Raw genomic sequence first — 72089 nt, forward strand, 5'->3', positions numbered from 1 at the left:
AGAGGGGAAAGCAGCAATGCCAATTCTTGGCCGCCATCAATCTGTCCTATCTGTGAAATCTGGTTAGTCCAAAGGGAGAGGAGCAGCTTGGTCCATATCCAAATTTTGGAAGGCACTGAAATTTGGATGTCTGTGGAAAACCCTTTTCTATTGTTGGTTGTATCAAAATGCTGCTCAAGAAAGAGCTCTATCAACAGAGATTTACTTTATTGCATCCCCCTCCTGCATAATATTATATATGTGGTTTGTCGCAGGAATGAAAACTCTTTGAATAACCATCTACAGCACAGGTTTCCAAGGCCAACAGGATTAAATTTTTCCTCTTGACCCGAGAAAATTTCACATCATCTCAATTTGTGGATGGCACAATGAATCACTTGGCACTGCCCCTTAGTGGCGGTTGACGTCCTGTTGTCCAAGCACGAGGCTATTTTAAGACATTCTAGGGTTACACAATGCTGTTTTATGCTTCATTTGTCTGTTTTCTGCTGGAAGCCATGAATAAATGAAGCATAAGTTGTTTCCTCCTGGAACAGAGGAAATAAACATAAGGGGGGCTACAGTAATAGTGGAATGAGGGGGAGTATACAACTGCACTCCTGTTGTAGGCTGTTAGGAATTGTGGGAGCTGAGATCCAAAACACCTGGAGGGCCGAAGTTTGCACATGCCTGGTCTACACTGATCATACGAGGGTTAAATGAAAAATAATGCCTCCACCTTGTGTGGGTCACACGATTGCTTTGCTTGGCTATTGGAAGATCTGTGCACGATGGGGACTGTGAGACGCCGGTTGCGGGAACAGAGTGTTGACTTCTTCTGTGACAGCTTCAGAAAACTTGTTAATCGTTGGCAGAAATCTATCCAATTGTTTGGTGATAATGTGGAAAAGTGAATAGTGGTAGTTAAAGGGCACATTCTAAGGATTATTTTGGACTCATGTATAAGTCAGACTCATGTATAAGTCGGACTCATGTATAAGTTGGTCTCATGTATAATTCGGTCTCATGTATAAGTCGGACTCATGTATAAGTCGGAGCTATGTATAAGTTGGTCCTATGTATAAGTTGGACTCATGTATAAGTCGGACTCATGTATAAGTTGGTCTCATGTATAATTCGGTCTCATGTATAAGTCGGATTCATGTATAAGTCGGAGCTATGTATAAGTTGGTCCTATGTATAAGTTGGACTCATGTATAAGTCGGACTCATGTATAAGTTGGTCTCATGTATAATTCGGTCTCATGTATAAGTCGGAGCTATGTATAAGTTGGACATGTATAAGTCAGACTCATGTATAAATCGGACTCATGTATAAGTTGGACTCATGTATAAGTCGGACTCATGTATAAGTTGGTCCTATGTATAAGTTGGACTCATGTATAAGTCGGAGCTATGTATTAGTTGGTCTCCTGTATAAGTTGGACTCATGTATAAGTCGGACTCATGTATAAGTTGGACTCATGTATAAGTCGGACTCATGTATAAGTTGGACTCATGTATAAGTTGGACTCATGTATTAAAATATTCCCATCCAAACCCAAGTAACGAAGGTGGAGGCATTACTTTTCATTCAACCCTCATCTAATGCACTTGTAAGCTGCACAATCAGTTTCCGCAAATTTCAGCAAACTTGAACTAAACGAGATAACCTAATCTCCACAATACTTTTAAAAAAAATGCATGACAAAAATCCCTAAAGCATTTGCACAGTCAAAAACATTAAGTAAACTCTGCTCTTGTAAGCATAATAATCCACAGTAAAAAGGCCGAGTGTTTCGGCAACTAAATGCCTCTCTTTTGCATGCAAGTCACATTTCAATGAACTCGACACTCAACAAAGCCTTTGTGATGAAAAGAAGCCGCGCAGGGCGCAGGCCATTTGAGGAAAGGTGCCTCAATTGTGTTGGTAATAAGAAACACCTGAAGCCAGACATTTTTTAAAGTATTGATTTTTTAGGTTAATTCCAGGGACGACGCTTTGATTTGAATCTTAACCTCAGATGTATCTTGTATTTGTTGGGGTTTGACATCGGGACATCACCATCCCGTTTATACCAAATTTTGTGGATGCTCACGTCCCACTGTATCCAATGATGTAGACCTGTATATCAAATCACAAACTCAATCTGTGCTTTTTGGATTTCTCTTTTAATATTATAGGGCTGTGGATAGTTGGATATGTTGCACTCGAGCACTGAAACACCTTTTCACCAGGCCCACACCAGAGTCTACTACAGATCACTGGTGGGTGCTGCAGCGATTCAGGGGGGCGGTGATGGCACCTATTAGGACACAGGGGCGGAGCCAGGGAAGAGGCGGGGCTTCTTCCCAAGAGCCCAAGACAGGGCTGAGAATCTATACGTCTCCTGAGGGGCTTGTTGGGAAACAGAGAGCGGAGCTAGGGAAGGGGGCGGGGCCTCTTCCCAAGAACACAAGACAGGGCTGAGCCTCTATACTTCTCCTGAGAGGCCTATTAGAAAAGGGTGGTGCTAGGGGCGAGACCTCCTTCCAAGAGCCCGACAGGGCTGAGCCTCTATACTTCTCCTGAGAGGCCTATTAGAAAAGGGTGGGGCTAGGGGAGGTGCGGGGCCTCTTCCCAAGAACCCGAGACAGGGCTGAGTTTCTATACCTCTCCTGAGAGGCCTTTTAGGACTAAAGGGTGGGGCTAGGGGCGGGGCAAGAACTGTTCCAAGGTAAACTTTCAAGGAATCAAAGGCGTGAACCAGAACAGGAAAGTTGAGATGACAGGAGAGCCATCCCATGTGGCAACGTTGTCTCATCTGAGAAGCGTGAAGCCAACGCTAAATTTAAGCCCGTCCAAGTAGCTGTGAGATCATGCTGAATGAACCTGGGCTTCAAGGTCTTATCCCGAATTCTCTCAGAACATTTCATTAGTCTGTTTTTCACTCCCTCCATTCTCAAGCCTAATCTGGCTTCTCGGGAAAATTCCTCATCAGCCGAAAAGACCTGGGACTTTTGCTTTCCCCGGTTGCCTGGGAATGAGCACAGGTATCCAAACATCAGCCTCATCTGGCTGCAGTTCTTTCCTAATATTGACAGACTCATCACTTTGAAACCCATCAAATGCCTCGTCCTCTGAATTGTCAGAAAAATCCTCAGCCGCTTGCTGAGCTACAACAGGATACAGAATCCATGGATACAGAGGGCAACTGAATTCATCTATATCCCAACTTTGCCTATAGAATTTTATGGGGAATAATATTGTGCCCAGTTGTAGGCACTCCAATCCAAGAAGGAGGGGGACAAGAGGAAAGGTGTCTAGAAAAGGGCCACCAAAATGGTCAGAAGTCTAGAAGCCATGAATCCCACTGAGGAGCTGGGGATGTTTATCTTGGAGAAGAGAAAGTTGAGAGGGGACATGGGACAGAGGCTGGGTGGCTATCTGTCAGAGGTGTTCGATTGTGTTTTCCTGCTTGAGAGAAGGTGGTTGGACTAGATGGCCCTATGATGCTACGAATGCATATGCCTAAATGTCGATTCCAATATAATAATAATAATAATAATAATAATAATAATAATAATTTATTTATATCCTGCCACCATCGGCTCACATAACACTCAAGGTGTGATATACAAAATACAACAAGTGCAAAACAAAACATAGACAACAAACATTCAACACAACATCATAACTCATGGTCTTCTAACATAACTCCCATCCCAAATTCAGGTACTCTATTGTGCCGTCCGCCGAACAATAAAAAACTATAAAACTGAAACGTGCTGTCCTTTATCCGGGCGAACTGCAAATCCCTATAAGCTGTCCTATAGATATTGAACGACTGAGTCTGGATAACTTCAAAAAAGGATGTTTATTCATACAAGGTTGTAAACCTGGCACAGATCTTAAAGTTGCAGAAAATGAAACAAATTTCTATAGGTTTTAGGTACAGAATTATCCCTGGTTCCAGAAAGCAAAGGTGATTATAAAACCACTATACCCTAATCACGCTGCCTATATTAGAAGGAGAAACTCTTTCCTTCCCTATCTTTACAGCAAAGATTAGTTCTAGAAGCGACAGAATAACCCTGCTCCTCCAACTAGATTTCCTATTCCAGATCAATATAATTCAATACTTATCTAATTTGGATAGGCTTAGATTGGCCTGGTTTTGAGGATGATTTGTCCCAGTTAGCCTTGCACAGCTCCAGCACGTTGGAAGACTATAGCCAGAATGAAGCTCCAAAATGGAGACTAGACCCTGGTAAAAAGGGCGGTCCTAAGATGTTGCATTCTTTGACCAATCACTGCAAAGAAAACTGCAGCCAGCTCTTGCAGATTCCAAGCCATTTTTCCTAGGCTTTTGCAGCCAGAGGCTCAAACAAAATGTAAAGGAGGGAAAACAAACAAACGACCAATAGGTAAGGCAAACCATCGTCCTGGGGGACGGAACACTCCCCGCTAAATTCCCAGGATATGGGAATTTACCAGTCAAAAACATACAAACACCTTTGTATACACAACAATACAAACACTAGAACTTTAAACATCTCCAATAAGCAACACGAGGTCACTAATTGGTCTGTCCAAGATGGACACTTTGCCTCTGTTGCAAGTCTTTAATTGAACTTTCCTGACCTTACCGTCCGGGCAAGGAAAGGTCTTTAATACAATGCCCATGGGCCACGCATGGCGGGCAAGTCTTTGTCCTTTAACAACACAACGTTGTTAACCTCAATGTTGTCCTGTGGGCTTTGCCAGATTCTTCTAGCTTGAAGCTGGCTTAAGTACTCAGCTTTCCACCTTTTCCAAAAGTGGTTGGCCAAGGACTGCACCTGTTTCCACAGGGCACGGTGAGTTCCGTCCGGAACTGGCAACATGACGTCCTTCCATCCTGGCACCTTTTGTGTCAAAATAAGTGCAGGAGTCAGTGGTTGTAAGTTCTCAGGGTCACTGGTAAGGGGAACCAGCGGCCGGTTGTTGATAATTGCGGTAACTTCCGCCATAAGTGTCACCAAAACATCATGCGTCAATGACCTATGACTCAAAAACATGGCATTAAGGATTTTGCGACTAATACCAATCATCCTCTCCCAAACACCACCCATATGGGAGGCGTGAGGAACATTGAAAGTCCACATAATTTGTTCAGTATTCGTAAAGTTCTGAACCTTTGGGTCTCTCCCAAACCTAGACACACAATTGAGTTCTTTGGTCGCACCTACAAAATTGGTGCCACAGTCCGACCGAATTGACTTAATTGGCCCTCTGAGGGCTATGAACCTTTTTAATGCGTTTAAAAATGATGAAGTGTCCATCCCTTCTATGACTTCTATATGGACAGCTCGTATTACTAAACAAGTAAACAAAACTGCCCACCTCTTGTTATTTACAACACCACCCCTGGTTTTCCTAGTGACAACCTCCCAAGGACCAAACACATCGATTCCCACATGGGAAAAGGGTGGGTCTGTCAAAGTCCTATCCTGAGGTAGTTCTGCCATTAACTGACTTTGACAGTTTCGCCTAAGGCGCCTGCATTTAACACATTTGAAAATACAACTGTTGACCAACCTTTTGGCATTAACTACCCACAGACCTTCATTTCTAAGGGCTGCCTCAGTTAGAGTTCTACCCTGATGATGGATCCTTTCATGGTGATGCCGAACGAGCAGCAATGCAGTGTGACTATTAGGGGGTATGATGATGGGGTTTTTTATGCACGCCTTGAGTTTAGCTTTGGCTAACCTTCCTCCAACTCTCAAAATACCCTCCTTGTCTAGAAATGGGTTTAACTCATTTAGAAGACTTTGATTAGGGATGTTGAGCCCTTGCTCTAGCCTAGCTATTTCCTGCTTGAAAGCAGATCTCTGTACTGACTTGAATATGACGCTCTTAGCCTTTATCATATCCTGGACCTGTAAAGGCTCACTATCTTTGCAAGCTAAACGATGTATAAGCCTAGCTACTGCTCTAAGAAGACTGTGCCACTCCGAAAAACGTTCAAAACGGTGTGGTTCCAGGCAAGATCTTTGGCCCATCTTGATTTCTGTGGTTGATTTGCAGGCTTTCACCTCTGCACTTCGTGAGACTTGAGCATTCATAATGTCCGAAAACCTTTGCTCATCTTTCGAGAGCGCTGTGGCTTCGTCTCTCTCAGAGACTTTGAAGATGGAGGAATACTCTGGAGTTATTGCTTGGCAGTAGACTGAGATGTGACTTAGGCAACTGCGCACAAGTGTAGGACGTCCACCTTTAAGCACCTGTGCTTGATTGGAGTCCAACGACGATGGTGGGTGCATCTTGTTTATGCACACTGGGCCTGTAACTGTCCAGCCTAGTGGTAGCAGCTGAGCAATGGGCGCCCCTGGAGGTCCCTTAACTTGGTCGTTCACATAGAACAAGTTCGGACAGTCCGCACCAAGCAGAAGGGCAATGTCCACATCTGGACGGAAAGCAGGTATGGCATTCTTTAATCGTCGCAAATGTGGATGAGCCTCCACAACTTCTCTAGTTACAATTTGTTTTTTGTTCCGAGGGATGGAGGAACACTCAATCAGATCTGGCAACTTGAACTGCCTCTTCTGGTCGCAAGAGGAGACAACAAAGCCAGATGCTATGCGACCCTGCAACTTCTTTTTTCCTGCACACGTAGTCATAGTGTAGTCAACCATCTTGGTTTTAAGGTCAAACATGCGGAAGAACTCTGGAGTAGCCAGGGAGGCGTCGCTCTGTGAATCCAGGGCCACATAGAGTCTCTTTCTAAGCCAAGGGCTCTTGGCTGGATATACATCCGCTAGGCAGATAGGATGACAAACTCTGTACTGGTGCGAGTCAGAACACAGCTCTGTACAGGCGACTGCTGAAACCTCCACCTGCATCTCTGGTACGACTGGCTTGTTGGTGTCTTCGACTGCTGACTTTTCTTTTGGTGAAACGTTCCCTTTGGGGTGGGAGATGACACTGGAGTTGTGCATTGCGGTGCAATGCTTGAGGCTGTTGCATTTCTCACACTTGACGTTTTCTTTGCAGTTGGACGCAAAGTGTGGAGTTGCTCCACAGCATCTAAAGCAGATTCCCTGCTTTTGAACTAGCTGTTGCCTCTCTTTGTATGACTTTCTACTAAACTCCCTGCAGTTGGCCAAGCTGTGAGGCTTTTGGTGGATAGGGCAAAGCAACTCTTTTACCTCCGACCTGGGTTCATCAGTCTTGTGTTGAGTTTCGACTGCCTTTACGCTGACAGGTCTATTGGCCTCTCTAGGTGGTTTCTTGTCCACTTCAGATGCCTTCCCTGGATGGGTCCCTTGGTATAAGGTGGGGAGGCCCGTCTGCGGATCATTCCTTTCTCTGGCTGCCCTGGTGATGAACTGGACCAAATGAGAAAATGGAGGGTATGCCTGGGAGTGGGCCTCCTTGTAGTTGAAGACCTCCTGTCCCCAGCGTTCTTGCAAAGTGAAGGGCAGCTTGGTCAAGATCTGCCTCTGGGACAGGTGCTGATCGAGGCACTTCAAACCGGGCAGTTCTGGATTCTCCTTGGCCGACTCTAATTCCGTAAGGAGATCGCTAAGGTCCCACAAGAGTTTGAAGTCTTTGAGTTTCAAAGCTGGGAACCTTTGGAGCTTGTCCATAAGAGATGCTTCAATCTCTGTGCTGGCCCCATACCTCTGCTGCAACCTGGCCCAGGCCTTTTCCAGGGCTTTGTCGGGATCGGCTACGTGGGCTGCGTAGATCTTCTTAACTTGTGAGGATGAGGCTGGGCCCAACCATGCAGCCAGAAGAGTCAGTTCTTCCTCAGGCAATAACTTTAAGTCTCTGATTGCTCTCTGGAAGGTGGCCTTCCAGAGAAGAAATTCCTCAGGCTTGTCCGAAAACTTTTCGACACCCTTGTCCTTAAGATCTCTTCTGGGGCTTCTGATGATGGAGACAAGCTGGGACTCTGGCGTCGAAGGGAACAATTGAGGAGTTTGCTGTTGTGGAGTGGACTCCCACCGTGCACCTTGCGTCAACCTTTGGCCTCTTGGAGGGATGACATCGACCACTGACGAATCGGTGGCTCCCTGTGCAGCTGTCTGTAAGGGCCAACTAGCACTTGGCCTTGAGGCCCTGATTGACTGACCTAGGGATTTAGCAGGAGGCACAGGTAGCTCGGGCAAGGGTGAGCTCCCCGCTATGACGCTCTGCTCTGCAGGAAACTCAAAAGTGACTTTGGGGCCCTGCTCTGGGTAAGGAGAGAAGTCTTCCTGTTCCTCATCCGAAAACTGGCTGTTTAAGCTATTAAGATGCACAAGCACCTTGGAAGAAGGGTCCTGCTTCGGCAACTGACTTACATTTTCTTCTGTGAGTGGCTCAATTAGGGCCTTGGCCAAAGTCTCAGCCCTTACCTTTTTGGCAGTAGCATCCATCCTTATTCTAAGCATTTCTATTTCACCTTGCCTTTGGGCCTGTTCCATTTGCATTTCGCTTTGTCTACGGGCCTGTTCTATTTGCATTTCGCTTTGTCTACGGGCCTGTTCTATTTGCAGTCGTTGCTCTTCTTCTTTAAAGGGAAGGGTGAGATCAGCTGCCTTAGCATCAGCCTCCGCCCCCGCTACCTTGCTCTTTAGCTCCAGACGTGCAGCCTCCTTAATGTGCAAGGCAGCTAGGGAAGAGATGGCACTCCCAGCAGCAGAAGACTTGCTAGAGTGGCTATGTTTAGATGATGCACACTCCCTTAGCTTAGATACCTGGCTAGAGCGGTTGGACTTAAGACTAAGTGCCACAGCAGGTGATTTTAAAAGATTGGTCTCATGGCTGCATAAGGAAGACTGATTTCCTTTTGGCTCAGACCTTAGATTAACAGATGGAGAACTAAATTCCAAGGCATCTAGAATTGCCCTCACCTTATTTTCTTTCTCATTAGTGTCAGCTAAGACACTCACTATTTCTAACTCTGAATCCTTGGCGTTAATGCGCTCGAGGACCTGGACTATCTTAGACACCAAACCCCTCCAGAGACCGAAGGTCTCTTCAAGGTCGGTCTGTAATATGGATGGCACCCTTGTAATACCCAAGCTCTCAATTCTGTCCATCAATGTTACAATTCGCTCCCATGCCGAACCTAACCTCACATGGAGGAGCTCCTTTTCATCTATTAGATGGGCTAGCATCTTGGCTGAAGGGTGCTTTATCCTTTGGGGCCTTTCATTCCTACTTTCAGCCTCAGAAGGAGGTATACCATCTGTATCATCTTGAAATTGCATAGACATTATGTATTCTTAATAGCAAGTAAATTTACAACAAAAGCAAATACAACATACCAGCAAGTAAATTTACAATAAAAGCAAATGCAATATATAATACAATGCACAACACTTAACCATAGCAATATATATCACTAAGTAACTATACTTTACAAAGATAGTGACCTTTGGCGCCAGATTTTAGTGGGCAAGCTGCAAAATGCCAACTGACAGCAACTTGCCACTTGATACCTCCCTTGCCCGAGTGACGTAAACTGCCAAAATGGCGACTTCGCCAAATTTTCAAGCACCTCGTGCTCTGCGGCTCGAGGCCTGCCGCCGAAGGAGCACCGAGGCTGGCTTTGGAAAGGAGGAGAGAAAAGACGCCTCCTCCCCGCTGTGAAGGGAGGTCACCACCGTAGGACGATGAAGCAGGTCACCACCGCAGGACGATGAGGCAGGTCACCACCGCAGGACGATGAGGCAGGTCACCACCGCCAGGCGATGAGGCAGGTCACCACCGCAGGACGATGAGGCAGGTCACCACCGCAGGACGATGAGGTAGGTCGAAGCCGGCCGAGTGCTCCGGCCGAACTCGCAGCAGCGTTGCCAGGCCTGTCCAGGTTCTAGCCTGGTTCTGGTGGGCTTCACGCCTCACAGCCAGCCAAAGAACTGTCGCTGGTGCTCCGCGGCTCGAGGTCTACCGCCGAGGGAGCCCTGGACGTTGCTGGGAACTGCACAGCCTGTGCAAACCCAGAAAGCCACTGGGCCACGTGCGCACACGCGAGCCAAATAGCAAGGAAATAGAGCCCCACTATTTGACTCCTTCAGGTCTGAGAGCGGGCTCCACTGCCTCAGACGCTGGTAGAGTCTTTAGGTATGCAGACTGAGCTCAGGCGGAAAAGCCGCGGCCTAAACTAAACTTCCTAAACTATAAAAAACTATAAGCCGTGCAAGCTAGCTCAAGCGGAAAAACCGCTGATCTACCTCAAAACTGTGCCGTCCGCCGAACAATAAAAAACTATAAAACTGAAACGTGCTGTCCTTTATCCGGGCGAACTGCAAATCCCTATAAGCTGTCCTATAGATATTGAACGACTGAGTCTGGATAACTTCAAAAAAGGATGTTTATTCATACAAGGTTGTAAACCTGGCACAGATCTTAAAGTTGCAGAAAATGAAACAAATTTCTATAGGTTTTAGGTACAGAATTATCCCTGGTTCCAGAAAGCAAAGGTGATTATAAAACCACTATACCCTAATCACGCTGCCTATATTAGAAGGAGAAACTCTTTCCTTCCCTATCTTTACAGCAAAGATTAGTTCTAGAAGCGACAGAATAACCCTGCTCCTCCAACTAGATTTCCTATTCCAGATCAATATAATTCAATACTTATCTAATTTGGATAGGCTTAGATTGGCCTGGTTTTGAGGATGATTTGTCCCAGTTAGCCTTGCACAGCTCCAGCACGTTGGAAGACTATAGCCAGAATGAAGCTCCAAAATGGAGACTAGACCCTGGTAAAAAGGGCGGTCCTAAGATGTTGCATTCTTTGACCAATCACTGCAAAGAAAACTGCAGCCAGCTCTTGCAGATTCCAAGCCATTTTTCCTAGGCTTTTGCAGCCAGAGGCTCAAACAAAATGTAAAGGAGGGAAAACAAACAAACGACCAATAGGTAAGGCAAACCATCGTCCTGGGGGACGGAACATCTATATCAGGGGTCCCCAAACTAAGGCCTGTGGGCCCTCCAAGGTCATTGACCTGGCCCCTGTCCTAAACTTTAGACTTAGGGTTGACCTAAATCTACCTGGTCTTTGGAGGTCCCTTTGCTTATCTACGGCCTTATGAGACCGTCTAGATGGTCTTTGGAGGTCTCTTTACTTAGCTATGGCCTTATGAGACCATCTAGATGGCTTTTGGAGGTCACTTTCCTTACCTATGATCTTATGAGACCATCTAGATGGCCTTTGAGGGTCCCTTTCCTTACCAATGGTCTTATGAGAACATTTAGATGGTCTTTGGAGGTCACTTTCCTTACCTATGGTCCTATGTGACCATCTAGATAGCCTTTGAGGGTCCCTTTCCTTACCTATGGTCTTATGAGACCATTTAGATGGTCTTTGGAGGTCTCTTTGCTTACCTATGTTCTTATGAAAACATCTAGATGGTCTTTGAGGATCCCTTTCCTTATCTATGGTCTTCTGATGGCCTAATGAGATCATCTAAATGGCCTTTGAGGGTCCCTTTCCTTACCGATGGTCTTATGAGACCATCTAGATGGTATTTGGAGATCTCTTTGCTTACCTATGGTCTTATGAGACCATCTAGATGGTCTTTGAGGTCCCTTTCCTTATTAATGGTCTGATGAGATCATCTAGATGGCCTTTGAGGGTCCCTTTCCTTACCGATGGTCTTATGAGACCATCTAGATGGTCTTTGGTGGTCAACTTCCTTACCTATGATCCTATGAGACCATCTAGATAGCCTTTGAGGGTCCCTTTCCTTACCAATGGTCTTATGAGACCATTTAGATGGTCTTTGGAGGTCTCTTTGCTTATCTATGGTCTTATGAGACCATCTGGATGGTGTTTGAGTGTCCCTTTCCTTTTCTATGGTCTTCTGATGGCCTGATGAGATCATCTAAATGGCCTTTGAGGGTCCCTTTCCTTATGAGACCATCTAGATGGTCTTTGGAGATCTCTTTGCTTGAAGGCACATAACAACAACAATCCTAATTTTGGGCTATTTCATCATAGTCCGGCTCCCCAACAGTCTGAGGGACTGTCAGTCGGCCCGCCACTAAAAAAGTTTGAGGACCCCTGCTCTATATACTAAGGAATAATAAGTCTGTGTCCATTCAATGTGATGCCATTGTTAGTCTGCCTTTTGCTCGACACATTTTTTGCTGAAGCAAAGCACCGGATTGGCCATTAGGGTAATAGCCTATTGAATCATTAGTGCATTTACCAGAGATGTCTCCGAGGACAGGGAGATATATAAAATTGTCCTTTGGTGAATTTAAAGTCTTGTGATGCAACCTACTTCTTTGTTCAAGGAGGCAGTATATAAAAAATACTATTAACGCTGTATTTCAAAAACTAATGGAGGCGACATAAATTTAGCTCGAAAATCTTCTTTGTCTGTACTGGTCAACTGTTCAAGAAAACAGGGAACGGAAGACTGCTGTGGGCGAGACAGCTTTTTGTTGATGTTAGGAAGATGCTTGCTGGCCAGGATCCAGAAAGCATCTCGAAAATCATTTACATCTCACAAATAGCTCGGAGCTGTGGATCCAAGTAGGGCTAAAAGCACTTTAAATACACCATGTCCCCAACTCAACGTATGAAATATTCCTTGGGCTGTTTAATGATGCACAGAAGGGGAGGTGCTGGGCTGCGGGAAATTTTGTGTTTATTATTGTTATTATTATTATTATTATTATTATTATTATTATTATTATTATTATTATTATTATTATTTTAGATAACGACAATCTGCAATAAAATTCAACACGATTCAATGAAAATCATACCAAGCAAAACAGGGTATTAACATTATGACAATATATCTATATACAACTAGCTTTGCCCGGCCACGCGTTGCTGTGTCTTATGGGAATCATTTGTTGGCCAGGTGGAATAGCAGTGAATAGCCTTGCAGCCTCAAAGCCTGGCCGTTTTCTGGAGTAGCTGGAGTCGCACCCTCAATCAAAGAGGCCTGGCTACTTCCTTAGTAGGGGAATCCTTGTTTGGCCAGCTTGAACTTCACTGAATAGTCTTGCAGCTTCAAAGCCTGGCCGCTTTCTACATCGGGCATCCTTGCTAGGCCAGGGTGAATGGGACGGAGTAGCCATGTGTCTTCTGAGCTTGGGGGTTTTCTATCTAGGGGAAATCTTGGTTGACCAGAATGAATAGCATTGAATAGCTTTGCTGCTTGCAAGCCTGGCCGCTTTCTACCTTGTGGAATCCTTGGTTGGCCAGTTTGAATAGCAATGAATAGTCTCGGTGTGGCAGGTATGAATGCTGCAATTAGCCACCTTGATTAGCATTTAATGGCCTTGCAGCTTCAAAGCTTGTTTGCTTCCTTCCTGGGGGAATCCTTTGTTGGGAAGTGTTAGCTGGCCCTGATTATTTCCTTTCTGGAATGCCCAATTTCCCAAAGTTGCTCTTTATTTACAGTCAATTTCCTTGCTTTCAGAGTGTTGCTCTTTATTTACTGTCCTGGTTTTAGAGATTATATTGTTCTGTATTATTATACCACAGTGATTATTTCATATTACAGTAGAGTCTCACTTAGCCAACATCCGCTTATTCAGTGTTCTGGATTATCCAACGCAGTCGGCCTTTTAGTAGTCAATGTTTTCAATACATTGTGATGTTTTGGTGCTAAATTCGTAAATACAATAATTACTACATAGCATTACCGCGCATTGAACTATTTTTTCTGTCAAATTTGTTGCATAACATGATGTTTTGGTGCTTAATTTGTAAAATCATAACGTAATGTGACATTTAATAGACTTTTCCTTAATCCCTTTTTATTATCCAACATATTCGCTTATCCAACGTTCTGCCGGGGTGTTTATGTTGGATCAGTGAGACTCGACTGTATATTTATAATCTTATATTATCTGCTTAGAACTGCATTATATGAGGCTCCTCAAGATAATCCAGTTCAAAGCAGATAATATAAGATTATAAATGGGTAATATAGCTGTGTGGAAGGGCCTTGAGTCTACACTGCCATATAATCCACTTAAAATCAGATAATCTGTATTTTATAGGCAGTGTGGAAGAGGCCTGATTGAAGCAGCCCTGGGCGCCATTAAATGGCTGAGTGGGTTGCTAGTAGACAAAGTGGGTGGAGCTTAGCCTTCTAACTGGCAGCAATGGGAAAAAACAATTATTCCTCTCCCTCTAATTAGGACTTTATTTTTCTTGTTTTTTTCGTTGTCTAAACACAGCGGGGATGACCATGTCTTTTGTGGCCTCACAATGGCTTCATTTCCTTCCACCACACAACGTCTTTATTTCCTTCTCCTGAGGGACTACCACTCACCCGTTTGATAGGAGATCTGCTACAAAACAGGAGCTTTTTTGTAGAGTTCCAGGGTCAGATAAACAGATGGTGAACACTTTTGCTCCTTCAATGTTTAACATTTACACCAAATGATCAGCCATTGCCAGAAGGGAGAAAGAGTTTCCTCTATGCTGACGATCGTGCCATCACTGCTCAAGCAGAGAGCTTTGAAATGGTTGAACAGAAGCTCTCTGAAGCTTTAGGTGCTCTTACTGCCTGTTACAGGGAAAACCAGCTGATTCCTAATCCATCTAAAATGCAGACGTGTGGTTTTCATCTTAAGAACAGACAAGCACCTAGAGCTCTGAGGATGACCTTGCAGCACACCAAATTCTGGGAGTAACTCTGACTTATAAGAACCACAAGCAAAAAGTGGGTGCTAGAAATAATATCCTGAATTGAATTACTCAATATTTTGCTTCTAAATATGCCACCTAGTACAAGGGTTGAATGAAAAGTAATGCCTCCACCTTCGTAACTCCTCAACAGATGGCAGTCCTGGTATGCGGCAGGTACTGGCTGCTTCAGTAGACTCTCCTCTACAGTTCTGTTTAGCGGGAAGCTTTAGCATTGAACGGTTGTGTTGTTAAAGAGTGAAGTATGGAATCCTGTGCAGACAGGGAAGGCTTAGCATTGAACAGTTGTGTTGTTAAAGAGTGAAGTATGGAATCCTGCGCAGACGGGGAAGGCTTAGCATTGAACGGTTGTGTTGTTAAAGAGTGAAGTATGGAACCCTGCGCAGACGGGGAAGCCTTAGCATTGAACGGTTGTGTTGTTAAAGAGTGAAGTATGGAACCCTGCGCAGACGGGGAAGCCTTAGCATTGAACGGTTGTGTTGTTAAAGTGTGAAGTATGGAACCCTGCGCAGACGGGGAAGGCTTAGCATTGAACGGTTGTGTTGTTAAAGAGTGAAGTATGGAACCCTGCGCAGACGGGGAAGGCTTAGCATTGAACGGTTGTGTTGTTAAAGAGTGAAGTATGGAATCCTGCGCAGACGGGGAAGGCTTAGCATTGAACGGTTGTGTTGTTAAAGAGTGAAGTATGGAACCCTGCGCAGACGGGGAAGGCTTAGCATTGAACGGTTGTGTTGTTAAAGAGTGAAGTATGGAATCCTGCGCAGACGGGGAAGGCTTAGCATTGAACGGTTGTGTTGTTAAAGTGTGAAGTATGGAACCCTGCGCAGACGGGGAAGCCTTAGCATTGAATGGTTGTGTTGTTAAAGAGTGAAGGATGGAACCCTGCGCAGACGGGGAAGCCTTACCATTGAACGGTTGTGTTGTTAAAGAATGAAGTATGGAACCCTGCGCAGATGGGGAAGCCTTAGCATTGAACGGTTGTGTTGTTAAAGAGTGAAATATGGAACCCTGTGCAGACGGGGAAGTCTTAGCATTGAACGGTTGTGTTGTTAAAGAGTGAAGTATGGAACCCTGTGCAGATGGGGAAGCCTTAGCATTGAACGGTTGTGTTGTTAAAGTGTGAAGTATGGAACCCTGCGCAGACGGGGAAGCCTTAGCATTGAACGGTTGTGTTGTTAAAGTGTGAAGTATGGAACCCTGCGCAGACGGGGAAGCCTTAGCATTGAACGGTTGTGTTGTTAAAGAGTGAAGTATGGAACCCTGCGCAGATGGGGAAGCCTTAGCATTGAACGGTTGTGTTGTTAAAGAGTGAAGTATGGAACCCTGCGCAGACGGGGAAGCCTTAGCATTGAACGGTTGTGTTGTTAAAGTGTGAAGTATGGAACCCTGCGCAGACGGGGAAGCCTTAGCATTGAACGGTTGTGTTGTTAAAGAGTGAAGTATGGAACCCTGCGCAGACGGGGAAGCCTTAGCATTGAACGGTTGTGTTGTTAAAGAGTGAAGTATGGAACCCTGCGCAGACGGTCGGTCAATGTGACTTAAGCAACGTGTAGTCACTGAATCCTTGACAGCAGAAGGTGTCACCCCAAAGGAGATTCATCAGAGAACGCAAGCTGTTTATGGGGATTGTGTTGATGTGAGTCCTGTGTGTCATTGGGCGAGTAAGTTTAAAGATGTTGAGGTTTGAACAACTGACTTGCGTGGCAAACAAAGAGTTGGACGTCCTGTGACAGGAACCACCCGAGTTTCACAAACAAAAAGTTGACGGATTGATTCAGGATGATCGTCATATCACTAGAGAGAAATTTCAAGCATAATCTGCATTTCACGAGAACGTGTGGGTCACATAATTGCTTTGCTTGGCTATCGGATGTTGAGAGAACTGTGAGACGCCGGTTGTGGAAACAGAGTGTCAACTTCTTCCATGACGGCTTCATAGTTGGCAGAAATGTATCCAATTGTCTGGTAATGATGTGGTGGTTAAAGAGCACATTCTAAGGATTATTTCTGCGTTTGATTTATGAAAATATTCCCATCCAAACCCAAGAAACGAAGGTGGAGGCCTTACTTTTCATTCAACCCTCGTAGATTTAATTCTTGGCCACCAAGTGATGTCCATATTTGCAGCCACCTCTTTGGTTGCTTGGCTCATTGCAACACCCGCAGTGTTGTAAAAAATGAACAAGACAACAAAGGGGCAGCTGATGGCTTCCCTTGTGTGAACCGCTATTTGCAGCACAAAGCACCGTCATAGATGTTTAATGCATTCGAAAAACTCTCTTTTGAGTCTGGCCGTGTTTCCTTTGTTTCTGAAGCACTTTGATGTATATTGTACCTGTTTTTAATTGAGTTGTTATGTAAACAGGAGTCCTGATATAGTCGAGCAATTTTCACTTCCTGCCCTGGGAAAGGTATATTGTATTATTAATCACAGCGTGAACTTTATCAGCACGACAAAGACGGGATGCAGCTGGCAGATAAAAAAAAATAACTTTATGGCTTGTATTTATGCCTGCTGATTTGGGCACATGTCCTGTTGTGTTCTTTTTTAAGTCCCAGCAGAGATGGATTGAATGGCAGACAGTCTATATATCTATCTATACACATAAGAAAAATGAAAATATGTATGTATTGTGTGGCTGGGGTGTCCACATACTCATACAAGCTCCACTTCCAAAAATAGCTATAGTTCCCACTACTCAGGAGACATCAATATCCTTCCCAACAATGACATTGCAGTATTTCATCCTAGATTTCATGTATTTCCCCCACCACAGACACCCCAGTTATAGAGAGCGCCATAACATGTCCAAGAGCCCTGCCAATGTCCTCCACAAACACCACCCAAGGGAAGGCTTTCATACGAGGACCATTTCATCCTAGATTTCATGTATTTCCTCCACCACAGACACCCCAGTTATAGAGAGCGCCGTAAACATGTCCAAGAGCCCTGCCAATATCCTCTACAAACACCACCCGTGAAGGCTTTCATACGATGACCATTTCACCCTAGATTTCATGTATTTCCTCCACCACAGACACCCCAGATATAGAGAGCACCATAAATGTGTCCAAGAGACCTGCCAATGCCCTCCACAAACACCACCCAAGTGAAGGCTTTTACACGTGGATAATTTCATCCTAGATTTCCTGTTTTTCCTCTACCACAGACATCCCGGTGTTTCTGACTCTCTCCATTGGTGTGGAATTTGTGTGACCCCGCCCACTGCCTCTCCCATAACCCTTTCCTACTCTTTTCTATGACACGCAGCAAACAGAGGAATTGATCAGCAACTGAACATACTACAGAAGTTTCGGGAGATTTATAGGAGTTGTTGGTACTGGGATACCAACAATTTAAAAGTGTTCTGAACTCCACCAATGATGAGCCTGGAACTAACTTGGCACACAGAACTCCCATGAGAAAGAAAAAATACTGGAGGTCTTTGGAGGATTTTATGGGAGTTGTAGTTCACCTACATCCAGAGAGCACTATGAACCGAAACAAGGATGGATCTGGACCAAACTTGGCATGCATACCCAGTATGCCCAAATTTGAATACTGGTGGGTTTGGAGGGGAATTGGCCTGGACATTTTGGAGTTGTAGGTACTGGGATGCATAGTTCACCTGCAATCAATGAGCACTCTGAACTCCACAAGATGGAATAGGATCAATCTTGGCACACAGAGCCCTTATGCCCAGCTAAAAATACTGGAGGGCTTTGGGGAAAATTCACCTTGATTTGAGGGAGTTGTAGTTCACCTACATCCAGAGAGCACTGTGAACCCAAACACCGATGGATCTGGACTAAACATGGCACACATACCTGATATGCTGAAATTTGATGACTGGAGGGGTTTGGGGGGAACTGACCTTCCTTTCTGGGAGTTGTAGTTCACCCACCACCAGGAAACTGTGACCTCCACCGATGACAGACCTGGACCAAACTTGGCACACAGAACCCCCTAGTGGAGGAGTTTGAGGAGACTGACTTATCATAGTGGGAGTTGTAGTTCACCCTACAACCAGAAAGCACACTGAACCCTACCAATGATGCATCCAGAGCAAACTTGACCAACATTACAAACTTTAAGAATTGATGGAGTTTCTCAGGGTGAACCTGGCATGATGTCAGTTGTAGTTGAACTGACCTTCCTTTCTGGGAGTTGTAGTTCACCCACCACCAGGGAAACTGTGAACTCCACCGATGACGGACCGAACTTGGCACGCATACCCGATATGCCCACATTTGAATGCTGGTGGGTTTTGAGGAGAATTGGCCTGGACATTCTGGAGTTGCAGGTACTAAGATTTGTAGTTCACCTGCAATCTGAGAGCACTTGTGAGTGTGTGCCAAGACACATCTTTATCATTCTTTGCCATGCCAAAGATTTTCTGTCAATGACATTATGGTTTCCTTTTCTATCTCCCTGGCTCCGTTTGTGTGCCAGTTCCCAATTTTGTTCAGTGTGTGTTCTCGCCGCGAATGCGGCAGAGATATTGCCATAGTTGCTTGGTAACGGGCGGTTGCGATTCAAAACTGCCTCCCTATTCAGTGAAACTTTCCAAGCTAATGGCTATGAAAGGAACGGTTGTTCTTCCAGGATCATTTTGTATATCTCTTTTTCATCCTTCCTTCGGAGGAAAGGGTGCATCCGCAGCTGGGCTCGAAAAGACATTCCTCGCCGCTGGTCTTGTAATCGAAACCTCCTTTCAGACAAACTCGCTCTCCTTTGGAGTAAAAAAATCGCCTTCGGAAACAAAACAAACATTTCAGTGTTTCCAGATTCTCAGAAGGATTACCTTTGCCCATTCTTGAACATCTTCCAGAGGGGAAGGATAACTTCTGTATGCAAGAAGTAGGAGGTGGTGGACTTATTTCAAATTTGAATTTTGTAGGAGAGACTTTGTGGAGGGCAACAGGCTAGATATGGATGGGAGGCACAAAGCCGGGAATGGGAAACACCCTTTTTCTGTCACTATTTTCTTTTGTGCTTTGTATCTGTATAGCAGCACCTAATAACAATAACAACAACAATAATAATAATAATAATAATAATAATAATAATAATAATCAGAAACTCCTCAAAGCATAGCAGACAAAGAATCAGTACAAGAAAACCGCACTACAAACTAGAGCTGACAGCTGGAACAACAAAGCATTGCATGGAAAGTTCCTTGACAAAATTGAAGGAAAAGCTGAAAAAGAGAAGACCTCACGAATGGGACCCTGAAGAAGGAGACAGAAGGCCTGATCCTTGCAGCCCAGGAGCAAGCCATCAGAACAAATGCAATTAAGGCCATGATCAAAAAATCAGGTCATGACCCAAAACACAAACTGTGCAAGGAAACCAATGAAACCATTGATCATATCCTCAGCTGCTGTAAGAAAATTGCACAGACAGACTGCAAACAGAGGCACAACTATGTGGCCCAAATGATTCATTGGAACTTATGCCTCAAGTACCACCTCCCAGCAGTAAAGAACTGGTGGGATCACAAACCTGCAAAAGTATTGGAAAATGAACACGCAAAGATACTGTGGGACTTCCGAATCCAGACTAACAAATTCTGGAACACAACACACCAGACATCACAGTTGTGGAAAAGAAAAACGCTTGGATTATTGATGTCACCATCCCAGGTGACAGTTGCATTGATGAAAAACAACAGGAAAAACTCAACCGCTATCAGGACCTCAAGATCGAACTTCAAAGACTCTGGCAGAAACCAGTGCAGGTGGTCCCGGTGGTGATCGGCACATTGGGTGCTGTCCCAAAAGATCTCAGCCGGCATTTGGAAACATGGAAATGTTTGACAAACATTGACAAAATTACGATCTGCCAACTGCAAAAGACCACCCAACTGGGATCTGCAGGGATCATCCGAAAATACATTACACAGTCCTAGACGCTTGGGAAATGTTCGACTTGTGATTTTGTGATACGAAATCCAGCATATCTATCTTGTTTGCTGTGCCATACAATGTTGTTGTGTCAATAATAATAATAATAATAATAGTAATAATAATAATAATAATACTTTATTTATATTCCGTCCTCCTCCCCATGGGGACTCAGAGCGGATTACGGTGTAAACAGATACAGATAAATATTCAGTGCCTTGTTACAATACAACGAGACACACATACACAAACAAAGGTAAAGGCTTCTCCTTTCATAATATTAATATTATTATTAATAATAATATTTTTTATATATTCCTCCCTTCTCCCCGAGGAGACTCAGGGGAGCAGATTACATATATATAAACAGTAGGCATGTCCAATCGATGGAAAAAATGTTTCAATTCTCGTTTCTAAAGTAGGGGGTGCCGGCGCTTCAATATAGAAAGTATTTCCAAATTTTTCACCCAAAAATTTCAGATATTTCTGAAAATTCGTAATGATTCTAAATGTTTCTAAAATGGCGGACGTGCATGCGCAGTCGCCAAAAATAAATAAATAAGGAAACCGGAGGGGACTTTTACAGGGCTGTCCCGCCCTTATTTCTTGAGCTATCCTCATTAAGTTTGGTACAGTGGGAGATCACATTCAACACTCTTTGCTCAACAAATTGCAGAACGTTTCCTGTCTCCTATGATTTTTGGCGAATTTTCATAACTTTTTATAATACAATATTTTTCAATATTTGAATAAACCTGTTTCTGGTTTGAAAGTCTTATTTCCTGTTCAATTGGGTTCTTATCACTGTAAAAGTCCCTCTTCTACTTGTGTAGACTTTGGATTAGAAACGCAGCACACGCCAAGCAATGCCTTGGCAGAAATGCCCACGTCCTTTGGAAACTATAAATTGCCTTGGACCTTATTGATCGATGGTGCCCCTGGCTGACCTTGTGATGGCAAAAATAAAACTCTGGCCGAGGACTTTGGATTAGAAACGCCCAAGCAGAAGGCAAGCAATGCCTTGGCAGAAGTGCCCACATCCTTTGGAAACTATAAATTGCTGTGGACCTTCTATTGAATCAATGGCTGACCTTGTGATTGCAGAAATAAAACTCAGCCTGAGGGCTTTGGATTAGAAAAGGAGCGGACGCCAAGCAAAGCCTTGGCAGGAATGCCCACGTCCTTTGGAAACTTTAAATTTCCTTGGACCCTCTATTGAATCAAATCAATGGCTGACCTTGTGATTGCAAAAATAAAACTCAGCCTGAGGGCTTTGGATTAGAAACGGAGCGTGAGGAAAGCAATGCCTTGGCAGGAGTGCCCACGTCCTTTGGAAACTATAAATTGCCTAATGCCTCTTTTCAAGCAAGGACTCTTTGCTAGATCCTACAAGCCCCAAGCCAATGCATTATTTATTACCCAAAAAATTATACATTCTCGAACCAGCAACAAAAGCCCAAACCCTTACCAGACCCAAACCCCTCTGTCTCTCTACAGCCAGAACTTCACCCTCTCTCCCTCAATGCAGGCGGCTTGTTGCTTGCGCAGCGCACCACCCTCTCCGCTCGGAAACCCACCCCAGAATGGCTCGCCAGGGCTATGCAGGGGGCTTTTATGGAGATCTTCCACATGGAAGAGGACACTAGCCCCCACCTTTGCATCCATTGTGGAAGCGTCTGATTGGCCCGGGAGCAGCAGCCATTTTAGGCTGCACTAGGCTCCCATTCAAGATAGGTTGCAGAAACAAAAAAATAATATTTTTTAAAAAATATATAGATATTAAAAAAAAATTGGGGGAGGGGGAATTTAACGAAACATTAAGACACAATGAGAGAATGGGCCAAAAATGGTTCAAATTACATTGCCAGTTGCGCCCAGGGACAATGTCTTGGAACTCGATTCAAAAAGCGAGAACAATCAGATTTAAATCCGAATTTAGACTCAAAATGAAAATTTGGACAAGCCTAATAAACAGATACAGGCAAACATTCAATGCCTTGTTACAATACAATGAGACACACATACACAAACAAAGGCAAAGGCTTCACCTTTCATAATAATAATAATAATAATAATAATAATAATAATAATAATAATAATAATAATAATAATAATAACAACAACAACAACAATAATACTTTATATGTATTCCGCCCTTCTCCCTGAGGGAACTCAGAGCGGATTACGATGTAAACAGATACAGGGAAACATTCCATGCCTTGTTACAATACAATGAGACACACATACACAAACAAAGGTAAAGGCTTCTCCTTCAATAATAATAATAATAATAATAATAATAATAATAATAATAATAATAATAATAATACTTTATATGTATTCCATCCTCCTCCCTGTGAGGACTCAGAATGGATTACGATGTAAACAGATACAAGCAAACATTCAATGCCTTGTTACAATACAATGAGACACACATATACAAACAATGTTAAAGGGTTCTCCTATAATAATAATAATAATAATAATAATAATAATAATAATAATAATAATAATAATAATTTATATGTATTCCGTCCTCCTCCCTGTGAGGACTCAGAGTGGATTACGATGTAAACAGATACAAGCAAACATTCAATGCCTTGTTACAATACAATGAGACACACATACACATACAAAGGTAAAGGCTTCTCCTATTATAATAATAATAATAATAATAATAATAATAATAATAATAATAATAATAATAATAATACTTTATATATATTCTGCCCTTCTTCCCGAGGAGACACAGGGGAGGAGATTACATATATATAAACAGATACAGGCAAACATTCAATGCCTTGTTACAATACAATGAGACACACATACACAAACAAAGCAAAGGCTTCTCCTTTCATTTCCGGCTCTGGAAGAAGCACTCTTTTCCATTTCCAAGCTGAGGAGCCTGCGTTGTCACCTCCTGGTCATGTGACCAGCGTGATTGCTTGGAGAGTCTTATACCTTTCCCACCGAAGCGGCACCTATTTATTTACCCCCATTTGGATGTTTTCAAACTGCTAGATTGGCAGGAGCTAGGGCTAACAGCAGGAGTTCACCCCGTCCCATGGATTTGAACTGCCAACCTTCAGGTCGGCAGTTCAGCAGCACAAGAGTTTAACCCATTGTTAATTTATGTTGTCTTTTCTTTCAGGAAGACTTCCAAGGGCCTCTTGGGATGGTTGGCTTGATTTGAGAAGGTGACAACGTTGCTCGATGACCCCGGACACCCCAAACCCTCCAGACAGGCAAGAAAGCCACGCTTCTTGCTTCTATGCATACTCTGATTGCGTATCTATCAATTTTATTGTAACCATAGATCAGCCATAGAAGAACAAAAGCAGAATATAGTGGGAAATGGAAGCTTAAAATGATAAAAAGCTCCTCCAAGCAAGTACAATTTTGATATATATACATCGGGTGGCAGTTCAACAGCCAGCTTCTAAATCAGTACTAGGTTTCATGAAAGACATGACGGGATTTGACCAAGATATTCATCGTGGAATATGCTAGCATACAGAACTTTGCAACTGTCAACACAGTTTTTTTTAGAGCAATGGTTCCCAACCTATGGTCCATGGACCACCAGTGGTTCACTAAAACTAAAATATGGTCCATGGTCTCACTGTTACTACATTGTTGCAATAAGAGCGAATGGTCTCACGAAACCCTCTTATAATGCTGAGGCTCATTAAATATGGTTTTCTGTGGGTGAGCAGATGGGCTATGTTCTGGATGGGCTATGTTCTGTATCAGAAACTAGAACTGATGTGGTCTATCTGATGCAATTTTCTGAATCAGCACCCCAAATAACTAAACCAAATCTAAAGTTGACCAAAAACTGATTCGTAACCCTTTTGGTACTAATATTGGAGAGTGGTCCCTGGTCAACATGGTCCCTGGTCATGTGGTCCCTGGTCAAGTGGTCCCTGGTCAACGTGATCCCTGGTCAACATGATTCCTGGTCAACATGATTCCTGGTCAAAGTGGTCCCTGGTCAAGTGGTCCCTGGTCAAGTGGTCCCTGGTCAACGTGATCCCTGGTCAACATGATTCCTGGTCAAAGTGGTCCCTGGTCAAGTGGTCCCTGGTCAACGTGATCCCTGGTCAACGTGGTCCCTGGTCAAAGTGGTCCCTGGTCAAGTGGTCCCTGGTCAAATGGTCCCTGGTCAAGTGGTCCTTGGTTGAGGAGTCCCTGGTCAAGTGGTTCTTGGTTGAGTAGCGCCTGGTCAAAGTGGTCCCTGGTCAAAGTGGTCCCTGGTGAAGGGGTCCCTGGTCAAGTGGTCCCTGGTCAAATGGTTAAGGGGTCCCTGGTCAAAAGAAGGTTGGGAACCACAGCTTTAGAGAACTCTAGAAGAAGAAGGGGAATATGAAAGCCATTAGATTTGTCCAGGAGCATTTCCAATATCAGTTTTGTAACCTGAGAACAAATATTGTTATAATAGAGGCAATATAACAGGACATGATCAACTATTTCAACCATGGCTCACTGACAGGGATTATTATTAATGTATTATTAATGTAGAAATTGGGGCCCAAATGCATCCTGGTCACAATCCCCTCCTAACTGGGATCAAGAATGACAAATACCACTATGTATCACATCTTACTCTCGAGGAGTTGCTGTCATGCAATATGTGGATGAGTATAAATAATCTCCGGTCTATGGAAGGAGCTTCCAATTTGGCTTGAAGTCAGGCTCAAGGAATGCTATCAATGTGGATTTAAAGACAATAAAGGCAATGTAGAGTACCCCATGTGGCCTTGAACAGTATCTCACTGCCAGAGAGTATAAGATCCGGCATTGATCAGCGACGGAGTCACAAGCTCACTTGCTCGTCTGCTAAAACGTGGTCTTGTTTGAAGCAGTCCCAGATCCTCTGGTGCAATTGCTTGGCATATAAGGAACACAACTAGCTTCCCCATCAGTGAGGATTGGGATAGAAATCATTTTGGATTTATCACTACGAGGATGAGTGGAGCAGGCGTCTACATCGGGACTGTATCTCTCCCTTTTGCGGCCGTATTAGACTGTAAGATGTGTGACTTAAACTGTCGCAAGTTATGGAACACATAAAGTAGCAGCTATTGCGGTGCGATGACAGCTTCAAATGGAGCTGGTCTGCTGGAAAGGCTTGGTAACATTGATCTATAGCAAGGCTGAATGCAGACAACAGATGCATGCTGGTCTGTGGCAGGCAAAGCTGGCATCTGCAAAGGAGAGAATGGTAGGTGTGGGAATAACCCACAACTGAAATTGGGAGGGGTCTGATGTGTATTTTTGCTCCAGTAAAACAGGGAGCATAAGCTTTCCTGAGTGTTGGCAGTTTGAATTTGTGGGATGGGGTGAGCTCCCGTTGTTAGCCCTAGCTGCTGCCAACCTTACAGTTCGAAAACATGCAAGTGTGAGTAGAAAAAATAGGTACCGCTTCCCTGGGAAAAGGCAGTTAGCCACACAACCAGGAGGTGTCTACGACAACACATGCTCCTTGGCTTGAAAATGGAGAAGAGCACTTCCCACAGAGTCAGGGATGAGCAACGCCAACAGAAGCCGGAAAGGAAAGGAGAAGCCTTTGCCTTTGTCTGTGCATTTGTCTCATTGTATGTCATTGTAACAAGGCATTGATGAGCCCCGCCTCCAGAACTGGAAATGAAAGGAGAAGCCTTTGCCTTTGTTTGTGTATTTGTGTCTCATTGTATTTCATTGTAAGAAGGCATTGAATGTTTGCCTGTGTCTGTGTACACATTATTGTTATTGTTGTTGTTGTTGTTGTTGTTATTATTATTATTATTATTATTATTACTATTATTTGTTGTTGTTGTTGTTGTTGTTGTTTGACACCCAGCACTCTTGGGCAGAGAAGGCTGAGGAGCTTGTAAAATGACAGCTCCTCTGATTCCATAGCATTCAGCCATGGCAGGTCAAGTGGCGTCAATCTCCATTCCTTCGACAATGTAGATACACCCTTAGTCAACTATTGACTTTGTTATCCTATGATCTTACATTGTAATCAAAATTTCATTGCAGATATGTCCTGAAATAGACATGTTAATGGAATTTGGTCCTACAATTTCTGCCGTCTCCTTTGTGTCTTCTGTTTCTTTGGGAGCACAAAACAGGAAGCCCCCTCCGTACATGGAAATCTGCTCGACATGGAAGCCTGTTTTTGTCTGCAGCCGAACTGCAGCCTTGGAAAGAGAGTGCATGTGTGTCAGGCCTGCAGGCAGGCCTGGAACGCACCTGCAGCTGAGCGCCTCTTACTCTAGCGTTATAGGCACTTGGCTGCAGGCACTGGCAAGTGCATATCCTTTCTGGGCCTGTCACCAACCCCTCCCCCCCCACACACACACTTTCTTTCCAAGGATGGTGCATATGTGGTGGGGTTCAGGCAGGCTCGGAAAGCGTGCACACTGGCCAGTGCTTGCAGCCTCTTACTCTACAGTAGGAGCAGGTGTCAGGTAAGAAGAACAGAAACCTCCTTAAAGTGTGTGGGGAAGAAAAACCAGTGGATGGAAAGCCCCCCCCCCATGCTGTTGTTGTTTAGTTGTTCAGTCGCTTCTGATTCTTGGTGACCTCATGGACCAGCCTATGTGAGAGCTTCCTGTCGACCGTCGACCCCAGCTCCTTCAAGGTCAAGCCAGTCACCAAGGATACCATCCATCCATCTTGCCCTTGGTCGACCCCTCTTCCTTCCATTTTCCCCAGCATCATGATCTTTTCCAAACTTTCCTGTCTTCCAATGATGTGGCCAAAGTCCATCTTTGCCTCTAATATCCTTCCCTCCAGTGAGCAGCCAGGCACCCCCTCTCATAATGGTCTGATTTTTCAGGGCCCCAAACCGAAAACAAATATCTATCCTTCCGATTTCAGGAGGTTCCCAAAAAAACAGATTGGGGCCCCCAACAAAAGCTGGGACACAAAATGGGTCAAGGTTTTCCCCAAAAGCACAAGTCTATCCTGAAATATATTCCGCTGCCTTCATTGCAATAGGTATAGCAGAGCAGCGATTGGATGGCCATCTGTTGAGAGTGCTTTGGTTGTATTTCCCTGCATTGCAGAGGGTTGGACTGGATGGCCCTCGGAACCTCTTCCAACTGTGTGTTTCGATGATTCTGGGGAAATATCAGCTCAATGTTGGGGATGGCAAATGCTTCCCCTTGTGGATAGAAACCCTCCCTCTCAATTAGCTCTGATGCCTTTTTTTAGAGCTGGGTTGATGGAAGTTATTGCCATACGATCCTTGCACCTGTGTTCAAGACGGTTCAAGAAATGCGCCTCTGTGTGTATCAGTAAAAGAGCTGTTGTGTTGTCTTAAACTGCATTGCAATTTTTTTTGGAGATTCAGCCTCCTGATAGCATTTGGAACTGCTTCAGTGCTAGCCTCCTTAAGCCGCTTTGCAGAAAACAACAAAGGAGGAAATTGTAATAGCTTCCTGAGGATGTTTGTATTTTTTTCAGTGTCAGTAGAATGATCCAAAATGCTGACACGGATGTTAGATGCCATTTCCCATTGCGTCCGACTTCCTTTTCCTACGTCTTCCGAGTGAAGCCCAGATCTCCCTTCCCCGGGTCCCCGAACGAGCGACGTTTGGCATTTCTGCGCCTTCGTTGCCGGATGCTGACCGAGTGAGTCACTTAGGACCCTGGAGAGCTCTGCAAAGCCTGGCTCGCACTGAGCATGTGCGGAGCGGCTCGGCTCTCTTTAGGCTCAGTTAGTTACTGATATAAACAGCTGGAGGTATTCAAGTGCTGAGCTTAGAGACAAGCAGAGCTGCAAGAGAAGGGGGGGATGCGGGAGGATTACGGCTTCGGTGCCTCCAAATCTGGGTGGCAGGAGGAGGATTAGCGGAGCCAGGGCACCCAGCGATGCTCGGATCTGCGTTATTATTACCATCGCCATCGTTTGCTCGTATTTCGGAGGATTTTGCGGAGAACTTTGTCTCCCTGGAATCAGAGTTTTTCCTTTTCGGTGAGTCTTGTTTTCCTCCTCGAGACCATTGCACATGTCTATCCTTCCGACAGCCTGAGTCAGATAGGCAACTTTGTTTTTTGTGTCGCGTGTCTGTCTTCTTTTTCCGCATACAAATTGCATACATTAAGCGAGGCGTCCGCTGGGTCAGGAATGCGTTCGGTGCCAGCTCAAGCATGTGGGATGTAGCAGTGTCGGATGCGGGTTGAAACGCCCTACGTATAGAAGATTACAATGTGTTGTGCGTGTGTTTTGTCTGTGACACAGAGAGATATTCATATCTGTATGTCCTACGTTTCGATTTTTCGAGCAGTCTTCGGCACGTCCATCCGTTTCCCACTACTTTCAGAACAGCATCTATTTCATGTTTTTTCCGGTTTGCCGTTGCAGTCCTTTGGTGTCTTCCAAGCCTTTTATGACTGGGCCTCTTACTATATACACAGGGAATGATATGATTTCTAGCTCAAAGAAGCATAATTATAGGTTTATATGTTTTAAATGTACCTTGTCGTTATATTTTGTGGTGTATTTGGGGCTTGGTCCCCACGTGAGCCGCCCCGAGTCCCTTCGGGGAGATAGGGTGGGATATAAGAATAAAGTTATTATCATCATCATCATTTGTGAAACTACAATCTTCTCATGAGTTCTCCCATTATTATTATTATTATTATTATCATTATCATCATCATCATCATTCGTGAAACTACAATCTTGTCATGAGTTTTCCCATTATCATCATCATCATCATCATTCATGAATACAATCTTCTCATTTCTCCCATTATTATTATTATTATTATTATTATTATTATTATTATTATTATTATCATCATTAGTAAAACTACAATCTTCTTGTGAGTTCTCCCATTATTATTATTATTATTATTTGTGAAACTACAATCTTCTCATGAGTTCTCCCATTATTATTATTATTATTATCATCATCATCATCATCATCATCATCATTCATGAAACTACAATCTTCTCATGAGTTCTTCCATTATTATTATTATTGTTATACGTGAAATTACAATCTTCTCATGAGTCCTCCCGTTATTGTTGTTGTTATCATCATCATCATCATTTGTGAATCTACAATCTTCTCATGAGTTTTCCCATTATTATTATTATTTTTATTGAAACTATAATCTTCTCATGAGTTCTATTATTATTACTATTATTATTCATGATACAATTTTCTCATTTTTCCTATTGTTATTGTTACTCGTGAAACTACAATCTTATCATGGGTTCCCTTGGAGAGGAAAAAAAATAACTTCTTAATGCCATCCCTTAATCACATTGATTTATAGAAAATGAATAAATCTGCCTCTCCCTTAACCCTTTCCTATTCTTTTCTATGGCACACAGCAAACAGAGGTATTGAGCAGCAACTGAACATACTAGAGACGTTTGGGGAGAATTTGCCATGTTTTCTAGGAGTTGTAGGTACTGGGATGTATAATTCACCTGCTCTCTGAACTCCACCAATGATGGACCTGGAACTAACTTGGCACACAGAACTCCCATGAGCAAGAAAAAATACTGGAGGTCTTTGGAGGGATGTATAGGAGTTGTAGTTCACCCTACAGCCGGAGAGCACACTGAACCCTACCAATGATGCATCCAGAGCAAACTTGACCAACATTACAAACTTTAAGCATTGATGGAGTTTCTCGGGGTGAACCTGGCATGATGTCAGTTGTAGTCAATCCACAACAGTGTGCACAATTAAAAATTTGCCTTTTTCAAATAACCCTGGGCAACGTTGGCTACCCAAGCTAGTATACAATAAAATATATTTAAAAATTAGACAGCTGGCACTTACATTGATCTGTGAACAAGTCGACCCCATTTTTTAAAACTAAAACTTCTAGACTTATACATTAAATGGTTGTAAAATTGTTCCTTTAAACAACGGAATGGCATGCAGCAACATGAAAGGCCATCCAATGAATTTAAGATCCGTTTTCACAGTGAAAGCAGCCGTGTATCATTTATAATTTATGTTATGACAGTCGGTGGAAGCTGAGTTGACCAGATCACAAAGAAATAGGTCAGTGCCTCTTCCTTTGTTCTTTGCAAGCCGAGATATGTCTATCCACCCACCATTAACAATAGAAATGGGTTCATATCCTTAACCAAATTCAGAGGCTCCAAAACACTTTGCTGGTATTTATTATTTTGTTTCTTAGTGATCTGTTTATCTACATATTTATCCACCCATGCACACAGCGCAATATTTATTTTAATACTATCTTGGGTACCCGGCATTGTTCGAAAAAATCAATTGAAAAAGTGAGTGAAGGTACTGCAGACCCGTGGTTCATCCACCCCCAAAGTAGGATGTAAAGAGGGTCACGGGGCGTCCGTGTGCCAAATTTGGTCCAGGTCTTTCATTCGTGAGAGTCACAATGGTCTGTAAGCTGAATCGGGTGAAGGTACTCCAAATCACATCATCTGTGGTTCATCCTCCTCCAAACCACACCAGAACATAAAGTGGGTCCCGAGGAGTCTGTGTGCCAAGTGTGGTCCAGGTCCATCATTCGTGGGGGTCACAGTGGCCTGTGGGAGCCAAATTGGGTGAAGGTATGGCATGTTCTTGGTGGTCTGGGGAGTCCAAGTCCCCTTGTCTGTCTCCTGAGGAATCTGTATAAAGACCAAGTAGTCACAGTAAGAACAGACCACGGAACAACAGACGGGTTCAAGATTGGGAAAGGAGTGCGGACATCAGGGCTGCATCCTCTCACCCTCCTTATTCAACTTGTATAGGCAACGACACCTATTGATAACTGGCAAATAGAGGGAGAAAATGTGGAGGCAGTGATAGACTTTATATTTCTAGGTGAAAAGATTCCTACAGCCAGGAATGACGTTTCCTTCTTGGGAAGAGAGCAATGGCCAACCTGGACAAAATAGTGAAGAGCAGAGACATCACACTGGCCACGAAGGTCCGCATAGTCAAAGCCATGGTATTCCCCATAGTAACCTATGGATGTGAGAGCTGGACCATAAGGAAGGCTGAGCGAAGGAAGGGAGACGCTTTTGAACTCTGGTGCTGGAGGAAAATCCTGAGCATGCCTTGGACCTTGACAAGAAGGTCCAACCCGTCCATCCTCCAGGAAATAATGCCCATCTGCTCACTGGAGGGAAGGATACTAGAGGCAAAGATGAAGTATTTTGGCCACATCATGAGGAGACAGGAAAGCTTGGAGAAGATCACGAAGCTGGTGGAAATGGAAGGAAAAAGGAAGAGAGGCGACCAAGGACGAGATGGATGGACGGTATCCTTGAAGTTACTGGCTTGACCTTGAAGGAACTGGGGGAGGTGATGGTCGACAGGGAGCTCTGGCCTGGACTGGTCCATAAGGTCAAGAAGAGTCGGAAATGAATATGCGACTGAGAGAGAGAGAGAGATTACATCTGTGGTTCATCCTCGTCCAAACTGTACCAGGACGTAAAGTAGGTCATGTGCCAAGTGTGGCCAGGTCCATCATTCGTGGGGTCCGAGTGGCCTGTGGGAGCCAAATTGGGTGAAAGTACTGCATCTGTGGTTCATCTTCCCCCAAACTGTACCTGGATGTAAAGTGGGTCATGGGGGGGGGGGTCCGTGTGCCAAGTTTGGTCCAGGTTCATAATTCCTGTGGCTTGCGGTGGCCTGTGGAAGTGAGAGCCATTGTTGGTGGAGGTGACAGTGTTCTGCCTTGATACAGGGTGAACTACAACTTCCATCATGTAGAGCAGTGGTTCCCAAAGTGGGTGCTACTGCCCCCCATAGGTGCTGCAGTGATCCATGGGGGCAGTGATGGCAGCTATTAGGACACGGGGGCAGGGCCAAGGAAGGGGCGTGGCGTCTCCCTAAGTGCAAGAGACAGGGCTGAGCCCCTGAGATGCCTGTTAGGACACACAGGGGGCGGAGCTAGAGGAGTGGGCATGGCTTCTTCCCAAGAGCCCAAGACAGGGCTGAGAATCTATACCTATCCTGAGGCGCTTGTTGGGACACAGAGGGCGGAGCTAGGGAAGGGGGCGGGGGGCCCTTCCAAGAGCCCGAGACAGGGCTGAGCCTCTATATTTCTCCTGAGAGGCCTTTTAGGACTAAAGGGCGGGGCTAGGGGTGGGGGTGGGGCCTCTTCCCAAGAGCACGAGACAGGGCTGAGCCTCTGCATACCTCCCCTGAGGCGCTCGTTAGAACACGGGGGCGGAGTATAAAGGTTCAGCCCCATCAGGCACTTGGGAAGAGGCCCCGCCCCCTCCTCTAGCCCTTCCCCCTGTGTCCTGGCAGGCGCCGCAGGACAGGGATAGAAGCTCAGCCCTGCCTCAGAGCTCATAACTCCGCCCATCCCAGTCCTGGTCGCCCATTTGTGGCCCCGCCCACCTCCCCCTCCCAGCCCTGCATCTTGGACTAGGGGAGAGGCTCAGCCCTCTTGAGCAGAAGCCACGCCCACCCCTTTTCAGGGGGTGTTGAGTCATATTTTTTCTGGAAAGGGGGTGGTAGGCCAAATAAGTTTGGGAACCACTGATGTAGAGTCAGTCCCCCAACCCCCTCCAGTATGTCCAGTTACTGATCAATTCCTCTGTTTGCTGTGTGTCATAGAAAAGAGTAGGAAAAGGTTATGGGAGAGGCAGTGGGTGGGGCCATGCAAATTCCACACCAATGGAGAGAGTAAGCAACACTGGGATGTCTGTGGTGTTGGGCAGTATGGTGTTTGTGGAGGACATTGGCAGGGCTCCTGGACATGTTCACAGCACTCTCTATAACTGGGATGTCTGTGGTGGAGGACAAATAGAAAATATAGGATGAAATTATAGTATGAAAGCCTTTGCTTGGGTGGTGGGCAGGATGGTGTTTGTGGAGGAGACTGGCAGGGCTATTGGACATGTTCATGGCACTTTCTATAACCTGCAATGTCATCGGTGGGAGGACAATTGGTATCTCCGAAGTAGTGGGAACTATAGGTACTTGTGGAGTAGGAGCTTGTCTGTGTACATAGACACTCCAGATACACATAAACATACATATTTTCACTCTTATTATGTGTATAGATGCAACTTTCTCAGACTTAAACATGTTTGCATTAAGTTATATGTCTATGTTCCCATGCAACTTTCCCCAAATATACTCATCTACATATATAAACATGTAATGTGTGTTTTTCCCATGGAGTAAACAACAAAACTAAACCAAATCACACCAAATTTGGCCACAAAAGACATAGTCATCCAATCTGTTTTTCAATTTAAAAAAAACCCCTAGAAAGTCCAAATTACAGAGGACAAGGAAGAGCCGTTTTCCCCCTGGCTGCCAGTCAGAAGGGTAGGCCCTGCCCGCTTTAGGTCTTGCTCACTTTGTGTCCTAGCAACCCTTAGCCACAATATCTGAAGGTTCACTTAGGCCTCTTCCACACTGCCTAAAAAATACATATTATCTGATTTGAACTGGATTATATGGCAGTATAGATTCAAGGCTCTTCCACACAGCTATATAACCCAGAATGCCAAGACAGATAAGCCACAGTATCTGCTTTTCATAGTATAACATATACTAACTACCACCAATTCCTCAATACTTTATTTCCCCTACCACCACACTTTGCCACAGCAACACGTGGCTGGGCACAGCTAGTTTCTTTATATACTTTTTGAGTTAAGAATGGGTTTCACCACCATCCTATATGAATGAACTATCTCTTTACATGTGTCTCAACCTACATCCCTATGTCAGAATATATGCCAAATATATGCATTTAAGAAAACAACTTCTTGCTTCGGAACATTCACATACTTCAGACGTTTCAATTGCTCCATCTCGATGGAATATTTCATCCGGAATGGGAGCCAGGGAGAAATATTGCAACTGTTTTGTTCCTCATCCTGCGACTGAAACAAGAAGCATAATGTTTTCTTTTTCTGCTGCCAAACACAGCAGAGAGTCTTGGCCAGAAGCCGCCTTTCATTCACACCAAAGTTGAAAGGTTACGTAAAGCGTTTAAAAAGGGGCTTTTCAAAAAAGGGACAATTCCATCACTGTGCAAAATCACCATAACAAAGAAACCAGTGAGGCCCCGGAGATGGATGGAAAAGCCAGACGAGTTTCCTGAAGTCCCAGAGAAAGCCTTTTTTCACTCAAAAGAGCTTTAGAAGTCCACCTGTTCAAAAACTATGCAGCCATTGAAAACAATGAGCCGTTACTCCCCGTTTGTTGGCCGAAACCCACACTTTTGCCCTGAACCATTCAGCCCTCCATATTTGCTGGCATTATGGGTGAAAAAATATATGAAGAAACAGAACTATCTAAATCCTCCAGCATAACTCCATAGTCAACCTCTACCAGACAAGAGTCATTGAGGATCTAGAGGTCCCTAGAGAGATGTTATCTCTACACTCACTTTACTTAGGCGATCCTTCGTTGTTCGAGTATGATGACCTTCCAAGTGTAGTGTCTCGGTGGTGGATACATAGGGGACTGTTGTCCAAGTTGTCCAAGTATGATGGCCTTCCAAGTGTAGCATTACTTAGGTGATACCTTGTTGTCCAAGTATGATGGCCTTCCAAGTGTAGCATTACTTAGGTGATACCTTGTTGTCCAAGTATGATGGCCTTCCAGGTTTTGTCATGGTCTTTCATTATGACTACAGTCAACATCCAACAGAACACCATAGAATCTGAGTAGAGGACCTTATACACATGGTTTGAAAGCAATTATATACACAGTATGTTTAATAATGTGCATGAAAAAGTTTTCTACATTGAACCACAAGAAAGCAAAGGGTCCAGACATCCATCTGGATGATTTTGGAGTATTTTGGATTTTGGAATCCCAGAAAAGGAATACTCTACCGAATAAGTTGTCGTGATTTGCCCCATGTTCTAGCTTTGGAAAGGGAGTTTCATTGGGATTGCCATCAATATTAATACACTCTCTTTGTAGTCAATGATAGGAGTTGCTCCTAAATGTTTGCAACAGAGTATTAGATATTTGACTTGAAGGGGAGGGTTTGGAGATATTCTAACAAAACTGAAAAAAAGCACAGAAATTCTAGTTTTGAATGTACTTGCTTCTCCTAAAATATCCAGCAATAGTCACAACGAATGTGAGATACAAAGATTAACACTCAGTCCTGGCAATGCAAATTTTTGAAATTTCTCCCCCATCATGTCCTATTTTAAACTGAAGGGTGTGACATCGGAGCTGTCACATCTCCCAAGGCTTTCCTGTTGCAATCTCCCTTTTGAATTGAGACAAAGGAGAGGGAAGACAGACTCCATACAAGCGAAGATCAATGATTTACTTCGCTTCCACCCCAATCAAAAATGCCGAAAGGATTATTGCCTCATAAGCACAGAACGAGGAACAGTAGGTGGGGCAAAGAGTGAAAAGCGTGGGTCGTGAGTATAAATCACTTTTAGATGGAGCTCAAAATGCTTTTCTTTAACATTTCAGATTTGGGGACTTTCAGCTTGGAAACATGGTGGACCACAAAGGAGATGTTAGAGATGATCAACATTGGTAAATGGGATCTCCTGGAATCCCACAGCCTTCCAGAAACAGAGCACTGTGGATACGTGTTTGGAAATGATCGTGGAAATAAATGTTTTTGAGAAAGGAAATGTTCCAAGATGATGAGATGTTCCTATTGGAGGAACTATTGAGAAGCCTAGCAGTGGCTTCGAGGCCCTTCTGAAGGTGTGAGGAACCCACGGTAAGGGTATGGCCAAACCTTTTTCGAGACCACAGAAGTTTCTTTGGAGGACCCAGTTTCTGCTCTTTTTCCTCACAGCCGCTTACCTGATGGCTGGCAGCCTCCTCCTCCTTCAGCGATCTCGCTTGGTCCTCCAGCAAGGCTCTCGTGGGACTTCTGGAAACCAGGCCCTACCAGCCACAGAGATGTTCTCGCCTGCCGGAGATACAGAGACGAGACCGGTGCAAAACCCACATTTGACTCCCAAACTCATTGTGAACATGGATATGCTGCATGGGCCAACGCCGGACCAGAAGTATGGGCCACGGTGGCTGATCTCCAGAAACTCTGAACTGAGACAACTGAGAAGGAGGTGGTTTCTTCGATTTGTGAATGAGCAAGAGCCGATGCAAGGTGCAGGGGCCAAAGTGGCCAAACGCGCACAGGAGAACAAAGGTAAGTCTTGGCCCAAAACTATACCACATGGATGCCAACTTATTACCGTTCAGCAGGATGTCCGTGATCACCTCTAGGGCCAGTCCGGGACATTTTTGGTCTGGACCATTTGCAGATTTGACAGTCAGTGCAGATTAGGGATGTGCAAGATGCCAAAAAGTGCCATATTCGGTCTTGTTTTCAGATTCCCTCTGTTCTGTTTACCGGTAAATTCCTAAAATCGGGAGGGGAAAAATACCGTTCTGTGATTAGGCAGCTGGAAGTTCAGGTTATGTTCTGGGAAGATCCGTTCCCCCAAACGCATGCCCGCCTACACCTCCCTAGTGAAATTAGGACTATAAGGAAGGTATTATCTAACAGAATTTAATGATAATGAAGAAGGAAAAGATCAGGATTCTCAAAAAGCGATCCTACGCAGCAACGACACTGAGCTAGAACACAGAGCCAGCTAGCACACCATCTCTCTCTCTCTCAAATGTCAAGATGCCACAGAGAAATGGAAACACTCACCCTGGTATATATAGACCAGCTTTGTAAATAGACACGTGATCTGTTTTTTCTTCTGGGGAAAAAAACCTGTGCATGTCTGCTCTTCATGGAGCAACTGAATCTTCCGAATGTAGCTGAAAGATCCGGCACCACGTGGTCCATTTTAGCTGAACCTTTGGCTGTCCCCCACCCATTTTCAGCAGTCCGGCTGCCGGATTGCCAAATTTCCCATATTGTGAAATGGAATCGTGCACACCTCTAGTATAGACTCTCCTAAGGAAGCCTTGACACTTCCATCCCTAGTATTCAAAATACAGGTGTTATCAAGGGCAAATTGGAATAGATAAATCCTTGTACCATGTGTATAGGCATCAATAGTGTCCATAGTAGCCCTTATTTACTAGGACAGGGGTCCCCAAATTAAGGCCTGTGGGTCGGATGTAGCCCTCCAAGGTCATTGACCTGGCCCCGGTCCTAAACTTCAGACTAAGCATATGACCTAAGTCTACCTGGTCTTTGGAGGTCTCTTTGCTTACTTATGGTCTTATGAGATCGTCGAGATAGTCTTTGAAGGCCTCATTGCTTAGCTACGGCCTTATGAGACCATCTAGATGGCTTTTGGAGGTCACTTTACTTACCTATGGTCTTATGAAACCATCTAGATGGTCTTTAAGGGTCCCTGTCCTTATCTATGGTCTTCTGATGGCCTTATGAGATCATCTAGATGGCCTTTGAGGGTCCCTTTCCTTACCTATGGTCTTATGAAACCATCTAGATTGTCTTTGAGGGTCCTTTTCCTTACCTATGGTCTTATGAAACCATCTAGATTGTCTTTGAGGGTCCCTTTCCTTATCTATGGTCTTCTGATAGCCTTTGAGGGTATCTTTCCTTACCTATTGTCTTTTGAAACCATCTAGATGGTCTTTGAGGGTCCCTTTTCTTATTTATGGTCTTCTGATGGCCTTATGAAATCATCTAAATGGCCTTTGAGGGTCCCTTTCCTTACCTATTGTCTTTTGAGACCATCTAGATGGTCTTTGGAGGTCTCTTTGCTTACCTATGGTCTTCCGATGGCCTTATGAGATCATCTAGAGGGCCTTTGAGGGTATCTTTCCTTACCTATGGTCTTATGAAACCATTTTTAAAGTTTTTTTTTGTTAACCCTGGTGCCAGAGTGGGATACGCCACCTTGGAGACTGGTGGAGTCTCCTTCTCTGGAGCTTGATAAACAGAGGTTGGATGGCCATCTTTTGGGAGGCCTTATCCATGTTCACGATGAGGTCTCTTCCAAGTCTCTGGCTCTTTGATTCCACCAAGGGTCTTGAAAATTATTTAGACTTCATCTCCCATCTCCCGAAGCAGCATGGCCAATGGTGTAGTGGGATGAGAGCTATAACAAACATCTAAGGAGTATATGAGTTCAAGGGCAAATATTGCCCAATGCTGTGGTCAGAATTCATAATGAAAACATGGAGTTGAGAAGAGCAATAGAATCGATTCCCTCCCCAAAACATGAGCACTTCACACAGTGGAAAACTCAGCATTATGTCCCATCTTTACTCCATGGCTCTTGTGGTTGGTTTGATGAAGTTCAAAATGAACCAGAGGCTCTGTGTCTCTTGTTGCCTTTCATCCAACTCTGAAAAGCAAGATGTTCTCTTCCCTTGCCCTTGCTTCTGGAAATGGATGCTACTGCTGTTACCTGTTAAAAGAGCTGGCCACGCTTTATAAAAGAGCACCTTGGATTTTTATACTATTTATACTATTCTTATGTACTCTAGGTACTTATATCGGATGCTTCGATGACGATCCCAGAGAGAAGATGATGAAAGGTGCAGTGTTTTATGACTTGAGGAAAATGACAATTCCCCACTGTCAGGAAGCTTGTGCCGAGAGGTAAATAAAAGAATGTATTTTGCTACCTTTTGTTCTTTTCATCTCCGGCGTTCAAATATGAATGGATGAATGAATCTGTGTCTGGATCACATCAGTTTTCTACATATTTATATGTCTGTTTCATGACATTTCCACATTAGACAGCACACTTTTGATAGGAGAGGAAAAAAATCATTCATCATGACACAACATAGGTATATTTTTGTTTCCAGCTTTCCATCATACATTGACTTACTTAATAATAATAATAATAATAATAATAATAATAGTAAATGAAATCCAGCATCTTGTTTGCTGTGTCATACAATAATAATAATAATAATAATAATAATAATAATAATAATAATAATTTACAGTATTTATATTCCGCCCTTCTCACCCCGAAGGGGACTCAGGGGCGGATTACAATGAACACATATATGGCAAACATTCAATGCCAACAGACAAACAACATATATAGACAGACACAGAGGCATTTAACATTTTTTTTCCAGCTTCACGATTCCGGCCACAGGGGGAGCTGTTGCTTTACTGTCCACTAGTGGCTGTACTTCCTCATTCCTTTCCTCGTGTTTTGCTGGCAGTTTTAGTTTGGCCCAGATCCGTGTTTTAGCCTCCCGTTTTTAACATTTTATGCTGTATGCTGACTTTTATGACTGTTTTACTGATGTTGATGTTTTATTGATGCGATATTTGTTTTATTGTTTTATTGCTGTAATTGTATTGTTGTGCCGGGCATGGCCCCATGTAAGCCGCTCCGAGTCCCTCCGGGGAGATGGGGGCGAGGTATAAAAATAAAGTTATTATTATTATTATTATTATTATTATTATTATTATTATTATTATATGATGTTGTAAATTACTTAAATTAGCCTCCCGCATAAAGCGTACCTAAATTTCCCTGCTTGACAGATGCAACTGTCTTTCAGGGCTGCATAGGTCAACAGCAAGCCGGGCTATTTAATGGTCGGGGGCTTAACCCGACCTGGGCTTTGAACTCATGACCTCTCGGTCAGTAGTGATTTATTGCAGCTGGTTTACTAGCCAGCTGCACCACAGCCCGGCCCAATAATACCTGGAAACCAATGAAAACAATGAAATTGCCTTCAAGGCTAGTGACAAATGTATTGGATCTCTTATTCAAATGTCCGTGTCTGTGTCCAGACTGTCTACCCGAGAGGAGACTACATCAGTTCTGAAATTTCAAGGTCTAAGAGCGTCTTGACTGTTTTTTGTTTTTTTATTTTTTTCAAGGTCTTATACATATGCTGGTTTAGAGTATGGAGCCGAATGCTATTGCGGGAACAAGTTACCCGTGACTGTTGCAAAGCAGGAAGAGTGCAACAATGAATGCAAAGGGGAGAAAGGAACCATTTGTGGAGGCATCAATCGGCTCTCCGTTTACCGAGTGGAAGAGCCGTGGAGTGGGCCAAAACAACGTAAGTGATGTAAGAGTCTATATTTCGAGCGGGGATGGAAAGTAGGGTAAACGGTTCCATAGTATACTTCATTACAAAGTAGACAGAAATGAGGTTTAGCTATTAGGCATGTGCAAACAATTCGGAAGTGTCGGAAATCGGAAGAAAATAGGAAGTTTTGTAAGTTGGAAGTGATATCTGAAGCGTTTGGTGGCCCACATCAAATATTTTAGAATCAAAACAAAATTTTCACTCTGTATACTTTAGAAACACTTTAGAAATGAAGTGCCAGCGCTCCCCGGTTTTGTAATTGCTTTTGAACCATTATTAATGGATTGCACATCCCTACTAGCAATTCCTACTTGGAATTTATTTATTTATGTATTTATTTATTTACAGTATTTATATTCCGCCCTTCTTTCTCACCCTGAAGGGGACTCAGGGTGGATTACAATGAACACATATATGGCAAACATTCAATGCCAACAGACAAACAACATATATAGACAGACACAGAGGTAATTAACATTTTTCTTTCCAGCTTCACAATTCCGGCCACAGGGGGAGCTGTTGCTTCACTGTCCACTAGTGGCTGTACTTCCTCATTCCTTTCCTCATGTTTTGCTGGCAGTTTTATGCAAGCCGGGCTATTTAATGGTCAGGGGCTTAACCCGACCCGGGCTTCGAACTCGGTCAATAGTGATTTATTGCAGCTGGTTACTAGCCAGCTGCGTCACAGCTACATTTCCAGTAGGCTACTATCTATGATAGCTGAGGTGGTGACATTCAGTGATTTGCTTCCATTCTGCTTTTCCTGTCTCATGCAATAAAGTCCTTTGAGGAAGTAGAAAGCCATAGAAAGGCCCATTTAACAAGGAGTACGCAATGAGGGTAGTTCCAGAAGGATTCACACGGCAAGATAGGGAAACAGCATATTGGGAAATTAACCACCTGACTGCACAAGAAAGAAATAGCAAAACAATCCATATCAAACCCCTTCAGCTCTCTGCATCAGCTCACAGCAGCAGTTTTCTTTTCTGCTGCTGGATACTGCTTTCATGCTTTGAAAAACAGCCATCCTGTTTGCACATATTTTTTTCATACAGACACGTAAGAACACAAAGACACACGGTAGATGTGGATTCAGGGAATGAGAGAAATTGCTTTTTAAAATGGATTGAATTCCTAGAAGCCTTAGGTGCAAAATGTGGTTTCTCAAAACTCATACTGTCACTATTTTAACAGGGAATAACCCAAAGGCTAAATAGAAGGACAAAACTGAAATAGCAAATCAGAACTCTTCCAAGTCTATAATTCTATGACTATATTTTACTTGGGGGTAACAAAACAGAAATAAGGACAATTGTTATTTACAGTGTTCCCTTACTTATCGCTGGGGTTAGGTTCCAGGACCACCCGCAATGTGAAAATCCGCAAAGTAGGGACACTATATTTATTTTAATATTTATACATTATTTATACATTATTTTAGTAGGTATACACTGTTTTACGTCTCTATCAACCAATTGTATGCTGATAAATCACCTCCTTCTCCTCCTTTTGCCGCTTGGGCTCCTTTTCTCTCCCTTTGGCTTCTCATCCCTCCCTTCCTTAGGCTTTAATTTTTTTTTTATGATTTATAATACTCTTTTAGAGTCTATTGAAAAACCTCAAAACAGCGAATCCGCGAAAAGTCAACTGCAAAGTAGTGTGGGAACACTGTACACAGTATAGTTATGCAAGATAATAATAGTAATAGTAGTAGTAGTAGTAATAATAATAATAATAATTTATTATTAAATATTTAATTATTATTAAATATTAGCCGCTCTGAGTCCCCTCGGGGAGAAGGGCGGGGTATAAATGCATGTAATAAATAAATAATAAATATTATAATAATATTATTATAATAATATTATTATATTATTATTATATTATTATAATAATTATATTATTTATTTATTTATTTCAATTATTTATATCCCGCCCTTCTCACCCGAGGGGACTCAGGGCGGCTTACAAGTGGCAATTGATGCCGTTACACTGATATATAATAAACTAAAATGATTAAAACAGTTAAAACAGTCATAAAATAGTCATAAAATAGTCATAAAATACAATATACAAAGTTTAAAACAATGCAAAGTGCTTATGCCATTCATCCACCAGACGTTATACAAGAGCCGTAATAATAATAATAATAATAATTCATAATAATAATTTATTTATATTCTGCTCTATCTCCCCGAAGGAACTCAGAGCGGATTACAGGTACAGATATGACAAACATTCAATGCCATTATACAGTTGACAGGCAGTACATAAACAGAGGCAAGGCTTCCCTCTTTTTTCAAGTCCGGCATCTGGAGGCTATGCTCGACCCGGCCATGGAGAGGTGATATTGTTCCATTCTTCCATGCTGAAGAGCCTGTCATCCATGGATGCCTTTGTGATTGGACCACCGGCATGTTTTTTTGCCTTTTACCTCCTCACCAAAGCGGAACCTATTTATCTACTCACATTGCTGTTTTCGAACTGCTAGGTAGGCAGAAGCTAGGCTGATGATGAGAGCTCACTCCGCCAGTGGCTTGAACTGCCGACTTTCCGGTTGGCTGGGAGTTTAACCCACTGTGCTAGTCAAGATGCACAAATGGATAAATGAAAAGTGCTGAAATCTGACCCCACCCCCAAATTAGAGTTGGATTCAGCTACGAAGACTGATAGTCTATTGTATTGTTAGCCCATTGTATCAGATCATGAAAATAACATTTTCTCTGAATCTAAAATTCCCAGCTCTCAGTTGATTTAAAAAAAAATGCAAGGGAAGCTGAATTGTTATTCAACCACTGTTTTCCCGTGTTACAATAATTGATGCGCACAATCTCCAGTGATATGTGTGTCCTCCTGTTTTTGCCTAGTCAGTGGGGGAAGCAGATGCAATCGTGCTTATTTTGTGCTTCTGTTCCGGTCGGCCCTTGCAGAACAAATCATGTGGAAGTGTCAATACTCCATCGCCGGGTTTCTTGGGTTCCCATGGTTACTGTGTTCCCAGCTGCGCTTTCTGGTCCTGCGCATGAACTCGCACACATTCTGGAAGCACACACTTGATCTCGGCATCTTGACAGCAGCGAATCCTGCCGACGGTTCAAACTCGCAGGGATTTTACTGAACACACAAAAGTGCAAGTAGACACAATTACGTGGGAGATCTGCAAACAATAGTGTAGTGCTTCTAAGAGGGAATCAGTTATTCATCAATGGCAGACGGTCTGATAGGCACAAAACAAATCAAGTCAGATGGTAAAATAGTAGAATGTGAGCGAGTGTGCCCGCAATTCACCTTGGTGCTGGTATTCTCATGTGGTTCTGGGGTGGTGCTTGTCCTTGTGGCTGCTAAAATACCACTCATCTTTGGGTACATCTACACTGATCGCTTATTGTGGATTGAAGAAACCTGAAAACGAGTTGTTCAAATCAACATGCATTATATAGAGATCTTAAACCACTGGTTCCCAAACTTATTTGGCCTACCACCCTCTTTCCAGAAGAAATATTAGTGCCCCCTGGAAAGGGGGCGTGGCTTAGAGGAGTGGGCGTGGCTCCTGCTCAAGAGGGCGGGGCTGAACCTCTCCCCTACTCCAAGATGCAGGGCTGGGAGGGGGAGGTGGGTGGGGCCACAAATGGGCGGTCAGGACTGGAATGGGTGGGGTTACGAGCTCTGAGGCAGGGCTGAGCTTCTATCCCTGTCCTGCGGTGCCTACCAGGACACAGGGAGTGGGGCTAGAGGAGGGGGTGGGGCATCTATACCCCACCCCCATGTTCTAATAAGTGCCTCAGGGGAGGTATACAGAGGCTCTGCCCCTAGCCCCGCCCTTTAGTCCTAAAAGACCTCTCAGGAGAGATATAGAGACTCAGCCCTGTCTCGGGCTCTTCGGAAGAGGCCCCGCCCCTCCCCTAGCCCCACCCTTTAGTCCTAAAAGGCCTCTCAGGAGAATTATAGAGGCTCAGCCCTGTCTCGGGCTCTTGGAAGGAGGCCCCACCCCCTTCCCTAGCTCCGCCCTCTGTCTCCCAACAAGCGTCTCAGGAGAGGTATAGATTCTCAGCCCTGTCTCGGGCTTTTGGGAAGAAGCCACTCCCACTCCTCTAGCTCCGCCCCCTGTGTCCTAACAGGCGCCTCAAGGGCTCAGCCCTGTCTCCGGCACTTGGGAAGCGGCCCCGCCCCTCCCCTGGCCCCGCCCCTGTGTCCAAATAGGTGCCATCACCGCCCCCCTGGATCACTGCAGAGCCCACTTTGGGAATCACTGTCTTAAACCATGATAAACAAAGTCACAGGATACTCTGATATAGGCCCTGTGATGCACATCAGTTCACCATATCACATGGCAAATTGATCAAAGGATGGGCACTCCAGGGATCTGCACATGCACACCAGGGAGTTGCAAAAACCCTGAATCTTCCATGTTGAAAGCCTTGACTAAAGCCTATGTGTTCTCAGCTCTCGGATGGACACAATAGAAATCCGCTTGAACGCTCAAAAGTGGCATTAATCTCCCTTGCTTGGAGAAAGAGTGAAGATAAAAATGTTGTAGAGACGGCCATAATGAAACACACACACACATATATGGGAATGGGGCTCCCTGGAGGTGCTTTATAACTGATTGAAATTCCATTTCTTTCTCAGTGCAAATCATGGGAAGATTTGCAGATCTTTATCACACGTGTTCAGAAGCTTGCGGGGGGAAATCGGGAGGAAAGTGGAGGTGGACGGGTATCTTCAAAAGGAATCCAAGACATGAAAAGAGTTGCTTTAACCTGCCAGTGTGGGAGGCTTTAATTTCAACCCTTTGGTGCAAACATCACTCCATAATAGGCAGGGTCCTGCTAGAAGGCATGTCATCGTTTTCGCGTGGGAGCATGTCAAGTGTATTTCGCCCTTTCTCACCTGAATATTGTTTTGTTATGTCCAATTTCTCTTTCTCTCTGATTAATATTACTCGCCGTGATCGTGAAAGGCTACCGGCACACGGGCGCTGTTTCTCAAGAGAAACCCATTTCCTATCCCCACAGGGCGACATGCAATCTATCGAGGATGTTTTAGAGCACCAGAAAATTTAACAAACATCCTGCCTGCTGTTTTAATCCACTTGAATTTGACAGTCGAGATGTGCTCGGGATTTTGCTCCAAGAAGGTAAGGAAAGCTCACTTGTGTTCTCCTTTCAGTGTCATCCTAATGAAGGGGAGAATCAAAAGTACCAACTGGATGTTGTTGGACTACTACTACTGAGACTGATGGGAGCTGTAGTCCAGTAATAAATAATAATAATAATAATAATAATAATAATAATAATAATAATAATAATGGAAAACGGAAACTGAAATCAGTCTCTGACCAACACTGTCCGAATTTTTAGCACTGATATCAGCATGGAGTTTGGTTTGGACAAATGTTCGACAGTGGCATTGAGGAAAGGAAAAATCATTGAAAGTGAGGGCATAAATATGCCCAATGGCCAAACAATAAAGTGTCACCAGCCAAAGGCCTATAAATATCTGGGCATACTACAGCTGGACAACATCAAGCATGAACATGTGAAAACTGTACTCAGCAAAGAATACACACAAAGGGTCAGAAAAATTCTCAAAAGCAAGCTCAATGGAGGCAACACCATCAAGGCGATAAACACCTGGGCCATACCTGTGATAAGATATACTGCTGGCATTATAAACTGGACACAGATGGAACTGGACAATTTGGACAGAAAAACAAGAAAACTCATGGCCCTCGCAAAGTGAAGAACCTGCTTTGATTTAAGTCAAAAATCAGAAACTCTTCAAAGCACAGCAGACAAAAAACCAGTACAAGAAAACCGCACTACAAACTAGAGCTGACAGCTGGCACAACAAAACATTGCATGGAAAGTTCCTTGACAAAATTGAAGGAAAAATTGATAAGGAGACGACCTGGCTCTGGCTCACGAATGGGACCCTGAAGAAGGAGACAGAAGGCCTGATCCTTGCAGCCCAGGAGCAAGCCATCAGGACAAAGGCAATTCAGGCCAAGATCGAAAAATCAGCTGATGACCCAAAATGCAGACTGTGCAAGGAAACCAACGAAACCATTGATCATAGCCTCAGCTGCTGTAAGAAAATCGCACAGACAGACTACAAACAGAGGCACAACTATGTGGCTCAAATGATTCATTGGAACTTATGCCTCAAGTACCACCTCCCAGCAGCAAAGAACTGGTGGGATCACAAACCTGCAAAAGTATTGGAAAATGAGCACGCAAAAATACTGTGGGACTTCCAAATCCAGACTGACAAAGTTCTGGAACACAACACACCAGACACCATAGTTGTGGAAAAGAAAAAGGTTTGGATCATTGATGTTGCCATATCAGGTGACAGTCGCATTGATGAAAAACAACAGGAAAAACTCAACCGATATCAGGACCTCAAGATTGAACTTCAAAGACTCTGGCAGAAACCAGTACAGGTGGTCCTGGTGGTGATCGGCACATTGGGTACCGTTCCAAAAGATCTCAGGCGGCATTTGGAAACAATAGGCATTGACAAAATTACGATCTGCCAACTGCAAAAGGCCACCCTTCTTGGATCTGCGTGCATCATCCGAAAATACATCACACAGTCCTAGACACTTGGGAAATGTTCGACCTGTGATTTTGTGAAACGAAATCCAGCATATCTATCTTGTTTCCTGTGTCATACAACAACAACGACAACAACAACAACAATAATATACTTTATTTATATTTTGCTCTATTTCCACAAGGGGACTCAGGGCAGATGAAAGAACACAGATATGGCAAGCATTCAATGCCATTATACAGGTTTTTTTTTTTTTCGTGTCAGGAGCAACTTGAGTCGCTTCTGGAGTATACAGTTAACAAGGACAGACAATACACAAACAGAGATAAAGCCATTTCCCATCTTATTTCCAGCATCTTGAAGGTTGTGCTCAACTCCGGCGAAAGGAGGGGGTGCTAGTGCTCCATCTTCCATTCCAAGGAACTTTGTCTTCCTTAGACGTCCTTAAGGGCGTCCTTTTAAATATTACCTCCCTGCTAAAAGCGGTACCTATTTATCTACTTGCATTTCTGGTTTTGATCTGCTAGGTGGGCAGGTGAGCAGGGGCTGACGGCAGGTGCTCACCCTGAGCTGGGGTCAAACTGCCGACCTTTTGATCGGCAGGATTTTCTGCAGCTTAGAGGTTTAGCCCGCTGTGCTAAGCCCGGCCGCTGGTACAAGTTTTCCATCCCTTTCCCTAAACTGTGTTGGAACATTGTTCTCCAAAATCCATGTTCTAGATCAGGGGCCACATCAGCCATATGGTTGCATTCAAAGGACTATTGAATCTATGGAAGGCGAATCCGTAGATACAGAATACAGAAGGCAAATTCGTAGATTCAGTCCAAACCCCGCTGCTCTGACTAAACAGATCAAACCGTAGCCTTGCAGATGTTACTGTATCAATTCTAGTCAATCTGATGTTTAATTATGAGGAATGATAATAAATAATATTGAAATATACTTTATTTATATTCTGTTCTGTCTCCCCAAGGGGACTCAGAGCAGATTATAGCTACATATATATGGCAAATAGGCAACGCCATTATAAAATTGACAAAGACAGACAGTACACAAACAGAAGCAAGGCTTCCATCTTTTCATCTCTGGCATCTGCCTGTGGTCAACTTGGCCATGGGGAGGTGCTGTTGTTTCATTTTCCACGCCAAAGAGCCTATTGTCCATGGACACCTTTCCTGGTCAGATGTTTGCTGGCTTGTTTTTCAGGGCATCTTTTACCTCTCTGCTGAAACAGTACCTTTTTATCTACTTACATTGTTGTTTTCGAACTGCTAGGTCAAGGGTCCTCAAACTTTTTAAGTGGAGGGCCAATTCACGGTCCCTCAGACATTTGGGAGGCCGGACTATGATGAAATAGTAAAAAAAAAAAAATAGGATTATTGTTGTGTGCATTCAAGTCATTTCAGACTTAGGTCAACCTAAGTCCAACGTTTAGGACAGGGGCCAGGTAAATGACATTAGAGGGCCACATCTGGCCTACGGGGCTTAGTTTGGGGACCCCTGATCTAGACGATCTCATAAGACCATAGGTAAGCAAAGATACCGCCAAAGACCATCTAGATGAGGCCATCAGAAGACCCTCAAAGGTCATCAGAAGATCCATAAGGCCATCAGAAGACCCTCAATGACCATCTAGATGGTCCTCAAAGGGACCCTCAAAGACCATCTAGATGGTTTCATAAGACCATAGGTAAGGAGAGGGGTCCCCAAAGGCCATCTAGACAGTCTCATAGGACCATAGGTAAGGAAAGTGACCTCCAAAAGCCATCTAGGTGGTCTCATATGACCATAGCTAAGCAAAGAGACCTTCAAAGACCAGCTAGATGATCTCATAAGGCCATCAGAAGACCATAGATAAGGAAAGGGGTCCCCCAAGGCCATCTAGACAATCTCATAGGACCATAGGTAAGGAAATGACCTCCAAAAGCCATCTAGGTGGTCTCATACGGCCATCAGAAAACCATATATAAGGAAAGGGGCCCCCAAAGGCCATCTAGACAGTCTCATAGGACCATAGGTAAGGAAAGTGACCTCCAAAAGCCATCTAAGTGGTCTCATATGGCCATAGCTAAGCAGAGACCTTCAAAGACCATCTAGATGATCTCATAAGGCCATCAGAAGACCATAGATAAGGAAAGGGATCCCCAAAGGCCATCTAGACAGTCTCATAGGACCATAGGTAAGGAAAGTGACCTCCAAAGACCAGGTAGATTTAGGTCAACCCTAAGTCTGAAGTTTAGGACAGGGGCCTTGGAGGGCCGCGTCCGGCCCATGGACCTTAGTTTGGGGACCTCTGTGCTAGGTGAGCAGAAGTTGAACTGATGGCAGGTGCTCACCCCAACCCAGACTTGAACTGCCAACCTTCTGGTTGGCAGGATCTTCTATAGCAGGTGGTTTGACCCGCTGTGCTAGCCCGGCCCTCTTGCGACCCTATTTCGCTGAAGAAATGTTTGCACAATCCTGTGTATATAGGAATAGAAAATATCTGAATCAAGTTTGGGTGGTAATAAATCATTAAAACATATTTTAAAAATTCTTTGATTTACATATAATTTTACCATTTATTAAAAATGAAAGTCAATTAGCAGACTAATAAGATGCATGTATGTCAACACCACAGCATTCAATGGAAGTTACTAAGACTGGGTGTTGCAGCCTCAATCCATTAGAAAGATCTTCTCCCGTTAAAATAGAGTTCTAAACGTAACCAACTGGAGCTTCCTTCTTGACTAAAGGTTCCACCGTTTTTCCCCCCTCTCTGTCATCATTTTCACCAAAAGAGGAAGACAGAATGAAATGGTTTGAACCCAGTGTGTTGACACTTATTTAATGTCTTGTCATGCTGCTGGAACATTGGAGGAGAGCCTTGGGGACTCTCCATAAATTACCTCATTAGAAGTGGATCATTACATTTGTCCAACGGAGCTGGAGAACAGCATTCGAGCTTTTCTGCGTGGCATATCCATGAGCATTGCAACTTGCTACTCCTTTGATCAGACACTTTTGGAGGGGGCATGGTGGCATATATAGGAGACAACACGCTGCAATTATTTTCTTCCTGGGTTCCCTATTGTGTCTATAGTATATGTAGGAGCACATATTACCGTTGTGGTGATGTGGCAGGGAGGAATCTTTATATCCCACCGCTGCCACCAATTTGTGGAGATGTGGGGTAGAGGAGGAATATTTTTATTAATTATATTATTATATTTTAACCATATCCGCTGCCACCAATATAAATATGTTTTATCTAACCGCTGCCACCAATTGTGGAGATGTCAGGCAGAGGGGAATTTATCTTCTTTATTCTTCTTATTTACTTTAGATGGTATCGAATATATGTGACAGTGACTTGGATATGGAAGAACAAAAGAATAAGTTTATTTCAGGCACAGAGCTTAGTGGTTACAGTAACTTCTTTAGAGGCACTTAGATAATGGTTTCAAAGTTATGAACTGATCACTTTGGATCTAACTGGGATTACTTCCCCTTACTACTCAGACTCTACAAATAAACCTAAACAAGTCTCCTAACTTGCTTAATTCAACACCACTAGAGATCTGAGTTTCCCTGGTATCCCTAACCATGGAACCAGTGTCTTCCCTGTGACTAAAATCACAGACTAAACTGTTTTTTTAAAACATTCCCTCCTTTTCGTCCAAACAGCGGTTGGCTCCACCCTCGTTGCTATGGTAACCTGCCTCAGAATGCTGAGCTGGCTACTATCCCCCTCACACTGGTAACTAATACTTACCCTTTTAAACATAGTTAAACATGACTTTTAAAATGAAATTAAACAAACATGACATCTATAAATCAAAATAAAAACACACTTCTTTACAACCGACATCCCTAATTTTCAAATTGGATGTATCCCAATGATAAATGGGAGAATATGTATCTGCATTTTTGCCCATCAATATAGCATGAGAAGGCAAGAAATCATCTGAGGTCAACCAGTTGTTTCTCAAAGGGTTGTTGGATGTGAATTGTCCTACTTTTCTTCATTGAGTTTTCGTCTTCACTAGGAATTCCCTTTGGCAGTTCTCAGAGGATCTCGGTGTCACTGCGGCTTCCCTACCATTCATTTCCCGTTACGCAACAACTCAGATAAGTCACTGTGTATCCCGTCGCAGAACACCAGCACTGTGGCTGAAAGGTCAAGAGGAAAGGACTATTGGCTAGTCTATCAAACTCCTGTACAAGGTAATAGATGTATGGAATGAGTGCAGATATCTTCTGCCCATACCTGGGATAATGTGTGCATCTATACTGCAGAATTAATGCTGTTTGACACTACTTTAATTCCCATGGACATTTCTAGGGAGATTGCTTGAGAGCAAAAACAGGTCAGACGTTGCCTGCCATCCTTTGTGTCCTGTTGATAGATCACTCTAAATCCATTATGCTCAAGTTCACCACCTTCGTAGTAGTAGCTCATAAGATCCACTGCTAATGCCTAAAGACCTCAGCAGTGAATTATTATTATTGTTGGTCTGACATTTCAGCCAGTAACATCTGGTTACTTTCATTCATTCCGGACCTTCTTTGTCACATGACAGCAAGTGTGTCCATAGTATATGATCTGTCGTGTCCGATCTCCTATGCCACTGGGGGTAAAGCTATAGTAGGCGTCCCAGAAGGGGCACACAGCTCTGTTTGGGGGCTCAGTCTCTAAAAGGTTTGCGATCATTATCCTATTTTGTCAGAAACCTTTGACATAGACAAAAAAAGAGGAAATGAACTAACATTGTCAAAGCCAGTGATTCCCAAAGTGTGCACTACTGCCCCCCGGTGGGTGCTGGAGCTATCCAGGGGGGCAGTGATGGCACCTATTAGGACACGGGGGCAGGGCCAGAGAAGTGAGTGTGGCTTCTTCCCAAGAGCCCGAGACAGGGCTGAGAATCTATACCTCTCCTGAGGCGCTTGTTGGGACACAGAGGGCAGAGGTAGGGAAGGGGGTGGGACCTCCTTCCAAGAGCCCGAGACAGGGCTGAACCTCTATACCTCTCCTGAGAGGCCTTTTAGGACTAAAGAGCGGGGCTAGGGATGGGGGCGGGGTCTTTTCCCAAGAGCCTGAGACAGGGCTGAGCCTCTATACTTCTCCTGAGAGGCCTTTTGGACTAAATAGCGGGACTAGGAGTGGGGGGTGGGGCCTTTTCTCAAGAGAGCTCGACAGGGCTGAGCCTCTGTATACCTCCCCTGAGGCGCTTGTTAGAACACGGGGGCGGGGTAGAGAGGTTCAGCCCCGTCAGGCACTTGTGAAGAGGCCCTGCCCTCTCCTCTAGCCCCGCCTCCTGTGTCCTGGCAGGCGCTGCCAGACAGGGATAGAAGCTCAGCCCTGCCTCAGACCTCATAACTCCGCCCATCCCAGTCCTGGCCACCCATTTATGGCCCTGCCCACTTCCCCCTTCCCCTCTCAGCCCTGCATCTTGGACTACAGGAGGGGCTCAGCCCCGCCCTCTTGAGCAGGAGCCACGCCCACCCCTCAAAGCCACGCCCCCTTTCCAGGGGGCGCTGAGTCATATTTTTTCTGGAAAGGGGGCGGCAGGCCAAACAAGTTTGGGAACTACTGGTCTAAGCAATGACTATTAGAGGTGTGCAAAATGGCAGAAATCGGTTCTGTTTTCGTACTACATGGTTCCCTCCCTACTTTGTCGTTCGCTTTTCGCTCCCTCACTGCTTTGCGTTTTTTTCTGAGCAGTGATGCATGCACAGAAGGTGCCAGTTTCCCTTCTGTGCATGCACTCTCCCTCTCATTGGTATCCAGCCGGGCCACTCTGAATGCCGACGAGAGGGAGGCGCATATGCAAAAGGGAAACTGGCTGGTGCCAGAGAGGAGGCTGCCAAGAAGAAGGCTTGTGAAGGGGAGAAAGGTCACCTAACTACTAATATAATGCGTAAATATTGAAATAAATATAGTGCCCCTACTTTGCAGATTTTCACTTATTGCGGGTGGTACTGGAACATAACCCCCACAATTTTGAGTGCCCCCTCGGGTCTGTTTTTGGGAAGATTCCAGGAGTTTAGAAGGGGGTCATTCGGATTTGTAATTTGGAACCCTGAGTTCTGTTTCCATTTCGGGAAGAATCATCCCAAAAACAGAACAAGGGGAGGGGGGTACCCAAAATTCGAAACAAAAACAGAATGGATTTCTGCTGTTTTGCATTCCCCTACTATTAATATACACTAGCTGTGCCCAGCCAAACGTTGCTGCGGCGTAGTTTGCTGGGGTTGGAAAAAAAAAGAGAAAGTGGTGGTATTTAATGTATATTATATGCTTGTATATATGTACAGTATGCGTAATAAATAATAAAACTTCATTTATATACCGCTCTATCTCCTCGAGACGACTCAAGGCGGTTTCCATACAAAATTTGGCTTCTTGATGCAGTTCTATCCAGATGTTTCTCCTCAAAGATGTTTTGCCTCAAGATCACTTTGAGACCAGTAAAAAAGTATCCTGGGGGAGTGTATCCTTGCACCACTTGTTGTTGTCTGATCTGGTTATGATGGAATCCCATCTCCATCTGTTTTTAGATACACGTTGCACCGATCGGAGGTTCCTTCCCACCAAATCCAAAGCGTTTGTTGCTTTGTCGAGCTTTCCCGGAGCTGGAAATACGTGGGCTCGACACTTGATAGAACACGCCACGGGATTCTACACAGGGAGTTACTACTTTGATGGGACTCTTTACAATAAAGGTCTGATGATGATTGCTTCCTGCCATTGCATACACATGAACACACACAAACCTTCAGAAAACTTAGTCTGACTAGTGAATTGACCAAGAGAGAGTCTACACAGATGGTACAAAGACAGCACATAAAAAGATTTGTATATTTAATGTATTTGTTTGTTTAAATATATATCCTATTTTCTCTTCAAATATGGGACCCAGAGTGGCTTAGGGTAGGTTAAAACATAATATAGCTAAAACAATACAGTCGTTTAAAGAACCATTAAACCAACAGTGAAACTATTTATTTTCCCAAAGTCATCCATTGGGTTTCCATGGCCAATGGGGATGCTGAAATTGCTACATTTTGCTGACTTTCATGTTTTTGAGAACGTATATCTATTCCTTGATGCAGGTTTCAAAGGGGAAAAAGATCACTGGAGAAGTAGGAGGACGATTTGCGTCAAAACCCACGAAAGTGGCAAAAAGGAAATTGAAATGTTTGATTCCGCCATCTTATTGATACGGAATCCCTACAAGTCACTTGTGGCAGAATTCAATCGAAAATGTGCAGGTCACCTGGGATATGCCACGGATCGGAACTGGAAAAGCAAAGGTAAATATTAATAAACTAAACAATTTGTATATAAAAAACCAAGAGTCAAATAGTGGTACAGTAGAGTCTCACTTATCCAAGACTCGCTTATCCAAGATTCTGGATTATCCAAGGCATTTTTGTAGTCAATGTTTTCAATATATCGTGATATTTTGGTGCTAAAATTGTAAATACAGTAATTACAACCTAACAATACTGTGTATTGAACTGCTTTTTCTGTCAAATTTGTTGTATAACATGATGTTTTGGTGCTCAATTTGTAAAATCATAACCTAATTTGATGTATAATAGGCTTTTCCTTAATTCCTCCTTATTATCCAAGATATTCGCTTATCCAAGGTTCTGCAGGCCTGTTTAGCTTGCCAGGCATTCTTGAAAGGATTCACAGTTTGGTTATGCTATTTTGTGATGACAACTACTGTACAGTAGATAATAATTTTCATTTCTAAAAATTCAACCATAAATGTGAATTTGTCTTTGTGGAAAAATAAGACATCCCCTTAAAATAAGATCTAGCGCATCTTTGGGAGCAAAAATTAATATGACACTGGCTTATTTTCGGGGAAACAGGGTAGTAGTAAGCTGCCATGTTTGAATGTCAAGTAAGTCAGCTTCCTTTTCTTTCCTATAATACAGAATGGCCAGAATTTGTAAACAGCTATGCTTCATGGTGGGCCTCCCATGTGCTCGACTGGCTTAAGTATGGCAAAAACCTCCTTGTCGTCCACTACGAAGATCTAAAACAGGCCCTGATCCCCAAGCTGAAAGAAATGGTCGAATTTATGAACATCACTGTGACAGAGGACAGATTGCTCTGTGTCGAAAACAACCGAGATGGAAATTTCAAACGGTCGGGACCCCGGCCGAAGGCCTTCGAACCCTTTACGACAGAAATGAAAGACTTGATCAATAAGTACATAGCAACTGTGGACAAAGCCCTAAAGGCGAGAAACTTTATTGGGCTGCCGAAAGAGTATTTGCCTAGATGATGGCATATGGTGGGATTTTTTTTTCCAGAAAAAATAATAAAAATAAAAGTCTTAATGAGATGATGCCCTGTGACCAGCTAAACATGTTTTTTGAGTAAAACCTTTGTACCGAAATGGAAGAAAAAGCCAGAATTTTACAGCAGCGAAAGGCCAGATTTGCAGAGTCTGCTGATGAATGCAAATTCTCAAGACTTGGATGCTCTTCAGGGGTACTAAGTGCTACAAAAGGCGAGCAATGAAGGATGGAAATTGGGTTATAAACCAAGGCAAAAGCCATTAGCTTCTCCACCTGTGTGTGTCCGATTCCTTATAAATGGCTACAAATTTTAACACTTTTGTGCTCTGCTAACTGGGAAATAGGTGGGCGATGTTCTTTTGTCTCATCATAACTGCCTATTAACAACACTTTCACTAGAATCTCCACCTATTATTTTTTTTTAGCAATCTGGGCAATTCAAATATGTGCAGGGCGTATTCTGTTGTTTTTCTCTCTTTGTGTGTTTTAAACCCACCCCGATAAATAGTTTTTGGCCAAGCAGTTCAACGGGGGAAATGATTACTTGTATCTATTTTTCATGAAGGGGGAAGTTGTTGTTATATATCGGTGGACCACCAGTGGTCCCCAAGAATTAAAATGTGGTCCGCAGCCTCACCGTTACTACACCGTTGCAATGAGAGTGAATGGTCTCGCAAAACCCTCTGATAGTGCCGAGGCAATGGAGATGTCAGGAGGGGAGAGGCTGACGACCAAAGAAAGGCATGACAACAAGCCTCCTGACTGCTGCTTCTCCTCCTCCTCTCTCCCCCTGTGGCGGCTGGAAGCGGGGGTGCCTTGGCGTCTTCATTTTTAGGCCTGCTCCTGGGGTTAGCTGTAATGCTGATTCAGAAAATGGCATTGAATAAACCACATCAGCTCTAGATTATTAAATATGATTTTCTGTGGGCACACAGATGGCAACTACTGGATGGGCTATATTCTGTATCAGAAACTAGAGCTGATGTGGTCTATCTGATGCAGTTTTCTGAATCAGCATCCCAAATAACCAAACCAAATCTAAAGTTGACCAAAAACTGATTCGTACCCCTTTTGGTACTAATGTTGGAGAGGAGTCCCTGGTCAAAGTGATACCTGGTCAAGTGGTCCCTGATTAAAAGAGTCCCTGGTCAAAGTAGTCCCTGGTCAAGTGGTACCTAGTCAAATGGTCCCTGGACAAGTGGTCCCTGGTCAAAGTGGTCCTGGTCAAAGTGGTCCTGGTCAAGTCATCCCTGGTCAAATTGTCCCTGGTCAAAGTGGTCCCTCGTCAAAATAGTCCTGGTCAAATGGTCCCTGTTCAAGTGGTCCCTGGTCAAAGTGGTCCCTGGTCAAAACAGTCCCTGGTCAAGTGATCCCTGGTCAAATTGTCCCTGGTCAAAGTGGTCCCTGGTCAAAACAGTCCCTGGTCAAAGTGGTCCCTGGTCAAAACAGTCCCTGGTAAAAGTGGTCCCTGGTCAAAACAGTCCCTGGTCAAGTGGTCCCTGGTCAAAGTATTACCTGCTCAAAGTGGTCCCTGGTCAGGTGGTTCCTGGTCAAAAAAAGGTTGGGAACCACTTTTTTAAAGGGCGAAAACAGGCCATGACATCCACCTCCCACACACTTCATATGTAGATACCAGGTAGCATATGCATTGACTTAGAAGCAATCCTTTTTGATTTCAATGAATCTTTTTCCCAGTTTCCCATGTCTAGAATCTGGCAAAGGACTTTATTGCACAAAACCGCTATTCCACAACAATTGTGATCAGGGATAGCGGCCACATGCTGCTGTGAAAACCTTTGTTGTCACATGACTCTCCATTCATGCCGTTGCGACAATTCGCCGATCTGTGCTCCTCCGCTTGTATTGCTCCGTAGCCTTGTACCTGGACTCCCAAACTTCCACTACTCCATAATTTTGAAATTATTTGAAGGCAATTTCGTAATTCTAGCTACATTTAATTTTTAAAAGGCCCAATTCTACTAAAAATAAGACAAATACCGGCTTGGATATAGTGAGAATGGAAGGAAGGAGAGGAGAGAGGAGGAGAATGGCACTCCCCTGACATTACTTTGATGCCAGAGTGCCAGCACAGAAGTGAAATGGCTCCATCGCACCAGATAGGTCATGGAAATGCTTTGGGGTTGGCAACTATAGATGGTTTTTCCCCACCAATAGCAGGAACTTCTTATAGAGAGGAGGTAGACTGGCAGCAGGATGTACAGCACAAAGGTCTTCAATTCTGGTTTATCTCTCTCTAACTTTGTTCTCCACACCATGGACCACCTCACAGGTTTACCCAACCTTGACATATAACATGATTTGTCCTCATTTCCTGGCTGTTCTGTTTTTTGGAATAGGTCATACCCTTATGATTCCTATATGTCAATCATAAGAGTCAGACCACCAGGTTTCAGTGATGCCTGTTAAATCATATTTGTCTTCCTGGGAAGATTTCGAGTTCAACGGGTGATGGGCTGGATGAGTTTTGTCAGTCTCTCCGTTACATCTGCGTGAGACAACACACCTCTCAAGACATCAGTCAGGAGCCATCAGGGAAGCATTTACCAGCACACACCTCATCTTGGAATTGATATGAGCCCTTTCGTTCATTGAGCCATCCAAGGTCACTTCAACGTTGAAACCGTTGCTCCATTCTCTGGTCCAGTTTGTTTGGCCGGGAGTCAGAAACTTGAAGTGTAACAAGCCTTGCGGACTACATATTTGCTGTTCCTGGTGTAGAGCTTATCCATGCTCTTCTATGTCGGATCAAAATTAAGAGGCTACCATCACCAAAAGGGACAAATGCCCAAGTCCTAGTACAAGGGTCCTCAAACTTTTTAAGTGGAGGGCCGGTTCACCGTTCCTCAGACTGTCGGTGGGCCGGACTATGATGAAATAGCCCCAAAATTAGGATTGTTGTTGTTGTGTGACTTCAATTCGTTTCAGACTTAGGTCAACCCTAAGTCTAAGGTTTAGGACAGGGGCCAGGTCAATGACCTTGGAGGGTCGCATCGGGCCCATGGGCCTTAGTTTGGGGAGCCCTGATCTAGACGATCTCATAAGACCATAGGTAAGCAAAGAGACTTCCAAAGACCATCTAGATCAGGGGTCCCCAAACTAAGGCCCAGGGGCCGGATGTGGCCCATTGAAGCCATTAATCCGGCCCCCACGGCACAAGGGCAGAAGGGGGTTGGGCTAAATGACCCAAGGGGTCTCTTCTTCTCTTACAACTCTTATTATTAATATTAATATTAATATGGAGGCTGGGAGGCCATCTGTCAGGGGTGCTTTGCTTGTGCTTTTGGTGCACAGAGGCAGAAGGGGGTTGGACTCAATGGCCCAAGGGGTTTCTTCCAACACTCTTCATCATCATCATCATCATCATCATCATCATCATCATCATCATTATTACTATTATTATTGTTATTAAAATTGAGGCTGGGAGGCCATCTGTCAGGAGTGCTTTGCTTGTTCTTTCGGTGCACAAAGGCAGAAGGGGGTTGGACTCAATGGCCCAAGGGTCTGTTGTTGTTGTTGTTGTTGTTGTTGTTGTTGTTGTTGTTGTTGTTGTTGTTGTTATTATTATTAACATTGAGGCTGGGAGGCCATCAGTCAGGGGTGGTTTGCTGTAGCCCCCCGTTTGTGGAACTCACTGCCCATTGAAATCAGGCAAGCCCCCACTCTTTTAGCCTTTAGGAAAGATCTAAAAACATGGCTCTTCCGGTGTGCTTTCGGTGAGTAACTGTTATACACTTCTTTTGTTACTCCCCCCAACATCTATCCTCTAGACTGTTTCTCTATCTTATGTCCCTGTTCCCCGTGGTTTTATTCTTATCTCTTTCTCACCCCAAGTTTTAACTGAGTGTTCATGCGGCCCGCCCTGTTATATTGCTTTTTTGACTTTGTGTTGTACTGTACATTATTATTTATTGTATTGTTTAATTGTATTATGATATGTTGTTTTTATATTTTGCTATATTGTATTGTCCTGGGCATGGCCCCATGTAAGCCGCCCCGAGTCCCCGTTGGGGAGATGGTGGCGGGGTATAAATAAAGTTTTATTATTATTATTATTATTATTCTTTCAGTGCACAAAGGCAAAAGGGGGTTGGACTCAATGGCCCAAGAGTCTATTATTATTATTATTATTATTATTATTATTATTATTATTATTATTATTATTATTATTTTATTGTATGACACATCAAACAAGATAGATATGCTGGATTTCGTTTCACAAAATCACAAGTCGAACACTTCCAAAGTGTCTAGGACTGTGTGATGTATTTTCGGATGATGCGTGCAGATCCCAGTAGGGTGGCCTTTTGCAGTTATTATTTGCAATTATTATTGCTCGGTTGCCAACTATAGTCCAGCCCTCCAACGGTCCAAAGGATCGTGAACTGGCCCCCTGTTTAAAAAGTTTGGGGACCCCTGATCTAGATGATCTCATAAGACCATAGGCAAGTAAAGGTTCCCTCAAAGGCCATCTAGATGATCTCATAAGGCCATCATAAGACCATAGGTAAGGAGAGGGGTCCCCAAAGGCCATCTAGACAGTCTCATAGGACCATAGGTAAGGAAAGTGACCTCCAAAAGCCGTCTCATAAGGCCGTAGCTAAGCAATGAGACCTTCAAAGACTATCTCGACGATCTCATAAGACCATAAGTAAGCAAAGAGACCTCCAAAGACCAGGTAGACTTAGGTCAATGCTTAGTCTGAAGTTTAGGACAGGGGCCAGGTCAATGACCTTGGAGGGCTACATCTGACCCACAGGCCTTAGTTTGGGGACCCCTGTCCTAGTAAATAAGGGCTACTATCGAAACTATTGATGCCTATACACATGGTATAAACCATCAAGTTGGAAGAGACCACTAGGGCCATTCGGTATAACCCAATTCTGTCACTGGTTGCCGATATGCTACCGAAGTGCTGGTCTTGGCTTACAAAGCCCTAAACGGTTCTGGTCCAATTTACCTGTCCGGATGTATCTTCCCCTATGAGCCCACAAGAACCTTAAGATCTTCTGGAGAGGCCCTGCTCTCGGTCCCACCCGCCTCACAGGCACGGCGGGTGGGGACGAGAGACAGGGCCTTCTCGGTGGTGGCTCCCCGGCTGTGGAACTCCCTCCCCAGTGACATTCGGCAGGCCCCATCCCTTTTGGGGTTCAGAAAAAAACTGAAGACCTGGCTATGTACGCAGGCATTTGAAGAATAAGCATGTGTTGGCTTCGACGCGGTCTGAATTACAGCTCTTGTATAAGGTCTGGTGGATGAATGGCATTAGCACTTTGCATTGTTTTAAACTTGTATATTATATTTTATGACTATTTTATGACTGTTTTAACTGTTTTAATCATTTTAGTTTATTGTATATCAGTGTAACGGCATCAATTGCCACTTGTAAGCCGCCCTGAGTCCCTTCGAGTGAGAAGGGCGGGGTATAAATAATTGAAATAAATAATAATGAAATAATAATAAATTTACTTCATATCCTAGTCTCTACAACACCTGTCCCAATGCTTCTTAACAATACATTTTGAGTATGGAGTTATTTTTCTTGTGGAGAAGGAAGAGTTATTTTCTCCTCCTTTTAAGATAGTGGTTCCCAGCCTGTGAGCTATGGCCCACTGGTGGGCTGTGAGACCTAAAATAAGGTCGACGGCTTTAGATGACTAAATATGGTTTCTGTGGGCAAGCAGATGGTGAGTACTGGATGGTATCAGAAACTAGAGCTGATGTGGTCTATCCAATGCAATTTTATGATTCAGCACCCCAAATAACCAACCTGAATCTAAATTTGACCAAAAACTGATTTGTAACCCTTTTGGTACTAATGTTGGAGAGTGGTGGTCCCTGTTCAAAGAAAGTTTGGGGACCACTGTTTTAAGAGATGGAATGAAGTGGGGGGTTGTTCTCAGTCAAACAATCTATAGTCACAAATAACATTAGTATCAGGAAAATATTTGCTTACAGATTGGCAAAGAAGGTTCCTCCTCATCACTGGTTAATTTCTCTTTCAGTCAGCTTGTCCTTTTAGTGGCTTCACAGCCAGAGAAGGGTAAAGTAGGGGAAGTTGAGAGCCTACTATATAATTTGCAGATCTGGAAATGTACTATAGTAATTAAAGACTAATAAAATAAAAGAAGAGTTAAAAGGATGGCTTCCTTAAAGATTGATCTTGGCTACCCAAGGTCGAGAGTAAATTATAAGCAATGCAGTCGAGAAGTTGGAAGGCACCGGCTGGATAAATGTCATAATTGAAACAAGCAGTAACTCAGTTTTCTATCTTTGAACATCTCATTATATCCCATGCCATTGAATGATGTATTAGATTCCTGAGAGGTGACACCGAAGGCCCCCTGCTGAAAATCCAACCCTTAATTATTTCATGGAGGTTAATGTTCCTATAGGAGCGCAGGCACTTGGCCTTAACTGTGAGCAATGGATTTCAATAGAAACTAGTTCAATGGAAAATGAATCAAGCAATGCAGAAGTCTGGATTAAATATGAAGCTTGGTAACAATGGCAAGAAGGAGTAAGCCAAGTGGTGTAATACGGAAACAAAGGTTTTTAAGAAAAGAATTTACATATAAGTATTCACACTACCTTATACCTTATCCGTATTTATGATTCTATTAAAGTGAAAAGAAAACATAGGTATCCTGTTTGTACAAAGTCCTGACAGGGTATTCACTTTTATAATGATATCAACTCTTAACAAATACACACTGGTATAAGTCACATAAGAACATATATAAACCCTTTTTCTGCCAATAATAGATGATTTAAAGTCCGTTTATGTCAGCTCTTGAAAGCTATAGGACTCAAAGCAGGGTCACACAGGCAGTTCCGTGGAAAAATTTATTGAAGACCTTCTTTACAAGTTGAAAATAAAGCTAGAACGTATTCCCGCCAAACCCCTAGTATATCCACCACCTACCTCCCCCCCCCCCATTCCATATTCACACATATCTGTTATGTAGTCCTTTCCCAGGCTTGAAAAACCAGAGCAGGCCATAAAACCCATCCTCCTGGCCAGATGGCTCTTATCATTTAGATTATCTCCCAGCCACCCCCCATTGCTCTGACAGGATGTGGAGAGTTCAGCTGTTATGAGTGCTGGGCTTTCACACCCTGACAGTGTATATTCATTGTACTGATACAGCTGGTATCCAAGAGTTCAACAAGGGTAATAACAGTGGTATCTTGTGGTTCAAGCGTAATCACAACAAGGTAGTCCTAGGTACATAGTTCTTGTTTTGGTATTGCCTTCTTCAGGTATTGTTCTTCCTTAGTATATTTAGAAAAGTACGTGGAAGTCTCTAGTTTGTTGTGTGTAAATGGCTCTGCTGGGATTTCTCAGTGCATCAGTACTCGTACTGTAAACATAGGAAAAGAAAAATCCAGAAATTCAACTAGAAAACACCAAAATAAACATGCAAAAAGCATCCCCTATGATATATACATAATATCAACATTTTAAGAGAATGTAGACTTACATGTAGTCGTCTGTGCATGGTATTAAAATGTTACAAGTGCGAACACCAGATAATCTACTGCTTGTCCTAAAATACCCATGTAATCTAAAAGTAGCAGGTGAAATCAAGTATATCATTTAACCCTCGGGGTCCAGTAGGTCTCCCTTTGTGCAAGAAACCTTTTTGTGTCTCCACAGGATTTAGCTATCTTTAGTGCAAAAAACTTAAAACTGTTACGGGAGTGGGATTTCTCATGAAAATGTGTAGAGTGGAATCCATGCATGCATTTTTGATCCTCGATCGGTGTTCATGCATCCTCATTTTCAAGGCTTTTGTGGACATTCCTACATATAACATATTGCATGGGCATACAATCACATAGATAACATTGAGGCACAAGTTGTCAATTGTCCTAGTGTGGGTCTAAAAAGTAATCTTGGGTGTGAGTAATGTTTGATTCTTGAGGAATGCTCCAAAGTTTAAACCAGGTATGGGCAAACTTTGGCCTTCCAGGTGTCCCTACTGGCTGTTAGGAATTATGGGAGTTGAAGTCCAAAACATCTGGATGGCCGAAGTTTGCCCATGCCTGGCTGAAACACTAAAAAATGAAATAAAATATGTGAGTTGTCTATGAAAATACTTATGTCATCTGCAAATAGGATAGCTGGAACAGCACCAGGAAGGTTTGCCAAAATAGGTATGTTTCAAAACCAAACTCCACAGCTTCATGGGACTTACAACTGTATAAATCCTAACAACCAGTTTAATATAACTTCCACATTTATGAGGAGAAGCTAGGAATTTCTGTCAGAGGTGTAAAAACCAAAAAAAATAATAATAAAAAATGGAAGAGCTTCAGGACTAATTGGTTTCAATGACAACTCAACGGGTATGTTACCATCCTTTGTAGCCATCTAAAAACACCCTAGTGATGGTTTCAAGCTTTTCTAGATGGCGAGAAGGAAGGAGAAGGTAGAGATAGGCAAATCCCATTATGCTTATAATGGGGTTAAACTAAGAACACCCACTATTTGCTTAGGGATATTTGGATCGGGGGGGGGGGGGGAAGCGGCAAAATTTACCATGTTGAAATGCTGAGACTCCATCGGGTACAATCTAGTGACAATATCAAGTTTTTCTAGAGAACGAAGAATAAAAATGATGATCAAACCCAAACATGGGTATTAAATCCCATTGTGTGCATAGGGATGTTCGACAAGAGAGAACCCTATACTCTGGCTGTCTTTACTGTTTGCTGTGTAATCTATTTTCAAATGCCTCAAAGTTTTATGACAATAATTTTCGAGATTAATTTAAATACTTACTTGATTTTTTAGATTGATTATTGTAATCACTTGACATCTGCTAATATTGGAAATATGCCTTGATGTGGCGAGAGCATTTGAAAAGTCACCCATGGTCATTATTTTTATTTTCTTAATACCCAACTGTAATGTTTTCAGCTTCTTCCTTGACGTTCTTCAGCTTTAATGCTGCAAATAGTTTTCTTCTTCTGTAGCAAGATGATGCTATTGAATAATCATGATGTGTTCACACTTTCTTAGAGGAACTGTTGAATTTGCTGAAAAATTAAATTAGTTCCATCCCAAGAATTTCTAATCAATATGGCATTGTAGCTGCAGAATAACATAATAACAGCAATTATTACCATAATTCTACTCGCACGTTGTTGACATTCATCGCTGATGGCATCTTTAATTAACACTCATGATATTATTGTAGTAAATGTCATTTACTTTTTTCCAATTTATCTAATCTCTGTGGTTTCCACTGCATACATAAAAAAGATTATTCAGCTGACCAATATTGAGATTTGAACTTTTAATGTACTTTTTTTAATGTACAGCATTTTAATGTACTTTTTCTATTACACGTACACCTTAGACATGTAGTCTTGAGATAATTTAATACACAATATTAAAAAATAGTACATGAAGCAAAGTTTGTGTACAGTGTTCCCTCACTACTTTGTGGTTGCGGATTTGCTCTTTTGCAGTTTTTCAGAAAACTAAATATTCTAAAAGAATATTATAAATTATAAAATTTACAATTTACAGCCTAAGGAAGGGAGGAAGGAGAAGCTGAAGGAAGAGAAAAGGAGCCCAAGCAGCAATGGGAGGAGGCGATTTATCAATACATGATTGGTTGATAAAGACTTAAAATTGTGTATAACTACTAAAATAATATATAAGTATATAGCATCCCTACTTCATGGATTTTCACTTATTGTGGGTGGTCCTGGAACCTAACCCCTGAGATAAGTGAGGGAACACTGTACATCAAATTATCAGAAAGCAAAATTTGTGTTATCACAAAACATTTTTTTTTGGATTTTCGAGTAGTTCAGGTTCTGTGTAAACCTATATTTGAAGGAGTAGTCAGTCTAGTTGTTTACCATTTTGATTCCAGTGCAAATCATCAAACTTTGCTCAGCATATTTTACCGACCAATTTATTTTCAGTCTAGCATACACCAAAAAAAAAAAAAGGGATCCGAACCAACTGTTCCTTAGGCAATTTGACTGATGGAACTATTTCTCGATGACAGAGTGTTTACCAAACCCAATCAATCTAGGCTACAGTAATTTGCACTCCAGTAAATTGCATGCTTTATTTAAAAGCAAGACCCATTGATTTAGGCGGAACTCTCTTCCAGTAATTAAGGTGTTCATCTACAGAGAGGAACAGACAAATCATAGATGGAGGCACTGGCGGCAGTTTCCGCTTAGTCATTGGGGCTAACTAGAAACATGTCTTTATTGTTAATATATAATCAAGAAGACCTGTAACCGATAATGGAAGCTGCTCAGGAACCAGCTAAGATATCAGCCAAGGGAGAATTGTATTCTACTGGGACCCAGATGTAATGTTCAACTTAAATCTAACCCTTCTGCTCACACTTCTGAATCAGCAGCCCAAATAACCCCAGGAACAGGCCTAAAAATGAATACACCAAGGTGCCCCTGTTTCCAGGCACCACATGGAACGGGTCAACTCGGGGGGAGGGAGGAGAAGCAGCAGTTAGGAGGCTTGTTGTCAACTTAAATCCATCCCTTCTGACCACACTTCTGAATCAGCAGCCCAAATAACCCCAGGAACAGGCCTAAAAATGAATACACAAAGGTGCCCCTGTTTCCAGGCGCCACATGGAACGGCTCCACTCAGGGGGAGGGAGGAGGAGGAGAAGCAGCAGTCAGGAGGTTTGTTGTTGCACCTTTCATAGGTAGTCAGCCTCTCCCCTCCCGACATCCCCGTTGCCTGGGCATTATAAGAAGATTTTGCGAGACCAGTCATTCTCGTTGCAATGGTGTAGTAATGGTGAGACCGCAAACCATATTTTAGTTCTTGAGGACCACTGGTGGACAAGTTATTCATACTCATATTGGAGTGGCTCCAAAGTCTTTCTAGGTCCTCCTGGAATCCATCCCTTGCTGAGTCCTGACTCCAATATGAGTATGAATAAGTGGGAGGAGATGGCATCAGTAAATAGTGACCATTGCCTCGTGCAATAAAGTCCAACTGATATACATATTGCCTTTTGCTATCCACAACGTTAGTTTTTTCGAATCAAACATGGAGGCATTCAGCAAAGCATTGGAACAACTAAATTTCAGACAGATTGCCTAAAGATTCTGCAGTTTAATGCCTCTTAATGGCATGGAATGGCAATAATGCTTCTTAATGGCATGGAATTGGTGGGACGAAATGGTGATAGCAAGCTGGTTAACCCCATGGTCATATCCAAACCCAAAGAAGAAAATTAGGCTTCTTCTCACAAGTGCCTCTCCGGTTAAGGATTTTTGAAGATTTAAGCACCCCCTGCTTTGCAAGACATAAAACAAGAGCTTTAAAACTGAGCTATGGTCCTTCCCTGAAGCGCTCTCTCCGAGACTTCTCATTGCTCAGGTTTAAAGCGAAAGCAGAACAATCAGAGTGAGATAAATGATCCATACGCATGCATTTCCATGTGCCGGCGCCAACGTTTTCCCACCCAAAGAACTAATTTATATGCTCCACTCCCTGAAAGACAGATGGTAATTTTCATTTTGTAGAGATTAGCCTGTAGGCTCGGATGCTTATCCAAAACATTGTTTTCTTTCGAGATGGTGGGCGCAAGCAAGGCTCGCTCTGATGTTTCTTTCTGAACACATTCGTGCCAAAAGATTTCAGTTTATCAAGTTGGCTGAGACCTCTGGGAGTTGAAGGCCCCAAAACCTGGAGGACCAAAGGTTGAGAACACTATTATAGATTATGGACTTTATCGCACGAAGGTGGTGAACCAGCACGGCACCTGGACTATCACCTCTGAATTGTACCAAATCCTGTGAAAGTGATTACTCACAGCATTCTTTGAAATTGCTTTCAGCTACATGCATTTAAGTCTCCAATACTTCATAGGGAAGCAGTAATTCATTTGAATGCTAATGTGTTCCTTCTTTGCTTTGCCAGACTAACCACTCAGACTTTCGGACGAGTACAAAAGGCAGAAGTAGGAACCGAATGACCTCTGTTTTGACAGTCACATAATTTTACGGTTCAAAAATTATTGGGCCCTTTTTTTGAGGGCAGTGTTCATCATTTGCATGCCAAATACCCTCTTTGTATTAGGAAAGAGCATGAAAGGTTACACAGCTCAGCTCTAATATCAGTGCTCTTTAGTTCATATTAGGGCTTCCCGTCAAGTCCTGAGGAGACGATATCTTTGATGCGGAGGAAAAGGACTGTCGTGCTTTCTGTGATCTTACTGGGGAAGGATGGCGACTTATGTATGAGGAGGAGAAAAGAAGGAAACACCCACAACGAGAACCATGTTGCCATGGAGACATTGTGAGAGCTGGAGAAAGTAGAAAGTAGTCATATGTATGAGGGTTGAAGGAAAAGTATTGCCTCAACCTTCATTACTTGGGTTTGGATGGGAATATTTTAATAAATCAAACGCAGAAATAATCCTCAGAATGTGCTCTTTAACTCTCACTCTTCCACATCATCACCAAACAACTGGATACATTTCTGCCAACGATGAACACGTCTTCTGAAGCCGTCACGGAAGAAGTCGACACTCTGTTTCTGCAACTAGCGTCTCACAGTACCAATCGTGCACAGAGCTTCTGATAGCCAAGCAAAGCCATAAGGCAGTGGTTCCCAAACTTATTTGGGAATTTGGCCTGCCGCCCCCTTTACAGAAAAAATATTAATCAGCGCCCCCTAGAAATTTATTTTTAAAATTTTTAATAGCAATTAAACAGAAAGATATATGTATTAATGTTTCCACCTTTTTTGTAAAATATAGTAAAGGTATAAATTAGAAACATTGAAGTTTGAAATTATGAAACTATTTTTTGAACAGAATAGAAAGGTAATACAGTTATTCATCGCCCCCAAATTCACCTGTGGCCATTACTGCCCCCCTGGATAGCTGCAGCGCCCACCAGGGGGCGGTAGCGCCCACTTTGGGAATCACTGCCATAATGTGACCCACACGTTCTTGTGAAATGCCAATTATGCTTGAAATTTCTCTCTGAGTGATACGACAATCGTCCTGAATCAATCTGTCAACCTTTCGCTTGTGAAACTCAGTGGTTGCTGTCACAGGACGTCCAACTCTTTGTTTGTCATGCAAGTCACCCAACTTATTCGTCCAACAATGCACAGGACTCACATCAACACAATCACCAGAAACAGCTTGCATTCTCTGATGAATCTCCTTTGGGGTGACACCTTCTGTGGTCAAGAATTCAATGGCTGCATGTTGTTTAAGTTGCATTGATAGACCATCTGCGCGGGGTTCCATACTTCGCCCTTTAACAACACAACCGTCCAATGCTAAGGCTTCCCCTTCTGCACAGAGTTCCATACTTTACATTTTAACAACACAACCGTTCAATGCTAAGGCTTCCCCTTCTGCACAGAGTCCATACTTTACATTTTAGCAACACAACCGTTCAATGCTAAGGCTTCCCCATCTGTGCAGGGTTCCATACTTCACACTTTAACAACACAACCATTCAATGCTAAGGCTTCCCCTTCTGCGCAGGATTCCATACTTCGCACTTTAACAACACAACCGTTCAATGCTAAGGCTTCCTCGTCTGCGCAGGGTTCCATACTTTACATTTTAACAACACAACCGTTCAATGCTAAGGCTTCCCCTTCTGAGCAGGATTCCATACTTCGCACTTTAACAACACAACCGTTCAATGCTAAGGCTTCCCCGTCTGCGCAGGGTTCCATACTTCGCACTTTAACAACACAACCGTTCAATGCTAAGGCTTCCCCATCTGCGCAGGGTTCCATACTTCACACTTTAGCAACACAACCGTTCAATGCTAAGGCTTCCCCTTCTGCGCAGGGTTCCATACTTTACATTTTAACAACACAACTGTTCAATGCTAAGTCTTCCCCTTCTGCGCAGGATTCCATACTTTACATTTTAACAACGCAACCGTTCAATGCTAAGGCTTCCCTTTCTGCACAGGATTCGATACTTTACATTTTAACAACACAACCGTTCAATGCTAAGGCTTCCCACCAAATGGAATTATAGAGGAGAGTCTACTGATTAAGCCAGTACAAAGGTGGATGCATTACTTTTCATTCAACCCTCGTATTTCAGGGAGTTTCCATGGTTGAGCCCTCTGGTCTCCAGAATCGTAGTCCAACATGGAGAGGCTCCCCTCTCAATGTTCCTCATCTCCAAATTTCAGCAGTGACAAGAAATAAATTTGGTGATGTGAAGAAATGTAAGTTGCTCATTCTGTTGCAATCTAATTCTGAAACGCCTTTTAATCCAGAGTCCAACAATTCTAACTAAAAATGTTTATTAATGAAAGCAAATAAAGAGGGGGAAAGGTCAAGTCCAAAAGGGTCAGTAGAACAGAAAGTACAAAATAGCAGTAATCCAAAAATGCCAAAGTATATAAAATCATGACAAGCAGAATCCAGAGCAGTTCTTCATACATAAATCCATAAACATGAAAACAGGAACTTTTCCAGGGTAAACCCTTTCAGGAAACCCTTTCATGAACCAGAACTGGAAACGCGAATGCTTGAATCAAAGCCTTGAGAGCAGAACCAGGAGAGCCATCCTCTGAGAAGCTTAAAGCCCACACCACTTAATTTAATCCCATCCAGGCACCCATGAAATCATACCAAAGACACTTGGCATTCGAGGCCTTATCTCGGATTCTCTGAGAATATCTTGCGAAGAGGGATGTGTGTGAATTTGTGAAACCTGTGACAGGGAGGAATCCTTTTCGATCCCACCACTTGCTTCCACTTGTAAACAGCCTTTCAAATATGGAGGGAAGATATGTTTGGAGTATATATATATCAGGAGGATTTGGAGGGTAAGGAAGGATAACAAAACTGATGAACTTATATGAGTAAAGATGGTAACTTATATAGAAAAGTACGGTAACTGCCACCAACGTGAAGTAATGTCTTTTAAAGTAGGTGATGAATAGTCAATGGTAATGGCTTTCCCTCAGGCTCAGAGTGAGGCAAGGAGACTGATATTTATAAACAACAAAATTCAAGTTTATTTGTACATAAGCGTGTGGTTCCAATATATAGATGTTTCAGGATCTTAAGTTACAGTGCAGTCTTGTTTGAATGAATATTTCTTAAATAGTGCAACAGATTAAACTCCCGGTCAGCTTATATCTTCAGCCTTTCCCTGAATGACACTAAGCTGCCATCTGCCTGTGTGAACAAGCCTCAATTTCCTAATTTTCCAAGCTTTTAAAGAGTAGCTTTTCTCCAGCTAACTTTTACAGCTCCTACTTCTTCAGAAGTCTAACAGCAACCCTTTTTTTTCAAAAGGGTAAGCTTTAACTGCCAACTAAGCCACGCCCCCTTCTCCTCCAAGGAGAGGCTACGTTGCTATGGCAACCTGCTGTACACTGCTTCCACAGGCTTCTATGTGAGGCCTGCCTTCATTAATACATAACTCCCTTTTTTTCTTTTAATAAACAAATAAAATCATATCAATAATTCCCATTAACTCATAACATCCTTACAATCTTTTCTGTCTATTTTTCACTCCTCGTGTTCTCAGGCCCAATCTAGTTTCTCGAGAACACTCCTCATTGGCCCAAGGCCTTTTCTCAAGGGAACTGGAACTTTCACTTTCCTCGTTTGCCTGGGAATGAGCACAGGAATCCATAACATCGGTCTCATCTGCCTGCCTCAGTTTGAAACCCATCAACACCCTCATTCTCTGACCCGTCATCAGAAAAATCCTCTGGTGCTTGCTGAGCTAGAACACATTCTTGATGAGACATAGGACTTTATTGCACGAGGCAAACCAGCATTACCTAGGCATTGGGATTTAGACTATATATCAATCTGAGAAAAACCAGAAAGGCTTTCCAAGGCTAGACAACTTAACCATGGAACTGAAATGCAGCATGCACTCACTTTTTTTAGGGGAATAGGAGTGCAGACAGTGGACACACCATGAATTAAAAAAAAAAAAACTCCACACAAATGGTGGGCAATCTTAGAAGGTTAGGATCTCACTTATATCATTAATAAAGTCATATTTAACTTAGTGTCATGGTAAACGGTGTTGCAAGGTTACACATATGATGTCAATAATATTTCAAAAGTAAAAAAGAAGAAGAAAGAAAATTAACCTCCTGTTAATTTTTGGCAGTTTAATTGAGCGGTAGGGAAAAAAGTAAGTGGCTGAAATTAGATGATGCCAAAATTATACCTTGTCTCTGTGTTCCTTGAACTTTATTTCCTGAATGAAAAGATTTAACACTGTCCCAATACGAATAATTGCTACCTTCTGTCAGTCCCGCAAGGGCTCCAATTGCCAAATTATCATTTCTTTGTATTTCGGTAATAGCGGAGTTCTTTAATGAAAGAGCTCTGATTTCACAAGGTGGCTCATGAAGGAGCTTAACGAAACGTTAAACGGCTACTGCACAACACAGGATATTTGCATGCATTTGCATTTTATGACCATTAATGCCAGATAAGTTCATCATGATTCATGTAACAACAACAAATGCTTGAGGAATAACATTCAGTGCCTTGTTACAATGAAATACAACGAGACACAAATGCACAGACAAAGGCAAAGGCTTCTTTCATTTCCGGCTCTCCTCGCCAAACGGCAGCCCCCATTATTCCATAACATTGAGCCATGGTGGTTAAAGACATGTCAAGTTGTATTTGTTCATTAATAATAATAATAATAATAATAATAATAATAATAATAATAATAATAATAATTTCTT

General features: G+C 43.3%; 1 protein-coding gene across 2 annotated transcripts; it reads left to right on the forward strand.

The window, feature by feature from the left end:
* Positions 1–28115: 28115 nt before the first annotated feature.
* Positions 28116–55387, forward strand: wscd1 (WSC domain containing 1). 2 transcript variants are annotated; one of them, XM_062958972.1, is made up of 10 exons: positions 28127–28493; positions 35934–36192; positions 36271–36627; positions 38898–39012; positions 40267–40451; positions 45497–45618; positions 51068–51245; positions 53580–53744; positions 54135–54335; positions 54972–55387. In XM_062958972.1, exons 3-10 carry the CDS (start codon positions 36282–36284, stop codon positions 55322–55324), a joined length of 1665 nt encoding a protein of 554 aa, XP_062815042.1. In that variant the 5' UTR covers positions 28127–28493; positions 35934–36192; positions 36271–36281; the 3' UTR covers positions 55325–55387. The 2 variants fall into 2 exon arrangements, with proteins under 2 accessions (XP_062815041.1, XP_062815042.1); XM_062958971.1 differs by having other exon boundaries at positions 28116–28493; positions 35934–36627.
* The last annotated feature ends 16702 nt before the right edge of the window (positions 55388–72089 follow it).

The sequence above is a fragment of the Anolis carolinensis genome, unplaced genomic scaffold (genome assembly GCF_035594765.1).
Source record: "Anolis carolinensis isolate JA03-04 unplaced genomic scaffold, rAnoCar3.1.pri scaffold_7, whole genome shotgun sequence".
Taxonomy (NCBI): domain Eukaryota; kingdom Metazoa; phylum Chordata; class Lepidosauria; order Squamata; family Dactyloidae; genus Anolis; species Anolis carolinensis.

Excerpts from the sequence above, each read along its gene's own strand:
- wscd1 (XM_062958971.1), top strand. The coding sequence starts at position 36,201 with ATGGCCAAACCTTTTTCGAGACCACAGAAGTTTCTTTGGAGGACCCAG. Across the intron at positions 40,452-45,496 it reads GTGGAGTGGGCCAAAACAAC|GGCGACATGCAATCTATCGA; the intron begins GTAAGTGATGTA and ends CTATCCCCACAG. Across the intron at positions 45,619-51,067 it reads CGGGATTTTGCTCCAAGAAG|GAATTCCCTTTGGCAGTTCT; the intron begins GTAAGGAAAGCT and ends CGTCTTCACTAG.